The 69,226-nt window shown below is 32.5% G+C and overlaps 4 protein-coding genes across 8 annotated transcripts; 1 reads left to right on the top strand and 3 right to left on the bottom strand.

Annotated features, from left to right (window-relative positions):
• Positions 1–5,003: 5,003 nt before the first annotated feature.
• On the top strand, positions 5,004–9,449 carry LOC129304766 (transcription factor TCP13-like). 4 transcript variants are annotated; one of them, XR_008591766.1, is made up of 3 exons: positions 5,004–5,281; positions 7,897–9,015; positions 9,150–9,449. XR_008591766.1 is itself a non-coding variant. In XM_054944552.1 (2 exons), the coding sequence occupies exon 2, from the start codon at positions 7,998–8,000 to the stop codon at positions 8,952–8,954; it is 957 nt and encodes a 318-aa protein (XP_054800527.1). In that variant the 5' UTR covers positions 7,184–7,399; positions 7,897–7,997; the 3' UTR covers positions 8,955–9,449. The 4 variants fall into 4 exon arrangements, 1 of the variants encoding a protein (XP_054800527.1); XR_008591767.1 differs by lacking the exon at positions 5,004–5,281 and adding an exon at positions 7,183–7,399 and having other exon boundaries at positions 9,217–9,449; XR_008591765.1 differs by lacking the exon at positions 5,004–5,281 and adding an exon at positions 7,195–7,399.
• Positions 9,450–12,319: 2,870 nt separating this feature from the next.
• On the bottom strand, positions 12,320–19,784 carry LOC129306567 (uncharacterized). Of its 2 annotated transcripts, none has more exons than XM_054947239.1 (11): positions 19,651–19,784; positions 19,215–19,347; positions 15,927–16,056; positions 15,295–15,433; positions 14,983–15,198; positions 14,652–14,790; positions 13,496–13,646; positions 13,292–13,401; positions 13,108–13,205; positions 12,892–12,961; positions 12,320–12,691 (listed from the first exon to the last, which is right to left on the bottom strand). In XM_054947239.1, the coding sequence occupies exons 2-11, from the start codon at positions 19,305–19,307 to the stop codon at positions 12,602–12,604; spliced, it is 1,236 nt and encodes a 411-aa protein (XP_054803214.1). In that variant the 5' UTR covers positions 19,308–19,347; positions 19,651–19,784; the 3' UTR covers positions 12,320–12,601. The 2 variants fall into 2 exon arrangements, with proteins under 2 accessions (XP_054803214.1, XP_054803215.1); XM_054947240.1 differs by having other exon boundaries at positions 19,647–19,780.
• Positions 19,785–52,308: 32,524 nt separating this feature from the next.
• On the bottom strand, positions 52,309–54,691 carry LOC129306814 (protein SPIRAL1-like 3). Its single transcript, XM_054947561.1, has 3 exons — positions 54,546–54,691; positions 53,703–53,981; positions 52,309–52,599 (listed from the first exon to the last, which is right to left on the bottom strand). The coding sequence occupies exons 2-3, from the start codon at positions 53,949–53,951 to the stop codon at positions 52,519–52,521; spliced, it is 330 nt and encodes a 109-aa protein (XP_054803536.1). The 5' UTR covers positions 53,952–53,981; positions 54,546–54,691; the 3' UTR covers positions 52,309–52,518.
• A 2,060-nt stretch (positions 54,692–56,751) lies between these two features.
• Positions 56,752–61,197, bottom strand: LOC129306765 (putative methylesterase 11, chloroplastic). The gene is made up of 5 exons (XM_054947494.1): positions 60,753–61,197; positions 59,545–59,781; positions 58,781–58,924; positions 58,032–58,163; positions 56,752–57,320 (listed from the first exon to the last, which is right to left on the bottom strand). Exons 1-5 carry the CDS (start codon positions 61,092–61,094, stop codon positions 57,048–57,050), a joined length of 1,128 nt encoding a protein of 375 aa, XP_054803469.1. The 5' UTR covers positions 61,095–61,197; the 3' UTR covers positions 56,752–57,047.
• Between the last annotated feature and the right edge of the window lie 8,029 nt (positions 61,198–69,226).

Raw genomic sequence — 69,226 nt, 5'->3', positions numbered from 1 at the left:
TAATAAAGAAGTTACCTACTTTTCAACTAATCCTATCTTTTTATATTTATTCTTATTAAACATCATCCAATAAATATAAAATCATTATTAATAGAGATATTTTTTTTAAAAAAATGTAATGATTATACCTTGAAATACTAAAAATATCTTACATTTTTAAACACCCAACTTTTTAAAAAATATCTTATATTTTTTAACAAAGAATATATATATATATATATACACACAAAGACATAGATCTGAGAGAAACAGCACTGAATCAGTAACACATTATCATAGCATGTTTTTGAAATTAAGAAACAACACGGCGGTAAAAATTAAATTCAATCACACATACACACACATATATTTTGCAAGAAATTCAATCATATTAATAAACTACGCCAAAAGGGGAATATGAATATCATTAAAATCTTGCTGCCGTTACATGGGAGGGTCATGTCAGAAGAAGATCCTTTGACCGGTGTTTGTGAAAGAATAGCAACTGTGCATCGTAACAAATATAAAAACGACAACTTTTCATTACCTTACCTATGAACGTGCTCCTTGTTTGTATTGGTGACATATTCCCTTCCTTTTTATATATATAAAAAAATTATATCATATAATTTAAAAAAATTAATTAATCATAATAATTATATTTAAAAATAAATTTTTTTGACTAAAATACCCTGAATTAATTAACATAAGTATGTATTAATTATTTTTTATTAATATAAATTATGAGGGACAATTTAAGAAATGTGTAATAAATATTTATTGAAATATATAATTTTATTTATATATAAAAATAAGTAAAAAGTGATAATTTCTTTTATAATTAGAAACGGAAGGAATATGTATGTGCCACTGTGACATTGCTGTTACACTACATATCATTATCATTAATTTTCTAAATTAAAGTTGAATACACACTTTAAAATTTATCTAATTCAATATTCCAAATTATGTAACTTACATTTTTTCAATTAAGTGTCTACTTAATATGTAACTTTTATATATATATATATATATATAGGTGCAAACTGATTAATTTCACATGTAGTCAGAATAGGATCAGTGGTGGATGTAAGACCCTGAGTTAATGGGAGCATAAATTATATAAAATGTAAAAATAATTAAAAAATAAAAATTTAATATATAAAATAAATATTTACATATCTTACAAGTTTTCTCAATGTGGCTTCATGTTTTGAAATTATTGAATGATCAACTCATTGTCAATATTATTAAACCATAGATTTTCTATTTGATTATACAACTAATTTTTCACAAACTTAGTAAAAAAAGCTCTTTTTATAGTTATTGTGGCAACAGGTAATATTATTGCTACCTTTAATCATTTTCTCACATTTAACCTCACATTCTCACGCCATTCACTTTGTCTCTCATCTCAGGCTCTGTTTTCTAGCAAAAAGTCTCTCCATCTTTCTATCTTTTGGTCTTCTTTTAGTTTTTGTATGTTTTAAAATTTAAAATTTTATTTTTATTAAGGTTATTTATTATTTAGTTTGACTTTAGATTTCTATTGAAAAGGAAAATTAAAATTATATTCTTATAAAAGTAATCTAAATTTAAATATAATAAAGTTAAAATTAAAATCTATTAGGCTTAAGTGAAATATAAAAGGCCTAAATATTTTTGAACTGAAATACATTTTAGTTTGGGTTTAATGGGTTCAAAATTATAGAGACAATGGGGGCAAATTTTTAAAACCCCTACCTCTCCTTGTAATTTTCCCAACTTGAGAGGGAGAATTGCCCACCCTCAACAATATGTAGGTCCACCACTAAATAATAATAATAATAATAATAATAATAATAATAAAACTACTACTAATATTATTTTTCTGTAAAGAGAGGATGGTAAATATCATTTTATTAACGGACTAATCCCAAATAACTGAGATATTTTCTCATAGCAGTTTTGTATTTTTCCGGTATAAGAATTATACTAAGATTAAAAACATACAAAGATTGGGCTTTCATGTCCAGTGAGAACTAAATTGGGCTTTGGTAGAAGTATTTTTGCTTTCTACTGTGTACTGGCCTGTCTAAAAAATGGGAGTCGAATGTAAGCCCGAAGTTTAAATCAACAGTATTGTATTACCAAAAAAAGAAACTATTGTTGATTCCCTTGGGAAAAGAAAATAATTTAAACTGGCTTCTTTTATTTTCTTTTTTTTTTCAATGAGGTTTTGACGTTTTATTAATTTCAGTAGTGTACGAATACCCTAAATTAATTCCTCTATAAAAGGCTATTGACTCTAGGAAAAAAGAATGAGGCTTAATAATGAGCTAGTGTTATGGAATTGGAATCCATATTGGTTAAGGAAATCGGAATTCGTTCAACAACAAACATAAAGCACTTTCTTTCCTTTTTTTTTTTTCTTCCATATCATAACGGTTTTTAATTTGTAGCAAAATTTGCGACCACAAAATTGTTTAGAAAATGGATTTGAAACGTACAACACAAACAATCACGCGCGCCGCGCACGCGGATGTAGCAAGCTGACTGGAGAAAAGGGTGTGCTAAGAGAGCAACCTTTACCAAACTGAAAAGGAGGATAAGGGATACATAGAGCAGAAGCACTTAATACAAATGTTGTCATTGGGATTACGCAACTCCCATGGTTTGGAATTTTAGTCCATATTTGCTGCAAGCAGTCGTTATTATATTCCAAGATTATGCCAGTTAACGTCTGTATCTGTCTAGACAGATTTTGTTGGATGGTCAACACTCTAAATATCTTGTTTTGATAGGGTTTGATAATTCAGAGGTCCAAAACACACGATGTTTGAATCAATATCATTAAGTAAACAAGAGTTATTGCATCTTGACTCTCTGATCACAATTTTTAATATTGATGGCCGGTGCTTGCTTCATACTTAAATGAGTACAGATCCAAGTCATTGTCATGGCCATGTGTTTTAGATAGGGGAATTGTTGTTGGGCGGCCAGTATCATCCCTTAGCAAAGCCTAATAAGGATTAAAGTCAAATCACATTATGATGCTTTGAGCTGTATATTTACACACGTTCTGGGCTCTCACGCGTAATGGTAAGTGTTTGATCTAAAGAAATAATCTGTTACTTTTCTCGGGCTAATTAATGCTTACTGATATGTATATTATTGACAATTTATTGTGTTACGGTAAATAAAGATGATTTCACAGTAATTTCACATCATCTTAATTAGGTCTATAAGTAAGATTATATTCTTCGAATCCTCCCTTGAACAGAGATTAACGTAACTGTGACCAATTTAAATACTTACCCACCACCTTCCAAGACCAACAATTCCAGGATTTGGGTAGATATATAGAGGGCCAAAATGATAATAATTAATGAAAAAAATGGGAGGACTGAAGAATGAGAGATGGAATAAATTAAAATTAAAATTGGGAAGGAAATAAGGGAGCAGCATGAATTGGACAAGGTGCGGTGATGCAGTGGTGTCAGGTGCATGATAGAGAGCAGTAGGAGTAATAGTACAGACAGACAAACAGTGTTTGGTTAATAAGGAGGGGGGGAAAAAAAGAGGAAGAATCAAACATGACAGAGGTAAAACAGTACACTGACCAACACGATCACATAAACAAGTTATCTTTTCTTTTTGGCTTATGAATATGAATAATGTTAAGTACTCCCTCGCCTCTATTATGAGACATTGTCTTGTGACTTGTCCTTTACTTTCTTTGACATTTAATTACCAGCCTAGATAGCAGTTATTTTCTGTCTGTCTTTGTCTTTGCAGTTTAATTTGCAACCATTCCTACGTTGCCTGTATATCTTTTGTACTGATAATAATTAATATTTTCTGCCCATCTTGGCCTTCTAATACACCTTTTACACCATTGGGTCCTTTAATTATTCTTTTTCAACAGCCGTACATCTGATCAAGCTAAGCCTGGATGATTTAGAATCTGCTTCCACAACACAACCACCATGGTACTGCTGTTACGTTATATATATATATATATATATAACAAGAGAATCCATGTCCTTAATTTCTTCCTTGTTGAATTATATTAATGCAAGAAATGAGTATATATACAGATTACTTATCTTCAATCAGAACCATGTGATGGGATAGATATTCAACAATGTCTGCTTCCATGGGGAACCATGTGTCGTTGTGAGTTATCTTTCGTTGTTTATTGGCTTGCTGCAGAATCTATCTTCCTCACACCTTGACGGCTTTTTTGAAGTCGTTTTCTCGTGGTTGTATTGCAGAACATATTCCCCAACTTCTGTATTCCGATTAACTTATGACTTAAAAGCTAGTTCACTTATGGCACAGATGCATATGTACATACACACATCAGAGCACTTCGTGCAAGAATTGAAGACATTCTCTTTAACCAGCCTATTCTTTCTTTTAGAGCTTAATACTAGAGTATACGTGTTAGGATTGAAGAGAATTTTTTACTGAAAGAAAAGACAAGAACAATTTTAATTTAAACATTCGTTGATTTTATATTTAAATCTAGTAATTATTTTCTTGGCAAGAATATGTTCTCCCGAATATAAATTTAAAGGTGAACAAGTATCAAAAAGTCTAATTAATCTTAATGGTGACGAGCCAACTTGGACCTTCATTGTGTAGGTACTGATTGAATCTAAATGCAATATTTGAGCACAAGCTAAGCTAATTATAATTTACATTTAAATATGATAATAATTAATAATATGGGCTCAAAGTCAGTCTATGACCAGAAGTTCTTACTGAAGAATAATTAATGAAACTAGAACAAAATTTAACAAAAGGACAAAATGGTAGACAAGCTGGTTCTGATTGCATTTCCTGTTAATCAGAAAGTTGAGAGCGATTAATCATGAACTCTAACCAAGACGAAGGACTTTTTGTATCTGCAAATTTTGGGACCATTTTATTGTGCCATAATGGAATTCTTCTCTCGCTAGTAACCACTTGCTCACTCAATCTTCAGATGCACACTCAGAGTACTTTAGCTTATTTACACTCTCTCTTGGCTCCTGACATGGCTCTCTCTTCTCTATTCACCATTCATGATTTTTTAGAAATCTTTCTTTGCCTTCATTGGCAAAACAGAAGATAAATGGATAGGTTCCAGAGGCCAGAAGTCCAGAACCCTCTCCCACAGTTCAAAGGAGTAACTTGGCTTTTGTCATTTGTACTTCTTCATCCTCCTCCCAGCTCTTATTTTCTACTTTCATTGTTTTACTTGGCCTCCTAAACATAATAAATATTTTGTACGATGAAATGCTGCTGTCGGATCTCTCCATGACTGCAACTGATGGTATTTTCTACAAGTAATTGTTTTTTATAATTATTTTCCTATGTTCACGAAAACAGAGTTTCCCTTTAGAGCATGACATATTTCCAACTTTGAAATTCCCATGTAGCTCTTTTATATTTAAACATTTTTCATATATAATTGCTAGGTCAATCCATGTCTTGCAGATTAAAACGACACACAAGCCAGGATGTATTAGGGCTTTTCATGTCGTGCATATGTATCTGTGTGTTCGATTTCGATTACATGGTCAACAGATCAATGCGAGAATCTCTTGGAGAAAACTAGAAAAGAATATCTGTAGGCCGTAAGCTAGCTCCTTTCTCATACCCAAATTTCTCCAAACCTGTTTGGAGAGAAGAGAACTGTACTGACTACAGCATAGCACATGGCTGTAATTAAAAAGCATTCCTTGTTCGATTTCAGTTGTTTTTTAAAATCTTTTTCCATGAGACGATTTTAGGGTTTTTAAGGAAACATCTCGTATCCTCAAACTACTGTGAATGGCTAGAGATAAAAGCCAAAGGTGTGGGAAGTAGATAGTGTATAGAAGAAGAGAAAGAGAAGTTGTGTACGTTTCTGTATCTCTCAGAATTTATTTAGAAGAAATTAAAGCATGCTATGAAAACCCACTTGCATGTGGAAAATAATTCTCTAGTTGCTCCCATGCATATATAGCTAGGGTTATCTCTCTGCAACATTGTCTCTGTGTGTGGTCCTGTTTGTACGCAACGCCTGCATAAATGGTCCCTCACCTACTTGCATTTTTCTTTGTCCCATGTAGCCATCACGTCATAAACATCCAAAATCACAATCCTCACACACCACAACTTTTGAATCTCACTAATCATGCGAGCTTATCTAAAGTGGTTTTATCTTCTTCTCTTCGGATACCTTATACTTTGTTTTTTCCTTACCTTTTTCGATTCTCTCCTTTCATTCTTGTTCTTTCTTTTTCCGTTTGGAATGATTCAAATCTATATTCTTAAGAGATAATTGTGACCGAAAAAAAAAACGGTGACGTAGTTGCTGATGATATGTATGTAACTCCAGAAGTTGTCCATCAAAATTTTGAGAGTTCTTTTAATGATAATGAGATCAATAGACTGAGATTTATTATGCTACTTATTTATGCTTGTGTAGTTTTTTATATACGTACTGTAGACCCTTCTAAGTATTGACGTGTGATCTTCTGTCACAAACTTTTGTAGTAGTCGGATAAAGAATGACTTGCCACTTTTCCAAGAACACAAAGTTTAATGAAGGTCTTCGATCGTCTTAGGCTATTAATTGTAATCGTGTTAGAGAATAACATGATTGTTACAATCACAAATAAATTGTTTAAAGTACGATTACTTATTTTTTCTAGAAATTAAGATACTCACTCTAATGAAACCTTCGTAATTTTTTTTTTCTGGTAATATTAAGAAAAATAGTCAAGTCTAATTTGGAAATAATATTTTCTACAAACTTGCTGTAAAATTTTTTTTATCATACTTTGCAAACAGTTATATGAATCTACAGTGAAAGAGTCTCCATATATATGACAAATAGAAGCGCTCAATATCCTTGGTTAGTAATTATTTGACATAAATAAGAAGCGCAAATATTGCAGCATTTTATTGAATATAAATAGGTATAATCAGTCCTTTCTTTGTTTTGTTACAGGCTAATAGTTCTTTGCTCTCGAATAAACTATCTGACCTGTATTTTCAAAGGGTATAAACTGCTTATTATCAGTAATTAATTAATGTTTACTTTGACGAATTGTTCAATTTTGCACACGTGTATTTCATATTATATATAATGGCAGTCAGACGTCAAATTGATAAGAAATAGAGCGGCTAGTTAGAACACCATATTTATTTGACCAATAATGATGAGAGAGCCACGTGGCCATGTATGAGCCTTTGCTTTATCTTTCACAGCAGCGTGGTCGGTTCAATTCCGGCATCTAGCTTTTCCAACTTGCGGCCTCAGACTTCCTTCTTCTTCTTTTTAATCTTTGCATTCAAGCCCCATGTTCGTTACTAGCTAATTGGTATCACATAAACCAATCTTGATCACTTTTGATGCAAAGTCTTCAACTTTAATTTACACATATGGTGTCATCAGATAGAGGTATTTTATATATTATGTTAGTTTTCTGATCCAAAGTCTTCAACTTTACATACTAGGGTACTTCTTTTAACTTTCTGATGAAACTTTGTGCTCATGTTTTGTTCTTTACAATTGCCCTCTTTTTGGTTAGCTCTTGCTTTTCATGAGTGTAACTGTATTATGGCTTATGAGTTTTAAGAATATGTTTTCTGATCATTGTAGAACCGATTTATCCTCTGCAATGAACTCGGTGCTCAATTATTGCAGTTCATCAGCCCCCTTCATAATATGATTCATTATATGTATTTATATACATGTTAATCTGATCTATTCAGTTTTAGGAAGTCGATCATCATAGCTGGATCTTTGATCTGCGTTTTAATAGTTCACATGGTGTTCTTTTTATTAGAAGAGTAGGTTTGGAGTCCATTATATATATGAAGCATCTACAAACATTCTTGTCATCATTTTCAACTAATTTAATGTTTGTTTGTTTCCTTTTTTTTTTTTTTTGGAAGTAAACACTTGCTAGCAAGAAGAAACTGCAAGAGCTGAAATCACACAGGTTTGGACCAAAAATCCATGGGAAACCAACAAAGAGAGAGAGTATCATTATAAGATGATTAAGGTTCCAAAAGAGGCAGATCAACCGGAATCATCAAGTAATTATGAGAAAGCAAAGGCGTCATCAGCATCAGCATCGAGCAGCATGGAACCACAATGGGTGAGGTTGAAGGATCCGAGGATAGTGAGGGTAACAAGAGCCTTTGGTGGCAAAGACAGGCACAGCAAGGTTTGCACCATACGAGGTTTGAGAGACAGAAGAGTGAGGCTGTCGGTACCAACAGCCATTCAATTGTATGACCTTCAAGAAAGGCTAGGGTTCAATCAACCCAGTAAGGTTATTGATTGGCTTCTTAATGCTGCCAAGAATGACATTGATGAACTCCCTCCTCTTCCACCATTAAATCTTGCCCTCGTTCACCATCATGCTATTCTCACCTCTAATTCTCAGCCTAACGAAGAACATGGCTGGGAAGCTTCCAACAACACTTTCTGGAAATTGATAGAGCCCAAAGAAGCTTCCTCGTCTCATGATCACGAGGACAAAGTGAACGATGATGATGATGTTAAACAAGGAAGCAATAACGGTAATGAGTTATCTCATCATGCTGCACAAACTGTTCCGAATCATCAATACCACCACCACCATCATCCCTCCTTTTTTGGAAACCAGCTGTGGGAAGGTTCTGCAGGTGGTGAAGGTGTACATGTTTCTCATCAGACAGATTTGCAAAGCCTTAACGTTGTACCTTTCTCATCAACGTTGTCTTTGTCCACTGGGGATTCTTCTCATCATTTTCCTTCGCATTTGGGGGCGAACATGGACGTGGATAGTAATATTCCAAGACAAATCAACTACAACCATTATCCCATGCTGAGTTTTAGTTCAAATCTATATCCTATCTCTATGGCACAGTCCTTGAAACCCTTTGGATTGAGCATGATGACTCCTAACAACACCACAGAGAGCCAGTCACTTAACCATCATCTTCAGGATTTTCCCACCAAGTGACAACCAATGAAGCACACAAACAATAAACATGAAGCAATTACGGCTCGTGAGGAATGATAAGGTAAGCGGAGATCAATTAATATTCATTAACTACAGATAATTAATCTACTGGATCAGCTAATTTGCGTATACCATGTTTGGTAAATTGCTGCTTTCTACATGATTGTTATTGCTGATTACAAGTTTTCTGTTCAGTTTGAGTTAATCCACAACACCACTCAAAGTCTTGATAAATTGTTCAATTAATGCATGCGGCGATCAGAGCACACAGTACTGTACTGGACTGCCATCTTCAATGAATTGTAGCTCAGAAGTTGGGGTTGTGATGTTTTCTGTTGCAGTTGTGGATGCAGAGATATATATTATTACAGGCAAATGCATCAACATGAATAGAAATATACAGTTATACATACACATGTATATGCATATGTATGTCCCGCTGTATAACATCAGCTGTGATTATCAATATAAGTAATTTATGGTATTTGTACTTCATATTGTTGATTGATTTTATTTTCCTTTGTAAGTTAGCTGCTGAACGCATATGATCTAATGTGTTTTGAATGCAACAAGAATCAACACTAATATATGCTTTAATGGTATTGTTTACCACAAGTGTATGATTTGTAAAATAGTAAATGATAAATTAAGGTCATTTTCATGTAGAATTAATTTAATTGAAAATTTGATAATAAATTTTTCATTTCATTTAAGCCAAGCAAAGCAAGATTTATTGAAAATAAATGACACTAAAATAAAAGTTCGAACAACTACATATAATTAAGACAATTTAAGGTGGTTAATCCCCTTTTCACTTCATAGAGCATGTAATTATCCAAATAAATTTACTTAATATTAACTTGTTAATCTAGAGTATTAATAGGAATAATTATCTTTATATTAATTACACCATTTTCTTGAATTAATATACTATTCTTAACACAAATACCTAAGAGGCAAAAAGGCAGAAATTCACTCTAATGTGATTATATGGATCCGAAAGGTATATTCCTATTCTATTGGCAAATTAGAATAACTGTAATCTTACATTATTCAATCTAATGGTCAAATTCATGTTTTCCTCTTCTAAAGCAAAATCTAAATCCCAAATTTGCACTCAATAGTAGCCAAGTAGTAAATAGACAAATAAGTATAAGATTGAATAAACAAAACTAATATTAAACTCAAATAAATGATTCAAACATACTCTAATTCAAGAATTAATTCATAGCTAACCTAAATTAAGAGAAAATCAGCCACACATAGCTTCTATGATAGTAAAATCAGCAATATATATAGCATAGTAAAGAGAAGAAGGAGAAGAAAGCTTAATCAGAACAATTTTAAGAGAAACCCTTGATTTTCTATCAAACCCAAGCTTTTTCAACTCTCCTTTGGCTCTTTTTCCACTCCTTGGACGTTCTGCAGCTACTGGAAGTGAAGAATGCATGAAAATGAGGTGCCTAAACTCTAAAAGTTTACTGAAGATTAAAATTGTGTGTTTTATTAAAATCTTTCTTTATTACAGCGAACCACGTTTTCGCTGCAATGAACATGACCTATTCAGATTTTTTTTCAGATTTAATTTGTTTCACTTGGGCTCTAAAATTTTTATTTTTGGGCCCTTAAATTGAGCCTCCTTATATGCATAAAACCCGAAATTAAAGATAGAATTAGTCTTTTAATCACATTTTCAAACCCATATTCACACACAATCATCCACTTGATCATATTTTTGCTAAAAAATTTAAACAAATGACTTTCACTTATATTAAAAATACCAATAAATTCAATAAAATATTGAAATTCATCACTTCGACATTGCAAGAAAATATTGCATTTTTTTGTGAATAGAAGATATTGCATATTTTTTTAAGTAAAAAAATCTCAAGATGATAATCTTTACAGGTGTGTTTGTGTGTATCCAATTTACATGTATGATTAATAATTAACGCAACAGAATTTATGTACAATATGGAATACAATTTAAAAAAAAACTAAAAACTTTTAATGCAAAATATCTAGGCTCATGATAATCTCTGTTGCTTTTTAAACAGAAAATGCACATTAGAAGTAATCAAAAACAAAAAGAAAAGGAAAAGCTCATTTGAAGATTATATAAATGGGTACATGGATAGATCAGCAAGGTAAATCACAACAGAACCTGCTAAAAAGTAGCTTACTAAGAAAGGCTTAGGTTAGACTTAATTGAGATACCATTTTTATATAAAATATTACCAATATTTATAATATAATGCATGGTAAAGAAGCCGTAACATAAAATATAAATGAATTCATAACAAGTTGCAATGTGTCAACAATGCAAGTTATTTTTTAACTCCATAAATGTTATCATGATTGTTCTTTTCATCGAGAAAAGGTAAATGCATAGACCATAAAGGCCAATATACATTTCATTAAATTTACTAGACACAGTGAATATTCTCCCATAAGTTATGTGCTGTCACATTTTAATGTACCATAAGCAGGGTGAAATTCTAAAAGACCAAGTCAGATTGTTCAAAATAAAATTTGGATTTGAATATATTTAATTGCATAAATAATAAATCAAATCTCAAAGATAATGAGTGACCCAAAAAAATAAAATATATATTTTAATGTTTTTTTATCATGTTTATTTTTATTTTATCTTAGATAAAAGCTACAACTTACTTCAGAGAATTTAAATAAAATATCTTACTAAAATTCCCTAAATATTTGCCTTCGCATACGTAAAATAAAAGGCCCATAGTCAGTAATTTTGTCTTTGGGCCTGCAGGGTCATGGTTAGCGTCGGATGCCCCCCTTGCAATCTTATTTAAAACATGTTAACGGACTTGACGCTCAAAGGAACTCAAAACATAAACCCGAAGTCGCAACCTGTAACTAAATACTTCATTGTTTTGTAGCATCAATACTAAAATCGATAAATCAATGGATGATTTATTTTATTTATTCAAAATTTTTTCGGGATAATCGATCGCAGACAGTACAATGGCATTATTTCGTGACCCATATGATCCTATCTAATTAAAGAAGGCTTTTATTCTTCTTGTTAAAAAAAAAAAAAAATTACTCGGCATTTCAGACAAAATTAGGCCTACTTTTGAAGGGTATTTTGAGACCCAAAACATGCTGGTTATAGCGAATAGCGAGAGCGGCTTTATCAACAATAATGTGTTAATACTTCCAAAATTTTAAAATTTAACCTCGCTAGAATTCATCAATTAAAAAAGATTGTTAGCTAATTGAAAGTTTTATAGGTGAGGAAATACTAGAGAAAAGAATATTTAGAAGAAAAAATTATTTTAAACAAAAACTAATATATTAAAGATGAGAGTATTAGCTATAATCAACACTAACGATAACAGAATCATCGTAATAGTTAATTTTAATGAAAACATAAAATAATAACAATACAAATTGAAAAATTAAAAGGCAGTGGTTAGCCACAGCAGTCTGCATGTAAATGATAACTAAAAACGACAGGTGTCAAAATTTCCAATACAATCGTTTCGCCTTCCAACTAAAATAAACAGAAAAGATGTATCTAGGAATGGATTACAACTTTCATCTTTTCCTTTCGAAGTAGTCCGACTCACAATAAGCCTAATTCTTCAGACAAATATCTCTCCAACAAGGGGTCCTTAGCGAACCACCACGCCTTGTGCTGCCTGAGAGCCATCTTCCGTTATTTTGTTAGCTTGAATGGTGCTGATCACGTTAGAAATATTGCCCTGGTAAACCAGAAGGCTTGAATCAAGTGTCAAGAAGAGATTTTTTTTTTTTTTTAGTTGCTTCCAATTTTTATCAAGAATCCAACCACCACCAAGAAAACATACCACAGAAACAACATTAATCTAACCAAACGTCCTCCAATACACAGTTGTCTTTTCAGTGGCAAATAAAAAAAAAAAATTGTAGTTTAGAAATTTACCCTCCATGTGGCTAGTTTTGTTCTTAGTGTTTGCCACTGGCGCTGCCCAAACACACGATCAGTATGATGACTGCATTATTAAATTTAGGTCAAACAGTGCCCATTATTAATTAAATAAATAAATAATAGTTAAACAAGTTAATCACAAGGTACTGGGTCAGATATAGCTATATAGCAACGACTGACAGGAGGAGGGGGGATGGAGACAGAACAAACCTGACAATTACAACTTGATTCATTTGGTCCATCTTACAGTCAATCAACTTGGCAGTGATCGTTTTAACCACCCATAGTTCCACCTCATCGTCATTGATCTGAAAGGGAATTTACAATGTCTCATATAAGATAGAGAAGAAAGAAAACGGCCAACTACAACTAAAAGGTAAGCTAGTGCAAATACCTGAAGTGTGTCCCTAATAAGTGCATATGGAATTTGGCCAGATCCGTCAGAGGCAAGATCCACCAAAGACATCAGCCTCATCTTGGTAATACATTCTTCATGGACAAGATCTGAAGACATCCATTAGATGTTTTAGTTATAAAGCGAATAGATATAAAGCTTTGCACATGCAACTAAAGACAATACTCTGTGACATGAAATTACCATAGTTTTTCAACAAAGCAGAATTTGCAGCATGAAACTCCACGTATGCATCCAGTGTCTGAGTAAGGAAAATTTTGAGTAGCTGATATACTGGAGCATATTTTGCATCCTTCTCTAATTGCCCAACAGCCGGCATGTCTAGTAAATCACACTGCAACATGACAGGAAAAAAACCATTAAAGTTTATCCAGAACTTGTGATGAAAGACTTGATGAAGCAGATGACTTCTACGGAAAGAGGGGGAAAAATGAACAGATCATAATACTCACAGCACAAAATAATTAGAAAACAAATTTAGGTCCATCCATAAAACAAAATAGCAGGGCGTAACAAAAAATGACGGAGCTAACTTTTCATTCAAGACTCGCAAAACACAATAGAGGGCAGAAAAATGATGGGCTTTGTTGAACTCTAAAACCCGGGAGTCTACAGCAGAGATTCATGCATATATTTAATATTTGACTCCAGTTTATCAGAAATAAGTAAAAAAAAAAAAAAACCAACCCATGGGCCATAGTTATCACTTCAAATTCAACTAGACAATTCTACTGGATAGAGATTCACAGAGGAAGCATTGAATCTCAATAAATTGACAGCAAGAAGGCATCTGGTCACCTCAAGTATTTAAAATTAGGCAACAAAGTATCACGTGTTTTAAAAATTGTCACTATTTTACTTCTGCTGCACTCACCAAGGAACAGAGAAAGTCAAGCACCCTCAGTGATAAAGACATAAGAAAAATAGAGTTTAAGAATACTGACATGACTTTCAAAGATAGCTACACACAGTTGGAACAGAAGCATCAAGATTGGCATTTATCAAGAAAAAAGCATTTAAACAATAGCTCCTGTGATCCTTCAACTTGCATGCAATCAAATACTCCCTCCATTCCTATTTATAAGGCAGCAAGAAAAGATTTTTTTTTTGTCTTATTTATATGTCACCTCATTAAATTTTCATCACAACTTTCCCCATTTAATTTCCATTGAATGACGAAGAAACAAAATATGTTATTAAAATACATATATTTAATAGGGACAAAGTTGAGAAATTATTAAATTTTTAAACAAAGTTAATGAATTTTAATGTTTTCCTTGGTTTTAGTAAAACATATTAGAAGTGCCTAATAAATAAGACTAGAAGAGTAATAAGATACCTGGAATATGTCAGGCGCCTTCACAAACTCCACAACAGCACGCACAGCCTCCTCTTTTGCTTCGCTTAAAGCAGGTGCATCTTCTCCCGAAAAAGTTGCCAAATACTTGGTCAGAAACTTCAATGAATCCTTTGCCATACTGGGACAAGAGAGGAAAAAGAGTTTACAGGACAAAATAGAAAATTGTAAGATGAATTGCAAAATGGTTGTCCTTTTTGTGGGAAGGATCGTCCTGACAGAATGAAACTGAATTTACTCCCAAAACCAATTATGGTGAAGCAAAATAACATTAATTTCAGTTCAAGGAAACCAATTCTGACTTCTGCACTACCTTTTATTATCTTTCAAAATGTCCGATATAGTCAGGAAGAGCTCACGTTGCTCCACTATCCCAATATTGCCCCAGTCTTTCAAGAAGCTATCCATCTTTGCAAATGAAGGTATGATGTGTTCTGTGACCTTTCCATGAACTGCTAAATTCAACGCCTTCAAATACACATAAAAACGGCTGTATGGTGTCTCCAAAAGGTTGTACAGATTGAACAAACTGTAGAGAATGAATAGATTTTTTTTTTTTAAAAAAGTGCTATGAGCATGCATTACCAAAGCCTTTTGAAAAAAAAAATGAATACAAGAATATTACATCTTCAAGCGCACTGCAGGCTTTTCATTTGGTTGTTGAATTATTTTTGCTGCTATGACCTTCGTAATCTCCAACTGTTCATCTGGATTCTCAGTCTTTGTAACAAGATTGCATATAATGGTGAAGATGGATTCAACATCTGCATCAGAAATAATAATCGCAGGCCCACAGCATTAGTCATGATTGACATTAAGACAATAATGAAGTCTTTGTCGGACAATTCAATGGACCATGTTCATACATGCCAATGTTTGGATTAGTTTCGAACATTCATTGCACAACCTATTTCCTTGAACAATTCTTTATTTTTTTCAAATTACATAATAAAACAATAAGGAGAAAAAAGCATTTTGTGAAATAAATTTTTGAGCCTCAAGATGTTAACATAGCAATATCATCTACAAAAGGGTTTAACAAAGATTAAGTGCCAGCAACACCATAATCAACCAAGGTAGCAGGAACTGCAGAAAATGCCAGATAACTGTAACATATATATACATAAATGGTTAACATGTTTTTATCAACAGGACTGGGATAGGAACAAGGGTAGCTAGAATACAACACCTTAGCATGTACAAGTATATTGAAATTTAAGAGTATAGGCCATATATCATGCAAAAAGTGTATACTACCTTTTTCAGACACCTTTGAGAATATCAATTCAGCAGAAGTAACCATTAGTGATGCTAGCTCTAACCACTTTCCCATCGCAATGAATTCCTCCGCCTCCCTACAGAGTCTACTAACTTGTGGCTCAGCAACCTAACAAACCAATATACATCACATACACAGTCAGCGATGAGAATACAACAATAATGCACTTTCCAGATTCCAATGACAATGAGAAGGCCACATTAACATATACTGATAAGAAAGTGCAGACAACAAAATTAGAGAATAAAATATTTTTTGACTTCATAAACAGCAATGACAATACAGAACATCCAATCAACTTTATGTTCAGCATAAAAGAGAAAAACAAAAGAATTGGCTGAAAACTTAGTAGATTTTTATGATACCGAATAAATGCATGGGTTCATAAAAAAGTCTGTTTAAAAACTTTGACATGATTCTTTAAGCAGAAAAAGATAGAATTGTCACAAGTGGCTGTATTTTAAATTCATTGAGCCCGTAGATTTTTATAGTACCGAATAAATGCATGGGTTCATAAAAAAGTCTGTTTAAAAACATTGACATGATTCTTTAAGCAGAAAACGATAGAATTGTCACGAGTGGCTGTACTTTAAATTCATCGAGCCCCAGCCAAAACCAAAACTTCAGAAAGATCAAGAAGCAGAGCATGGAAGTTGGGTGAGAGGATAAGAGAAAACACAGAGAAGGAACCTAAATGCCTAAAAACTGAGGTTTATATCAAGGGATGGGCTAGAAATTTTAATTTAAACCCAATAACCATATAACAGTCAGCACTCAGCACAACCAAATTTCAGGACTGCCCCGGACAACTTTTCCCTTTCTCCTGTCCCAAATGAAGTCTTACTGCTATGATAGAAGGAGATGAAGCGAGAGAAACAGAGTAGAATAGAGAAGAAATTGGAAGAGGAGAGACGAGAGAGAAAGAGAAAGATCAAATAGAGAGAGATAAGAGACGAAAGATCAAATAGAGAGGTGCAGAAACTGAACAATATTTCCAGGTTTTTTTAATATATCCATTATTTGACTTATACGGGATCTTACATAGACCCTTAACAGCAAATCCTAACAACTTAACTCCTAACTAACTAAAACTATTTAATCTTTATTCTTTACATATCAATGCTCCCCCCTTCAAAACCCTTGACCCCAAGGGTTGACAATCTGAACCCAAAGACAAAAACGACAACGGAAAAACAAATAGAACTAGAACTCTAGAACCAGCAACAAAGACACATCCCCACACAAAGAAATCGCTATTCTGCTGTCCCTTGCCCAAGATCTACGATGTCTTCTGCCACATCAGGTTGAAGCTCAATCAGTTGTATTTGCATCTGCTGAGTCGATGAACTTCTATGGCCTCTGAAGAATGGCTTACGACAATAAAAACAAAGGGATCTTTGGCCAAAGATCATCAACGTCTTCTGCGTTCAGCATTTTTGTGACTTTTGCATGAGTTGTTGAAGAACGAGCCACTGAAGATGAAGAAACAGAGGAGACAGACCCTCATTTTGAAGAAAGAGAGTAGGCCTCTTGTGAAACGACAATTTTGCCGTTAATGAAATTGGACCCATTTTCTCCTGCTGCCACTTTTGTCTCCTTCCACCTTTCGGAGGATTGTGAGATGCATGAAGGAGGACCTAATAGACCTGCCCAAGATGATCCATCTCTCCTAGTCTCATCAACACCCTTATACCCATCAAAAGCCTTCACCAAATTGATCTCCTGCAATCTTGCAAGGAGTCGAGCTCGAGCATGCTGGAGGGTAGATGGTTTAAGTAAACGAACATGCTCAGCAACTCATTCTTGTAAATCTTCAACATAAATCTGCACCACATAATCCTCCGTCAGGTTAGTCTTACACATGACTGCATCAAAAGCGTCATTATAATCTCCGATATTCCCTGCTTGTCGCAATCACATGAGCTCTACCATAGGCACTTCATAGGTAGGTCCAAATCTCTTCTTTATTGCTTTTGAATATTCTTCCCACCCTATCACATGTCTTCTTCTCGCACGCATTAGGGTTCAATGCCATTGGAAGGCTTTCTCATCAAGGTAAATACTGGCCATCGTCACCTTCCACGCATCAAGGGTGTTATCAATCTGGAAATACTGGTCACATTTCAAAAGCCATCCAAGAACATCCCCTCTCTAAAATCTTGGGAATGCCATCTTGGTAAATCTAGAAGGTGGTTGGTACTTCCTTTCTTGTTGTTGTCGATGGTGCCCTTCTCCTCCAATTCTTCTATGGTCTTCGTCTGCTTCATTAGAATCTGTCTCATGATGATTGCAAGACTCTTCCACTGTGCGGACAAGTTCCGCAATTTGGGCAGTGAGGCCTTCAATCTGATTTTCAACAATAGCGAGTCTTGTGTCTGTCTGGTCAGCCATTCTTGCTTGAGAGCAGGTGACAGGCATATAAGGGAGGAAGGAATGGCTCGGATGCCATTGTTATAACAGAAGGAGATGAAGAGAGAGAAACAGAGTAGAATAGAGAAGAAATTGGAAGAGGAGAGATGAGAGAGAAAGAGAAACAGAAAATAGAGAGATAAGAGATGAAAGATCAAATAGAGAGGTGCAGAGACTGAACAATATTTCTGGGTTTTTAAATATATTATTATCTGACTTATACGGGATCTTATATAGACCCTTAACAGCAAATCCTAACAACTAACTCCCTAACTAACTAAAACTATTTAATCTTTATTCTTTACATATCACTTACTACCTTACTCCCTTCTACTATTCCCTTGTTGAAAGCTCCAGCTATAGACAATCACTATCCCTCTCTTCCCTCCACAGTCCCCTCCTTCCAAATAAATAAGCCCCACTCCCTAAAGACAAAAAAGGGCACAAAACAAAAATCCATGATCATTTTAATCTTTTTCCACCCATTTTCTTCTGCACACTTGCATCCTCCACAGGGCCAGCTGAGAAAGCTTTTATTAATATTTTGCAACTGTCCTTTCATTTTCATCGACACGGGTTAGATCAGGAAACAAATGGGGAGCCAGCATGCGTTAAACATATTTAACACGCGGACTGATTCTTAAGTACTTGCTAAGGGGAAAACAACGAATCTCGAGTATGTATACTTTTCTATTCAATACTGTCATTTTAGTTACCAATTCTGTGCATGCTAGAAGCATCTCCAGTGTACAAATGATTCTTAATCAATAAACTGTACTGGGAGGAGGGAAGCTTCGGGTATACGAAAGTAAAAAATATATATTCAACTCCAAGATAGGAAGATAAGCGTTTAGTACCTCAGGACCGGCATCAGCCCAGGCAAGCTCTGATGCGAATCGGACGACAGACAATGACGGATCTTCCTCGGAGGTTGGCACTACAGTCGTCATTATTGCTGTGAAACCCGCCTGCTCAACGAAGTTTGAAACCCTAGAAACAGGGTAGAGAGGGGAAGAAAGGCAAAAGAGTAGAATCAAAAACTACAAAATATACTCTTGTCAATCCTACGGAAGCCAAACGAGGATAAGTATGATAGCCAGAGGTCATAAAGAATTCCGACATCATAGAACAAAGCTCCAAAGTCGCGGTTTTCATTTACAAGTCTCTGAAACCCAAAATTTTCGCTAGCATGAAGGAGATAAGATTAACCCAAAAGCAAGAAGCAAAAGTCACAAACACATCCCCATAAAGCCCTAACCATCAAATCAGAAAATGAAACAGCAAACCACCTACTCTGAGGACGTCGCCGATCTCAGACAATGTCGCCGTCCTGCGTGCTGAGTTTTCTTAAAGTTATTGAGGAGCCCTAACTATCATGGAGGGTGACAGGCATGTGTGGCATAATATCTTTTTTTTTTTATTTGTCATCCCCCTTCATTTTTTTCTCTTACTACTATCCCTATTATAATATTAAGAAATGAACGATTAAAAAAAATGATACAAGAAATTTGAAAAAAAAAATGACATTCAAGGATGTTTAAAAAAAATTATTTATAAATAAAAATTAATAATAAGTTATCATTTGAAAAAAAAATTAAGTATATATTTAATTCTTTAATTTCACAAAACATTTCATTTTAATTTCTTAATTTTATAAAATATCTTTTTAATTATTGAATCTTAACATTGTTAGTTTTATCCCAACAAATTTTTATATTAAATTTTTAAATATCAACAAAACATTCTTAAATGTTGACATATTAATTTTAATTTTTTTAAAATAATAATAATTAATACAAAAAATAATCATTTAAAACGAAAAGTTAAAGGATTAAAAAGATATTTTATAAAATTAAATGATCAAATTTAAACTTTATATGAAGTTAGAAAATTAAAAGCATATTTTAGCTGAGAAAAAATAAGTCTATGTTATCATTTTAATAATAAATTATTTTATATTAATCCTTATTTATAAATAATTTTTTGAGAGATTTTTAAATATAATTCTCCAAAAGATATAAGATATGTGTATATATATTTATAAAAAAAAACTAGCATTTACTCTCCTATGCATTGCACGGGAGCAAAAACTTGTCGTTTCTGCATCTATATAACACAACTACCTTCATATGCAAATATGTTCACCATCTTTTATCAACCAATGGTAATTTTATAAATTAGTTAAATAAAAGTAAGGTCAATCACAACGTATGAAAATCAATCACATTCATCAATCATTACAAGTCATGAAAAATCTCTGGATACATTACATTTATTGTTGTCCCCTTAGAATTACTGTTACTATCGTGCAGAAATATCTTCAATCCTTTAACTGATGTAACCCTTGATAGTGCAATATATAGTTGTCTATGTGTGAAAACTGGTTTAAACAAATATAATCCAACAAAGCACAGAGATTGCCCTTGACTCTTGTTAATAGTCATAACAAAAGACAATGTGATTGGAAACTGTTTTCTCCACATCTTAAATGGCCATCTTGATTTAGAAGGATTCATGTCCATCCTATTGATTAATACTTTCTGGTTAAGCTGTGATCTGTTCAGTGTTATGGCTTCAATAACAGTTTTGCCAAGCTTGGTGATTCTCATGAGCGTTCCATTGTAGAGACCTGCTGCTTGATCAATGTTCCTTAACAACATTCCAGAAGCACCAACTTTCAAAACTAACTTATGAGGAGGAAGTCCTAAGCCATTTATTGTGTTGAGAAACTCTGTACTACATAAGTTGTCAAATGAATCATTATCTCTTGTTAATTTGTAAATTGAGTCACAACTGTAATAGTCTACAGCATCTCCATCTAGTAAAGAACACATGCATTCATTAACTTGATTAACAATCTCAATTATAGGTGCTAGTATTGCTCTATCATTGAAATATCTATTATTAGTAATATTTGCTAACACATCTTGATAAATTTCTTTAACTATTGCATTCAATGGATCTATGTAATTAGTAATTAAAAATTTTGAAAGTATTTCAATCTCTGCAAAGCCATCATGAGTTTCGCCTAACTTTGCATCTCCAACATCAACTAGCCATTGTGAGAATTTTGTCGTAACTATGTCTTCCATGATACCAGATGTTGATTCCAATCATAAATTCTTTGTTAGAGTGAAAATATAGCAATATTGCTATAGATATGAAGAACTGATACATACATCAACAATAATTTCTCTTGTACCTTTTGGTATAACTAGAAGTATTTGCCAAAAATCACCGCCCATGAGGATACACTTGCCACCAAATATTTTATTGCAATGCATGATGTCCTTTAATGTTCTATTAAAAGCCTCAATGCAATATCTTTGTACCATGTGAGCTTCATCCCATATTATTAATTTTGTGCTTATTAAAAGCTTTGCCAAATGACTATTTTGCTTAATATTGCAAAAAGAATCTTCAGAAACTTGAATTGGAATATAAAACCTTAAATGTGCAGTCCTTTCTAAAGGTAACAATGTTGCTACAATTTCACTTGATGCAATAGTAAGCACAATATCTCCTCTACCATGTAAGGTTGAAGTTAAAGCATTCCAAAGAAATATTTTTTCAGTTCCACCATATCCATAAACAAAATAAAAGCCACCATTATTTGCTTATAATGATAGCAAAATTGTATCGAAAATATGTTCCTGTTCTAAAGTTAATGAAGATATCAAGTTAATTGATTCTCTATGCAACGATTCACGATCATAATTCAATTCTTACAATAGAAGATAGTTTGCAGCATTAATACTATGGGTAGTAGATAGTAAAGGAAGTGAGGGGAAGTTGCGCAAACTTTTATCATTTTTTTTACAATAACAAATATATCTCCTTCAACGCAGCACTCTCTCTCATTTCATTAGTAATGATGACATCTATGAAAGATAATATATATAAGTGAAGTTAATTAAGTAAAATCAAAAGTTCAATATTAAAGTAGTTAATTAGGTTCTTACTTGATTGAGTGCAATCTCATTTAGGGAGGTACAACATATCTTTTAACAAGATTATAGATGTCTCTTTCCAAACCAAGTTTGGTCTACTCAAGCAAGAGCATAACAACATAGTAACAAACATCTTCCTTAATGAAACACTTGAAGCCCCATATGATGCTTCCTTGATAGACTTAACAAATTCTGAATCATCATCAAGCAACCCAAGTACAAAACATGTTTCTCTAAAAGTTGGGTAAATAATGCCATCAAAGGTTTTAATGTCATCAAATGATTTAAGCCCTTTTATCTTTGTAAGTAACACTCGTAGGTAATAGAATTCACCCGATGAAGGAGATGCAAGGGTAATTCTTCCAATTGTAAATCTTTTTTTCTTGGTTTCCACGTTCTTTTTGCCCTATGATACACGTAATGATGTGGAAATCCAACATACATTAAAGTCTTTGCAAAATCATCTTTAGACTTATTTTTTTCCATCCACACTAAAAACATTGATTCACATACTTTTTTCTTGTCCAACAATTCAATTAGATCATCCTCATTGCTATATATGATTGATTGTTGGTTTGGCAAGTGGAAGCTCAACCTTTCAACTGGAGGAAATCTATGATGAATATCAAATGCAAAGATATGCGAGCTGCCTCGCAAGACAATATTTATCTACAATTGCAATATTGTTGCACTTCATCTAGTACTATAGTTGAAGTGTTGGCATCATAAATTGAAGCTACAACTCTGTCATTGCCTTTACTTATGTGCTTAAATAAGTACTTTATAGAAGTTGAGTGATTGCATTTCTCTACATTGATATGCGCTTGAAACATATTCAATAGAAGAGCATTATATGGAACAACATTATGATTATCTAGGTGAATACCTTTAATGTCAACGGTATTACCATCATTGTGCCTTCTATAGGTTATATAGCCATCATCATCAACTGTAGTATGATCATTGTATTTCTTTGGAAAATACTTGCTGCATTTCTTGTCCTTCATACAAGAAGAATTAAGATTTAAGTTGCCACACGGTTCATGAATCATGTATCTTTGTACTAAGTCATACAAGACTGGAGAAGTTTGCTTGTTTGGTATTTCTGCAGAAATCATCCTATCCAAATTAGATGGATTTTGAATCTTATCATTTTTATCAATGAAAAGTAGTAAGTGGGCATGTAGAAGGCCACGCTTTTGAAACTCAATTGTGTACACTTCTATAAGAAAATAAAGATGAACGTTATTAGTTAAAATCTATGTAAGTTGAAAAAATATTTTAAAGAATAGTAAGATAAGAAACTAACCTCCTCGAACGGTCCCAAATATCTTTTTTCCTTTTATATAAGTAAGACTTTTAGCTTCAACTTAAATACTCTTACTAAAATATCTAGCCTATCTAATGGATTTAGAGAATATTTCTTGCAAAATCTAGTAATTTCTGGCCAAGCTGGATTGCAATAACCAGTCCACCTACAAATAGCTATGGCATCTTGATAATTTTAGATCATATACCTTGCTCTATTGGTAAATGAAGAAGGTAAGATGATGCGTTTACCAGTTGATGATGTGCTCCTTTCACCGTTCGATAATGCATTTGACAATCCTTGGTATAAATCCACTCTCAATTCCTTTTGATGTGTTCTAACCTATAACACCCTAAATTTTTTTTTTCAAAAATAATTTAACTCAACCATGGTAGAAAAGTTTTTACCATGGTAAACAGAAGTCAACTTATCCTATATTTTTTTTGAAAATAATTCTATAATTTAAAATACTACCATGATAAGAAACGATAAAACATAACCTTATAAAATATTTTACCTTTTAAATTAACTACCATGGTAGAAAAGGTTAACCCCTTTTCAAATAATACAAAATAATTTTATACAACTAATACACATTTACAAACATAGTTGGGTTACAGCCACCCAACGCATCTTATATCCATAAATTCAATATAAAAATATTTTATAATTGGCTTAAGCTTGCACAATACAACATCTCAGATAAATTTTTACTTCCCACATGCCATTAGGCTAAAACCATATTTTTCATTTTTATACTCTCAACAAGTGCAAACCATAAACCAACAACTAAAGTAAACAACTTAATTAATTCCCAAAACAAGCCAATTATTTGGCTTCATAATCATGCCATTTCAAACCATCCAAAATAAATCAGAGATTAAAGTTACAGTCATCCAAAGTGTACCAAAAGTAGAAATAGTTTGAAGGATATGATTACATTATTACATTCACATAATTGTCAATAAACAAAAAGCCCTAGTATTGGTAATATAACACATTAAAAATCATAAATCAAATACCTAAAAGAGACAATAGATCTATGCCACTAAGCCTCATGAACTCCTCCACGCGCCACTCATGTTCTTATCCTGAAAATTGTTAACCACATAATGAGATTTAAAAGTCTTAGTAACTAATACCAATTTATGATAATGTATAGAAACGGTTAAATGTGTGCTTGCTAAGTGGGGAAATAACAGTCATATAATTCCAATAAAAATACAAGAAATATTACAATGCATAACAAATAACTATCCTTATCTTCTTTCATTAACCTCAAGCTATAGCCCTCACTCGGTGTTAAATTACTCAACTAAAGGTAGATTAGCCTGAGCCCTTATAAGTCACTTATTGGGCTTTAATAGGGGCATACCACGTGGCACATAAATACAACAACAACAACAACAAATCTCCCAACAGCTCCCACAATAATCAAACAAATTCATAATAATATTGTACAATTATACAATATTACAATTTTCACAATTTTTTGATTTTCAACAATATTACAATATGACATCTCACTTGGCAAAAATACTTCAAAATGCATATCCACAATTTTATAATTTTTTTCATAAACATAACAAGGTAATTTCTCAACAACAATTCATAATTTTCTCAATAATCACCCAATTAACATGAAGCAACACTAATTATAAATTAAAAGTATGGTTATCTCATGGCTTTTTCAATAAATTATTTCTTTCAATTTCTCTCCCACCACAATCTTCACCAATAACACAATCTACAAATAACATATTATTTATAAATATTAGTTTTAATTATTGAAACTAATAAAATAATTCTAATAATAGAATTAAAAAATATAATATAATTCCTAATCTCAACCTTAATACAAACCTAGAGTTAGTACTATTAAGTAAAATTTTTAACTCCTCTTTTAGTCATGAATAAATATTAATAAGCTAAAATCAACTTCTAAATCAATTTCTATTATCAAAATTTTTCTTTTTATTTTATAAATTCGCACCTAAAATACCTAAAAATTGAAAATTAAGTCTCAAGCTTAGAATTATCATCCTATAGCCATAATAATCCATTTTTCATCTTAAATAATCATCTAAATATCAATAAATTACCATATATTTTTAGATTTAGTAAAAATCTAGTATAGGGTTTGATCCATAAGCCTCAAATTCAAAGTTCATCAATAAATTTATACTTTAGAACATTTATTATACTACTAACAACTTCAACAATCACATTTATTCAACATAAATTCATCCCTTTTCTAAACCTTAGATTTTCTACCACCACAAAATTAGAAATCAAAGAGAAAGGACGACTAAAAAAAATTTTAGAATACTTAAATAGTCTTAAAAAGCTTAAAATCACACCTTAAATATCCTATTAGGAACCCAAACCTTTAAAACTCAGATCTCCTGCACTGGCAACTCGCACTCTCACTGTCTCTGCTTGGGAAAAGGAGTGAACAGACGAAGGAAAAGGGGTGTGATTTTTTTTAAAAAAACACTATGTATGTACATTACAGCACACGGAAATGTCTCGCTCCTCCTCTTTTTTTTCTTAATTTATTAATATATATATATATATATATATATGTACATTACCTCTGCAAGCAAACGTCCACCTCCCCATTTTTTTCTATTTTTTTAATTCCTATATATATATATATATATATATTTCATTTCTCAATCTTTCTTTCTATTTTATTTCTCTTTCTTCTTTCCTAATAATAATAATAATAATAATAATAATAATAATAATAATAATAATTTTTAAAATCTTAACTTAGAATTATATCCTAAGTTAGATTTAATAATCATATCTTACTAATTTGCTTACCTTTAAATATTTTTCAAAATTTCTATTAACCCAAATTAATTATTAAAATTTAAATTGGGATGTTACATAACCCATAACAGTCGTTGTAATTCTAGCATCATATATCCATCAACTATGAATTGTTGTAATAACCTACCAGCAATAAGTAATGTGCTCACTTCATTAACTTTTGCCATTAATCTGTAAGCAAAGTATTCTCTTATGCCAAGCCTTTTTCTCTATTTTTTTCTCTTTGAACAGTCACTGTGCTCTATATTATCATGATACCCATCTTCACCATATGAGAATAAAATAGGATATTGAAGAGGAAGATATAATGGGCGTAATTCACTAATTCATTAAAGGGGTCTATCAATTTCTTCAATAATAATATCCCTTTTATCAAATTGCAAATCAATATCTCCAACTATTAATGCAACAACTTCAAAATTAGTTGGTAGATTATATGTATGACCATCATGAGCTCTGGAGCTTGTCAAGCACAATCTCAAACTACTACAGTTTTTATTTTTCAACATCGATGATGTTAAATGATATTGTTTAACAAATGGATTTGATTGATTCAATACACTTCTAATATCATCAACAATTATAGGGTCTATACATGACTCCTTCCTATATTTACTGTCATAAACAAATGTAACATCATGTTAGTTTAAAATTTAAAAATGCATATGTAGTAATAAAATTACCTTATTGCAAAAATTCAATTGGTAATCTCATTCTCTGTGTCATATATGTATAGCTGTGAATACACAAGTCGCGATCCTTCTGGTGGTAATAAACTCCTTATTGTATGATAATTCATGCCAGATAGAACAAATGTGTAAGAACCACTTCCGTAATTCTTTGCGTGGTCAATTTTGCTACCCATTGATGTGAATAAAAACATGTTATTGTAGGCCTTGATATTTGTACTGAAGTTTTCTGTCCTTGAGGATTTCTTGTCAAGAAATAAAGACAGCAATTTTTGAGGTGGTTTATGTATTGATGGCAACACAATTTTTCCTTTCAAGCAACATATTGAAAAGGAAAGTGTTCTTTTTTCCCCATCACGCTTTAATCTTTCATTATACCATATTAGTCCACCATACCAAGTGCATTCATATGTTGAGTCTCCTATATCATGATATTCTAACAACATATGAATTTGTAACTATTATACTAATTTATACTGATGTGAATTGTAGCTAATATTTAACCTACATGAATTTAGCAACCATACCTAAGCAAGTTGTGTGAGTTACTGAAGAAACACCTTGAGTACTGTCATTATCTCAATCTATTAAACATTATAGCTATCTCAGATATGAATTAATTTTACCAACACAATTATTTAAAATAAATGTAATACAAAGCCATTGTACTAACTACTATCTTCACATGATAGAGATGCAGAATTTGCAGAATCATCACTGTATGTATCATTGAATTGAAATTCTACATCCTTGTAATGATCAAGTGAGCCTGAATAAATGATGACTAAATAAGGCACAAATTAAATGAAAACAATATAATTGTTGTGATGATTTTAAAATTTAATATCAGATTAATTATGCATTTACATACAATATATTACCTTTGTGAATTGTGTCTTTAGTCATTATATGATTACTAAGTACATGATTATCAATTAATAGATGTTTTGAAATAAATCATTGGCTGCTGTTATTTTTTCCAGAATACTTAGAGCCATTTTTCATAGCTCCAGAAGATGTGATGTTCATATCAAAACTTTTAACCTGCTTTAACATATTGCACAATGATTAGTTTTTCTTTATTATACCTATATAAAGAATTATACTATATAAATAAAATAATCAACCATATACTTTAAATGACAAATATAAAGAAGGAATGATTTACCTTGTAAGGAATGATGAGCTATAGTATCATCATGCATTGAGTTCATGTTTTGGAAAAAAGATAATCTTCAACTATTATGACTGAATCCATCATTAGGAGTCGAGGATGATGCTTTAGCTAAGGAAAAAAAATACATCTAAAAATATGATGCTATTGCACAACTTATATAACTTTTAAAAATTATCTTACAAAACAGTGGGGTGAGATTAGAAGCAATGCTTGAAATCTGTTGTACTCTTGAAGTAGGATCCCCTTTTTTGGATGGTTTATTGTTTCTACTTTGGATATGAATAGATGACTGTGTAAGCATTTCATTTTTTACTCCCAAACTGGTGACTACATTGACTAGTAAATTATTTGAGTCATAGTATATGCTAGTTCATGTATCGTGTATAGAATATTAAAGTTCATAGTTGTTATAAAAGATGATCGTAAGGATTTAAGTTCATAGTTGAAGAATAACTTAAAGACCTTAAACCTCACCTTCACATCTATTTGTTCTATCTTGGAGCACATTTGTTGAAAGATCTTCACTGTAAAGAACAAAGTTTCACCTTTTTCTCCCTTGCTTCATTTAGATCTTTTAAAAAATATTACGAGCAATTTTGAACACAATATTGTGTTTCCTCTAAGACGGTGGAGTAGTGCTTTGAAAGCATTTAAGTTCAAACTACTCAAAATATAACTTTTATTCTTAGCAGATGTGTTTTGAATGAATCCTCACAAAAGATGAAAACTGATATGGTTTATCTTCACACTGACCAAAGGATATATATATATATATATTAAATGAACTCTGTCTTCATAGAGAAGTCACATTCTTCATGGGTAGTTGCACTGTTGACAGTGATAGGACTTACTTGAATATAAACTTGTCCTTTATATCTTTGTCAGTATCCTTGAATCATTCATTAAAAATGTATTTATTACCTTTGCCATCTGCGTTAACAATATTAAGGAATTATTATGGCAATTATACAAAAACATGTATTACTTGAATTTTATATTATTACTTTAGAGAATGATAAACATTGGTGGCACAAATGCACTATGGCTTTGTTAAATTGAGTTTGGGAAATTGTAAATTTAATTATAGCATTTTCCATTATTCAATAAAAATGATAACTTGTTTTAGTTTTATCCTTTGCAATTTTTGTTTACATTAAAGTATAAAGAATTGGTAGTGCAGGTATTTGTCCTTCTCAAATGATCTGTGAGACAAGTGTTTAGGCATATTTTCTTTCGTAAGCATGGTCTTTAAATTATACATTATGAAGAAAGGAATGGCATTGATTGTTTGTTGCTGAAATTCCATTTAGCGTGAAAGTTCCATAGCCAATACTAATAGGAATTAAAATATTCAAATAAGGATTGATACTACAGCTTGTGAGCAAAAGTCACAAGTTGCAAAATAAGGATTTTTTATAAACGATAAAGAATGTATATTATTTTGTTCATTTATTTTAATGTAACATTTTACTGATGTATCAAAATTCTTTGATCATCTAATATTGATCAAGAAATGAATACAAACTTTGGATGAATTAAAATTACACAAATTATTCTCCTACATATTTCAAACAGTGTTATATTTATTTTTATATTGAGAATGTGAATTGTGAATAGGTATTATAAGTAACATTATAATGTGTTTTATTGTATAATGAAGACTGAAAAAGACAAAATGAATTATTTGAGAAACACAAAATCCTTAAAACTCCATAAATGGAACATAGTACATGAAATTAAAGGGAAGGCTAGATGATCATGTCATATTGTAAGTACTTCTAAAACAGAACACATAATAGTAATATTCCTAACACATGAGACATAGAAACAACACAAAGTCAAACACAAAGGGAAACATGTGAACAACAAGAATTGTGAGCTATTGAACTGAGCTTGTGGAGCTAAATCTTCTCTTGCTTGACAAACTTGATATTCTTTACATTCACAGTAATGGAGTTCACCTAATTGAAAGTCTTAACCATGTAGACATAGCAGTCACTCTTCTTAGGGATGCCGTTATGCTTTACTCTTGGTGCTTTAAGGGGTAGCATTTGAGTTATAGGAAGATCATCCAAGTATTAGGTCTGTGATTCATTCTATTCAGGAGAAATCTAACATTTCTCAGTGTCTTTAGCACTCATAATGTTAGTAAGTGGTTCCTACAAAATTATTTTAACGTTTAGTTTATAACTTTCATTGGATTATTAGATTTTTGTAAAATGTGAAATAAGATAGATAATAAGTATATAAAACTTTATATAACAATGATGGGTATGTGAGAGTAGGGATTTACGACAAGTATTTTACCTTATTAAGAATAGTAATATTTGTAGAAAGACTGTCATTTCCTTAGTCAGCTTGACAGTAATTGAAAATGCACAGGTTAAAATGATGGGTATGTGAGAGCAAGGATTTACGACAAGCATTTTACCTTATTAAGAATAGTAATATTTGTAGAAAGACTGTCATTTCCTTCCTTAGTCAGCCTGACAGTAATTGAAAATGCACAGGTTAATATATTTTTCGTTATTACATTATATTAAAAAAGAAATAAATATTTTAAATTTATAAATATATATAGATATATTGACAAACTTCATGATCAGCTACATCAATGAACTGCCCTATCAAGTCTTCACATTCTATGTATTACACAACACTTATGCTTGAATTAAGGTAATCTTTGTTGTACTGGTTCAATTTTAACTTCAGAAGCATCTTTGGCACAGAAACTGAATGAACAACAAGCAATTCTTATTCTCTGAAGTCTGCTCTTTCACAAGTCTCAAGGTCCTATTTATAGTCCTAGAATACGTGAAATTGAACCATACAAATTTAAAGGGGAGTTACAGAATTTAAGGGGCGGTTACAAAGAGTTTATGATGCTCATTATGTGTGCCTTCCGTTTTAGCTCGTTTCTTGCTCTTTCTGTTTCATTTTGCTCTTTCCATTTCATCCTCCTCGGGTTGGGAAGAACTCACCCTCGAGTCAAATTTATCATCTTCATCAACGTATGGAGATAAATCAGCGACATTGAAGGTTGCAGATATACCATAAGAACCAGGTAATTCCACCTTGTAAGCATTGTTGTTGATCCTTTGCACTATCTTGAACGGACCATCAGCTCTTGGAGACAACTTGGTGTTTGGCTGTTTAGGAAATCGTTCCTTTCGTAGATGTATCCAAACCAAATCTCCTACCTTAAAAGTCTGCTGTCTTCGATGCTTGTCACGTTGAGCTTTGTATCTCAAATTCTGCTTTTGGATTCGCTCGCGGACTTGCTCATGCAACTTCTTAATTTCCTTAGCCCTTTGGTCAGCATCAAAGCTATATTGTTGCTTATCAATTGAAGGGCTCAAGTCTAATGGACTAAGGGGACGAGTGCCATAAACAACTTCGAACGGACACTTCCCAGTTGCTTGATTGACAGAGTTATTATAAGCAAACTCAACTTGAGCAAGAATAAGATCCCACTGCTTTAAATTCTTCCCCACAAAACTGCGAAGAAGATTACCAAGTATTCCATTTATAGCTTCAGTTTGACCATCTGTCTGGGGATGACTAGCGCTGCTAAATTGGAGCTTAGTTCCCATCTTCTTCCATAGCGTCCGCCAAAAGTGGCTAAGAAACTTCACATCACGGTCAGAAGTGATAGTTTTAGGAACGCCATGAAGACGCACAATCTCCTTAAAGTACAAGTCTGCTACTTGAACAGCATCATTTGTCTTCTGGCATGGGATAAAATGGGCCATTTTTGAGAAACGATCCACAACTACCATGATAGAATCTTTTTGCCTTTGAGTCTGTGGTAAACCTAGAACAAAATCCATGGTTACATCTTCCCACAGTGCTTCTGGAATTGGCAGAGGCATGTATAATCCGGTATTCTGACCCTTGGATTTAGCCAAGTGACAAATTCTGCATCTTTGTATATGCCTGTTGACATCCCGTTCAAGACGAGGCCAGTAAAAGTTCTCCTTCACCAGATCAACTGTTTTATCCCTTCCAAAATGTCCAGCTAATCCACCGTTATGTGCTTCCCAAATTATGGCTTCTCTTAAGGAACCCTGTGGAATACAGAGGGTTTTACCTTGAAATAAAAAACCATCATGCCTGTAAAACTGGTGGAAAGGTTGATTTACGGTTGCTTTCCACACTCCTTGGAAATCAGGATCATCCTGATACAACTCTTTGATAAGGTCAAATCCAACAACCTTGGTTTGCAATGTTGTAAGTAGCACATGGCGACGATTAAGGGCATCAGCTACAGAGTTCAGAGTTCCAGCCTTATGTTTGATAAGGAATGGATAAGATTATAAGAGTTCACTCCAACGAGCATGTCTGCGGCTGATCTTCTGCTGGGAATTCAAATACTTGAGAGCCTCATGATCCAAAAAAAGTATGAACTCTTTATTTAGGAGATAATGACTCCAATATTGAAGAGCTCGGACGATGGCATAAAATTCCTTGTCATAGGTAGAATATCTGAGCTTGGCATCATTAAGCTTCTCATTAAAAAAGGCAATGGGATGGCCCTCCTGGCTTAAGACAGCACCAATGCCGGTGTTAGAAGCATCACAGCTAACTTCAAATACTTGGTCAAAATTAGGAAGAGCTAGGACTAGAGCTTCGGTCAACTTCTTCTCAAGCTCCTCAAAGCTTTTCTGAGCTTGCTCTGTCCACTGAAACTTCTCTCCTTTGGTGCAGTCTGTAAGTGGTGCGGCAATTGAGCTAAAATTACGGATGAACCTCCTGTAGAAAGAAGCTAATCCGTGGAAGCTTCGAACCTCCTGGATAGATTTTGGAATTGGCCAGTTGTCAATGGCTGCAACTTTGCTTGGATCAACGCGAACACCTTCCGCGGTAATGATGTATCCCAAGAACACAACTTCGTTAGTGAGGAAGGTGCACTTCTTGAGATTTGCATACAGCTTCTGCTCACGCAATGCTTGCAAAACTTTTCGCAAGTAATCTAAATGCTCCTCTTGATTCTTACTGTAAATAAGAATATCGTCAAAGTACACAACAACAAATTTACCAATGAAGGGTCTCAATACCTGATTCATCAGGAGCATAAATGTGCTAGGGGCATTTATTAATCCAAAAGGCATCACATTCCACTCGTACAAGCCATCTCTGGTCTTGAAAGCGGTCTTCCACTCATCTCCTGGCCGAATTCTGATTTGATGGTACCCACTACGAAGGTCAATTTTTAAGAAAGTAGTGGCACCATGTAATTGGTCCAGCATATCATCAAGCCGAGGTATCGGAAACCGATACTTAATAGTGATCTTGTTGACGGCTTGACAGTCAATGCACATTCTCCAACTTCCATCCTTCTTAGGTACTAGAAGAACAGGTACAGCACAAGGGCTGATACTTTCTCGAACTAATCCTTTCTTCAATAACTCTTCAACTTGCCGTTGGACTTTGGCATGTTCCTGGGGACTCATCCTATAAGCAGGCTTATTAGGAATGACTGCTCCTGGAACGAAGTCAATGGCATGCTGTATGTCTCGCATTGGAGGCAACCCTGGTGGTATCTCATCGGATATTACATCTGAAAATTCTGACAATAACGGAATGACTCCAGGTGGATTGGCCGTCTCATCGTTCACCTCAAGCACCAGAATAATGCTCATCATTTGGGCTTCAGATTTTGACACCTTGAATTCCTCCTTAGTCAACAAAGACACTAACGGCTTAGAAATACTAGATTCCCTTGAAGATTGGCTAATCTCATTGGGTGGTAGAGGCGCTAGTGTAAACTTGACACCATCTTTTGTAAAAGAATAAGTGTTCGCTCGCCCGTTATGCATAGCATATCGGTCATATTGCTATGGCCTCCCCAAGAGAAGGTGGCATGCATCCATGGGAACAACATCACATAAAACTTCATCACAATATCGATTCCCAATAGAAAAGGTCACAAGGCATTGTTTAGAAACTTTTACCTTATTCCCTTTGTTGAGCCAGTGAAGCTTGTAAGGTTGTGGATGATCTTGTGTTGGCAACTTCAATTTCTCCACCATGTAGTTAGATACTACATTTTCATAGCTTCCACTGTCAATGATGACATTACAAACTTTTCCTTGGGCCGTGCAACGAGTGTGAAAAATGTTGCGTCGTAACCAAGGTTCTTCTTTGACTACTGTTGTATGCAGACTTCGTCTAAGCACTAATGCTTCTCCTTGATCAGCAGGTGTGACCTCCTCGTCATATATGGGATCAGTGCCGTAGAACTCATCGTCCTCCTCATCTTCTTCAAGTGCTTCATACCCTGATCCTTCTCGAATGGTGACAACCCTTCGTGTAGGACAGTCCGCAGCAATGTGGCCAAATCCTTGGCATTTAAAGCATTTGATTGCTTTAGAACCAGATTCCTTGGCAGCATTGGATGGTGGTTTGCGCATAGCAGTAGGTTGTGGCTTGCTTGAGGAGTTGGTCTGCTGAAATTCTGCTTTACGGCCTTTTGGATAACTCCTAGAGGATGAAGGTTGGAAAGTGAATCTCTTGGGTATCTGCTTCTCAACACGCACGGCCAGACGGATGACATCATCCAAGGTCCAATATTGTTAAAGCTGGACTGGACGACTGATATCTGTGTTTAAGCCTACAAGGTACCGGGCTATTGTTTGCTCCTCCTTCTCCTGAATATCATACTTCATCATGAGTTGTTCAAACTCTCTAGTATATTCTTCTACAGATAAAGATCTCTGTCGAAGATTTTGCAACTGGATAAAATTATCCTGGTGGTAATGATCTGGTAAAAATTTCCTGGTGAGCTGGCATTTCATTTTCTCCCAGGTTTCAATCTTGCGCTTTCCCTCATGTTCTTGCTTCCGTTTGAGGTTTTCCCACCAAATAGAAGCATGTTTCTTGAGTTTGAGGGCGACAATTTTGACTTTCTGCGCATCTGGAATCTCCTTGTATTAAAATACTCATTCAATAGTTTGCAGCCAATCTACAAACTCGTCTGGCTGGAGCCTTCCCCCAAATTCAGGAATGTCAACCTTGATGTCATTAGGGCGGAATTGTTGTTGTCGTGGGTGGCGGCGGTTTTCAGTAGATGACGAACTACTGCTTCCCGAATCTCTCTCTAAGTTCTCTGTTGTTGTTTAACAGAGTTTGCTGCAATTCCACAGTGGCTTCCAATTCTCGTATCCTACGTCTCAAATCTTCCATCTCAACCTCGTGCACATGTCTACGTCTTGGAGGCATTTTGGATAAGCGTCAAGGCTATGGATAAAGATTGGGGTGCGATTGGAAACGTTGAAGGATATAGGGGTAAAGTGAGATTTTTTTCAAAAGGCTAGGGGCAAAATGGGATTTTGAACTGTCTAAGGGGTAAAATAGCGATTCTAGAAGAATGATGGGTCAAATTGAAATTTATGAAAAATATAAGGGTTAAACTGGAATTCAGGTAAAATTAAGGGGCAAAATTGTAATTTTAGGAAAGTTTAGGGGTTAAAATGGAATTTCTGAAAACTTTGGGGGTCACTATGAAATTTCATAAAAATAGGGGTAAATTTGGAATTACTGAAAGATTTGGAGCCAAAATGTAATTTCTGAAAGTTGGCTGACTGGGCGCAGTGACGTGGCGACTGTGACACGTGGCAGAAAACTATTGGGCTGACCTGTCGTTGGCTGGTCAGAACGATGATGTGGCAGCTGACATCAGCGTCTTCAACCTTTGGATGGCGCGTGACGGCGCGTGGACGGCGGCGAGGCGCGTGGTCTTCCGACGATGGCGCGTGGCGGCGCGTGCGGCTGTTTCCGGTGATGGGGAACCTCTTGTTCCACATTTTCAGACCTCCTGAGCACGATGGTGATGTTAGTTTTCTGAGAAAATGCCTGGTTTGTAAAACGCGAAGACGTCAGGGACTCCTCCTCTGAATCTCTCTTCTTTCCGGCGTACTTTCTCAACTGTAACTCACTCTCTCGCTCTCTGAACCTGGCTCTGATACTAAAATGGCACAGAAACCGAATGAACAACAAGCAATTCTTATTCTCTGAAGTCTGCTCTTTCACAAATCTCAAGGTCCTATTTATAGTCCTAGAATACGTGAAACTGAACCATACAAATTTAAAGGGGAGTTACAGAATTTAAGGGGCGGTTACAAAGAGTTTATGATGCTCATTATGTGTGCCTTCCGTTTTAGCTCGTTTCTTGCTCTTTCTGTTTCATTTTGCTCTTTCCGTTTCAATCTTCTTCCCCACTATGTCATCCAACACATCTAGAACATCATAAGACCTCTCCTCTTGAAGTTAAAATTAGAAGTATAAATGGAATTGTTTTACAAAGTAGTACTACCAGAAATAGTATATAATTATTGTGACCAATTGTAACTGAAACTTTAAATTAAGAGCATTCCTTTGAATTAATTGATATGCAATCTTGTCCCAGAAAACGATGGATATCTTCCCAAAATCGTTAGAAGCAATATAGTGCACCTTGAGTCTTATAAAAATAAAAAGTTTCTAACTTTATGATTGTTTCTGTAGGAGGTAAAAGATCATAACATAAATAATGACTACAATCCTTACTTCGACTGAATAGAAGTTGGTTGCTTTTTACATACAAAACACATTAGTTTTCCATTCTCAATCCCTAGCTTTATGGCACACTTTCCACAACCATCATAAGTCCATCCATGACATGTTTCTAGCTTAGAAATCTCCCCAAAAATAAGAAAAGTTGACTCTTATAATGTAGACAATATATTAAATGAACTGTAGAATTTTGTCGTTTAGTATGACAAATAAAGGAACTTACAGCAGGCTTATCAGATATTTCTGATATCTTGATTATCTTGTTGGCCCTTAAGAGGCTTTTAGTGCTTGGTTGCATAGATTGACTCATAGGAGGTTGACTTAGAGCACTTAGAATTGGTGAGTCCATGTTTCTTGCACTGGGTAACACATCAAAAAAAACTTTAGGCTTAGTATTCTGGTAATTGAAAACTAAACATCCATGATAACTACATATAATATAAGGGAAGATTATTTTACCTTTCAATTAGTTCATTAGATTCCTTGATATTAGAAGGATTAAACAGAACTTGAGTTGCAAAGAATGAGCTGCATATTTATGGGTAGCCTACAAATACATGAAAGAATAATTGGAAATAGAATAAACATGAAATAATCTCACAGTAATGTGTATAACTAAATTAAAAATAAAGTTATATGACAAATCATCTTCATTAAAGCCTATCTTGGCAAGATTAATCAACGCAATAGATGGTGCATCGAGATTGGGCATGCACACTCATCATAAAGAATGCAATCCATGTTATTCCCCCTAGAAAGTATTGCATTAGATGAACATCTTATAGCATAATGTATAACATCAAATTCATAAATTGAAGGAAAAGTTAAGTTGTCGTTGTCATTCTGATTTTGTCTACATAAAGAACATAAAAATAATACTCAACTATTCATCTTCAATGCTAATCCTCTACCTATGTTTAGTCTCATTGTTGATATGAAATTCTTCAAGCATTCCAACGAATGATAGAAAACCTATTACATCTATAAAGCATATGGAAAAGACAGATTAATTAAAACTAAAGTCGAAACATAACAACATCTGCATAAGTTGAAAGTTATGTATACCTGTGAGGTGCTCTATTGTGCAATTCTTAGTTTGCTTGAGAATTTCAGATATTGGAAAAAAGTTATAAGAATAAATTGGCAGGTAAGCAACTTCATCCCTCATGTAAGTCTATTGTGAGAACGTGATCTTGAAGGGTAAGTTGTAGGCCTATATTGATTTGTGTTTTTTGAAACAACAAAGTTCTTAACAAAGCATATTTGTCCTTCATTTAGCCCTTATCTATACTGATTGAACATTACCTTATTCATAACAAAAGCTTAAATAGTGTTACCTTGAAATGCAGAAATGAATTTCACTGTTAGACTAAATAGATGCTTTATTATAGAGATTAGAAAGATTGTGAAAGAAGTAAGGAAAAGGAATGAACAATAAAATTTAAGAATAGAGTTATATAGCTAAAACACATCATGTAAATCTTTAATCAATGAATATCTCAGTTGATCCATATTAGTAATGAGAAGCATAGCCAGTAGTAAGGTGTAAAGTTAAAATATAAAACAAAGATAACGAACAATGCAATACATGGCATTGGATTATAGGCAAGACCTATTTTATAGGCGAAGCATGCTAACACTACAAAGGTACTGTCCACTAGTTACTTATAAATTGTACTACACACAAATGCAATAATACAAAAATATAGTAAATTGGTAAAGCATGATAATTTTGTCAAAGTTTCATAGTTAGATCAATAAGCAGTAGATTATCATATTAGTATATTAAGAATAATAATTAAGAATACCATTATCAATATGAATAATAATAAGTTTAATAATTTTTCTTATTTCATTTATCAATACTCAATACTTAAAAAGGTTAAACGAAAAGAATTTAAAATTGAATAAATTAAAAGTAAAAAAATTAAAAACAATGTATTAAAAAATGAAAAATGAAAAATGAAAAGGTATAAAATAATTGGAAAACTTCTAAACAAAATGAGACTTCAAAATCAATAGTTAATGTCAATAATGAATAAAAGACAAATGATATGTCAGGTGTGCAGATGTGCGTGTGTGTGTATTTTTTTTTTATAATCATGTCATGGGTGCATATTGTTTAGAGAAGGAAGCTACGTGTCAATAATAAAGAGTTTTAAGACTGATGTTGGCCTACAAAATTTGTAGAAAAAATATAATTATACATAGGAATCATCAAAATAGGGATAGAGCTTTAAGACTGATCAAGTCTACAATATATTCAAACAAAAAATATAATAAAAATTAGAATCAAGGAATTGGGGATGCAACTTTATGATTGAGCAAATTATACAAAATTTTTATAAAAATATATAAACATATATGTGAATTGAGTACTCAGGGATACGGCCTTAAAGTGTATAAAATTTTCATAAAAATATATAAATAGCAGTCTGAATCAAGTAATTAAGGATCAATATAGGACAAAGGTCTTCGTTTGTATTTCATTGGTATCATAAATTTAGATATCCTCTTTCTATATCATAGATTCAATAAAAGTTGCCAGTTACAAGTAAAACTTGTCGTCAAATACCAAAGAAAAAAAAGTAGGAAATGGCCAGGTCCTTAAATAGAAGTACAAATTCTTTGCTTTGAATAGATGCATTTATTTGCATACGAAACTAAAGCATATCCAAACATGAAAATAGGTTACTTGAAGACTACAACAATTATTAGCTGTTGATGATAGAATTCTAAATTTATCTTATCAACGTTGCTTTACATGAAGTTGATCATATCTCGATAAAAATATGGCATATTAATCTATATTTTTGCAAAAGGTGGCATCAATAATGGTGCAATATGAGCAAATTGTCTGCTAAAGTGCCTTCACCTACAGTTGATAGTTCGGGTGTCGTATGAAAAGTTGTACAAAAGCAAAACAATAATTGCTTTCAGACTCCCAAATTTAGATAGATCATATGAACATTACTTGCTTTAGTACTCATTTGTAGGCTACATCTCGAGACCTATCATCATCATGAGTAAATATAAAGGTTGCTGAGATTTGTCAAAATCAAAAATATATTGAACAGTACAAGAGTAGAGGAAAGTGATTCATTTGAAAAGGTGACAGTGAAAAGTGATGCATAGGAATGAAAGAAGAAAAGGAAAATTTTTTTTCCTTCTATGATGAGATAAATCATATAAACACATTTAAGGATGACAAATCATATAAATGCAGTAAATGATGAGATAGATTACACAGATTTTGAGGATGACTTAAAACAAAAAATACATTAAAATAGAAATTATCGATAATAGTGTTCAAAAAATGACTATACGTGTAATGATGATAAAATAATTCTCTTCCTTATTGACCATGACAATAGATGTATTGGAAGAAAACACTCAAAATTCATTTGATGTAAAGAAACTGTGGTAAACAATTTTAAAATAACTTTAACTGAAGTTATTGGCTTTTCTCATGGCACCGATGAAAAAATTAGAAATAATTATTATTTTTAATTACATGGTGGTGTTAATTACATATCCTTTCCTTAAAATTTAATTAAATATTATAACATTCATGATTAGGAAATACACTAATGCATAGTAATTCGTCATTCTTTTTGATTACCCAACTTTACAAAGAAATAATTTTTTGTACTATATTCAATGACATAAATTTATGCTAAGAACAAAAGCCATTGTGTTAAGACAAAATACTGCCATTGCTGTTAAAAAGGAAGCCCTGTAGCTGATCCAATTTATAACCTTACATGAAAATAGTTCATAACTTTAGCCTTATTTGAAAGAGACCTGTATGAAAAATAGTTAAGCATTGGATATAGAGTCATCGCTTCTTATAAGTTTGCATATACTTTCATGCACGTTTATCTATTAGCACCATAAGACTAATTTATTTATGCATATAACTAACTATACTACTATTTCAAACCATCTCTTCGACAATACAGATATCATTGCTAAACTGCATTGAACAGAAAGGAAAGAGAATTGGAAATGGAAGATTTGCAATCTTTTCGAGAATCTACCATATTCAACCTAATAAGGTGATGGAAACGTAGAGAAGTATCAAAGATTCGCATGATATGCGGAACATTGCTACTATATGCTACCTAAAAGATGATAATAACAACGTGGGCTAACATGGAGGTTGTCACCACTGAACTCTACCCTCATTTCTTTGTTGAGACAAATATCCCTAGGTGAAGATGAATGGTATGAAGATTGATATTTTTGTTTCAAATGCCTCTATGGAATCTTAAGAAGCTATGGTCTACATAATGGTAGATGGGAAGATGCTGAGTATGGATTATTTCTTCCCGTGTCCATTAGTCTTCAATATTTGAGGCCATACATTCCACATCTAGCAATGAAGTTACCCACTAATGCATGTTCGGAGCTAACTGTATACAACTTGTGGGATGAGTGTTTCATGAAAATAGCACCATCAGCATACCAAGAAAGGTCATGCTCAGAATGCTAGCGACTATAAAGGATACTAACGACATTGAATGAACTATTCAACAACCTTAACTACTGCATTTACCACCTTACAGATGTTGCATCTGAAGAAGTAGACTCATCCATTCTAGAAGATCACTATTTACTTAGCACTTCAGATTTAGGAGCCGAGTTAGGGTTCGTTGACAATGAAGATTAAATATGTTATTGTATCTTATGGACTTTCACTAATTTTGATTTACGTTGAATGTAGCTTATCATAGGAAAATTAATGCATTTGCTTTAATGAGAAGTTTAGTTACAATTTATCTTAAATGCATTTTAAGCTTTTCAATAGTGCATGGATTATATACCAAATATATTATTTACATTTATTATAAATTCATTGTAATGTATTTGATATTATATTACTTAAAAATAATTTAATATCAATGAAATATTGTAATATCATTTCAAAAATCTTAATTAAATACATTAATTAACATTTTTTCACATAATAATATATATTAAACACAAAATTATATTGTGATAGATCTGATGAGAACTAATACTACAAAGTATGTAAACCTTTTAATTCCACATTAGTTTTGGATAATGTTACTTAAAAAGCACCATAAAATGAGATGTTTAAAAAAATTGATGGTAATTTTTTATTCTTGAAAATTATATTGGTTAGAGGAAGTTCAAACTACTATATACGTTAAACATATAGGCAAAGTAATCTTTTTTTTTTTTAGTTAACCTTTAAACATAAAATATAGAACAATTTCATAGTTTATGACTGAAATCATTATTTTAAAGTTTCCTCCTACCTATAAGCCCATCCTTACATTAAAAGATTATTATGAATATAATTTTGCCATCATGATTGTGTCAAATATAGATTGAAAACACTATTGATAGAAAAAAAATGTCTTAACACTTCATGTTTGGCTATCATGAAGGAGATAAGCGACTAAGATAAATCGTGCATATAAGGAACGCAACTTAATTGACATAAAAAGTGATAGATATTTTTCTTACAACCACTGAAAAAGAAAGCAAAAGACCTAAAAAACTTAAAGATGGACTATGAAAATGGACAACAGATCCAACCTAATGATTACAATAGAGAGTAACAATAGTATATAAAGAATCCTAACATAAGTAATTCCTCAGGCTTTGGATATCTCAATCAACATATCGCGATAAGGAGCAAGCTATTGAATTTTTGGATCACAGAAAAGCTTTGTTACAGAACCATAGTCAAAAACACCTTCCCTGTACATAACATGAAAGGACAAATTATTGATATATATATATATATATCATGCATTCACTTGATATTATGTATCTTATCTGAGGAGGTTTGAAGGAAAAAATATACCAACCTCCCTCACAACCATAACATACTGAACAATTACAATGAGATTTTCAGGAATTTTGAAAGTGTTAAAACTCTCCCATGCAGCTATCGCATAGTCACCATATGGCAAGCATTGAATCGTATTTTTTCTGCTAACAAATAACATTACATATTAGCCATGCATCTCATAAAAAATATGATAATATATAAATTAAAACAGGCTTAACTCGCTATCTAGTACAAAGAATTCGAAATATCGAGTTATTAGCCCATCAAGTCTACAAAAATAGAGCATGTCAGCCTTTCTGATAAACCCCATCATATTTGTATTATGAGAAAAAAAACCCATTCAGTAATTATAGGTAGTAAAGCTCCTTACTATTGATTATTTCAATACCATATCAAAACTCTAACTTCAAACACGAACCTCAGGCCACCACTCACGTCTAACCTCAAGCACAGACCTGACCTTAAATAGATGATTAGGCATGGGGAGATGATACTCATCAATACACAACTTAGGTTGAAGTTCTATATGATAACTGGGGTAGATAGCAAGACCACTAGGTACAACCTTGAATATATGGATAAAGTACGTGTTCTTCTCAATGAGTTTATTATAAAAACGGTCGAAGAGTTTCTCACCATCAACAGATATCACGATGCGTGAACACTGCAAAAGCAAAAGGTACATTTTAAAGTTCGAGAATGTAAGTCATAATGATCCATTCGTTTGAGATGACTAATCACAAAGAGATCAAATACTATGAGTTCAAGTGACACTACTTTCTTCGGCCAACGAGTAGCAATATTATTAAGGTCCACATCAAATCTTGTGAAAACCCTTTCAACCCTTACTATAACACCCTTTGTACCTCCCTTGATAGGATTAAGGGTATCAAGCATGTCATATAAGGGAGGAGTTGTCATTGTAAGGGTCTGGCAACCTGGAAATGATGATACTTGAAGAAGATTATCATCAATATTTGATGTAGAAGATAAAATAGAGGGAAGGGAAATACCTTTATGATCTGGTGAAGAAAGGGTCTAGCAATATGAAGTGGTCGAGCGTTGAGGGTTTTATGCAGTTTAGAGTTAGTTTATATTGACAGCCGTGAGACTTGACCATGTCACCAATAAATGCAAAACACTGACATTTACAGCAAAAAATAACTAATTGAAGGACATATGCTATGTAGCCATATTCCACTTTTCAGCTCTATGAATAGTGATTTGTGTCTAGAGTCATGAGTGCTGACATCGGCTTGGTGGAACTCAATTCAAGGATATATTGATTCATAAAATATACTTAAAAGTATAACTTCAATTCAAGAAATATTCAAACTATCATGTCTATATCTTTTAATAACAATAAAAATAAAATATGATCATTAATTATATTTTTATTCTAAAAAATTATATTTGTAAGTCGTTACAAATTCAGTTAATTTTCAATTAGCCTTAATAATTTATTTTTTATTTTAATCAAATCCTTATCATTTGATTTATTATATATGTTAACTTGAGTTTATAGAAAAATTAATTTAATATTTAGCTAAAATAAAAAATAAAATTTAATTTAATTCATTGTTTACGTCTTTATTATTTTTTATGAAAATTATTTTATGAAAATTATACATACATACATACATACATACATACATACATATATATATATATAATTAGAAGATAACTGAATTATATAAATTTTGAGTTATAAAAATTATGTAATTAATTCTAAATTCATATAATCATTTAATAAAAATATAAAAGTTTTAAATTTTGTATTTTTAAGAAATATTTACTTTCTCCATTCAAAAATGTAAGACATTTTTAATCAAATTTCACTCCTCAATAAAGTAGTTACTTATTTTCAAACTAATATCATCTTTCCATATTTACTCTTATTTAATAAGGAGTTTTACTTTAAAATAAATATAAAGTGATTTATTTATTTGGGTATTTTTGAAAAAAATACAATAATTATACCTTAAAATACTAAAAATGCCTTATATTGTTAAATATACAACCCCTTAAAAAATGTATTACATTTGTTAATGGAGGAAGTAAAGATTTTAACTTTTTGGGATTAAAAAAATTTAATTGATCAAACTATAAGGGCTCAATTAAAATAAAATAAATTGTAGATACTTAATTTAATTAAAAATTAATTGATCAAACTATAAAAAAAAAGCTCTTATATCTCATTTTAAAATTTTAATTTAGTACCATTATAGTTAGAAAAAATGACAATAAAATCACATTGAAATATATAAATGATAATCAAGTTTCTTGAAATATCATAATTTCTCTAAAATCTCAAGGTATTCTTTTGACATTAATAATTTTAGGTAAATAACTAAATTGTCCCTTTTTTAGAATAAACAAAGAAAAATAACTCTATGCCACATGCCATAGTGTGTGCAGAAAAAGCTACAACACATGAGCTACTAGGAGGCAAGAGATTACTTTCTATACTACATGCCGTGACTCATGGTACAGGTATCAAGGTGCACGGTATAAATTCTGTAGAAATAAGTCTCAAAAATAGATAAAAAATATATATAGAAAACAAATGATACACGAAAGAGATGTGATGAGCTCTGCTAAGGCTTTGAAGGATTGAAGTATTGGGAGTGTTTTGAAACTTCTAAATACTGTAGATAAGTTCTATAAGCTTGAATCTCTCTTTCTCTTTTATTTTTCTTGAAATTGGAAGTTAAAGTTTAGTTGAGAAAGATGATTTTCATTCTATAGAGGCTATGGGTTGAAACTCATTAACTTAAATAGAGTTAATAATAATTGTTTAAGTTATTTAAACCTAACATTTATGGTGTTGTGTGTTTTGGTAGTTGTAGGGTAACAAATACCCAAAATTCTACTATAAATAAGGTGGTTGGAGTAATATGACTTCATTAATGGTTGGTTAGAAGTTCAATAAAATTAATGAAAATCAAAGAAAACTAATAAATCTTATGGGTACCTTTGTAATTGAGGAGATTGAATATTGAGATTGTTAAAGTGTAGAGATAAATATTAAAAAATTATCCTAAAAGGGATATTGATGATTTATATTGTGATTAAATGTAGAGTGATCACTTTTGGCACCATTCAAACTTTATGAAATTTTTAGGAGTGTATATTTGAGGAGCTAAACATTTGACCTTTCAAAAGTTTAAGATAATCGAGGGAAACTCTTTTTTATACTTTTGTGTATTAATTGATTTATTATTTAAAAATGTTACATTTGAAGTATGTAAAATTATTTGAAATGCAAATATGGTATAAAACATTTTGAAAATCAAATATGATTATGTGTAATGGAGTTCGATACTTATGTGTTTTTGAATGGAGTCCAATGATATGATTTCTAAAGTTCAATGATGTGTGTAAAATGTGATATTTGATAGTGTGAGAAATTTAGGAGTTCTATGAGTGTTTATGAAGTGGAATTCAATGATATGTTGTCTGTGTAATTCAATGAAATGTGTATGAGAAGAGTTCATTGATGCAAAGTAAAGTAGAGTTCAATGAACATATGTATTGTGAGTATGATGATGATATTAACCATGCTTGGACATTATGTTATTTTGCATGCTATGTGATATTGCATTAATGCACTGCATGATTTTTAGAGGTAGAATTTCACATAGAAAGAGGAGTAGTAAGTTAAAATTCACGTGGTAAGGCTTCCATCAAAGCTCAATGTTTACTTGGATTGTTTATATTATCATCCCACTTGCTCGATGAAGGATTGTCTCACTTGTTTCGTGAAAAACTTGAACCTAACTAGTTTTTTACTTGTTCAACAATAAAGCCAGTGTAAGGAGAATAACACCCCACAGTATAAGGTTTTAAAGGAAAACCATAACTTATAAGTGTATTAGACAATCTTGGTGGGAAACCTCTCATACATGAATGGCTAGGGTAGTCTCAATTCATAGACGATTCCAACATGTCATAGCCTAGGGTTTCGTGTTAGAAGCATAAAGAAGATATAACAAAAGTGTGATCATACATATAGAGATATAAAAGCACATAGTTGTCTGTATGTGTCCCTTTGAGATTAATTTTTATTAGGGACATTGATTTTTATGACATTATTTCATGTATTTACGTCATTGATGATGAAAAATGCAAAGATGTATTTGAATATGCTAATTTGATTTGAGTATGATAACGTCTTGTCACTTGCATTTGAATTAATTGACATGCATTAGTATAAGTTAAAAAAACTTTGATTATTGAGTGATTGTATTCACCTTATTATCTTCAATATTATTAAAGCTAGCTCAATGGGACAAGACAGAGGAAAACAGTCTGAGGCATAGGATTTCTATCATATCTATAGGCCTCATTTTGTTTTTGATTATTAATGTGTATAATCTTGCATGACAATGCCAATTAAGAAAAATTTATGTTTTTGGCTTACTTGCTCTATGAGATTGTGGTATTAGATTATGTATTTTAGGCCCTACGATTATACATGTATTCATTGTGAATTTTAAAAAAGAGCCAAAATACTAGCGCAAGTAAGAAATGATCAAACATGCAATTTATTTTGACATGGTACAATGATTTAAGAGATTGTAGCTCCCTCTTTTGTGTTTTTAAAAATATAATTTTAATTTAAAAAATATTTAACATAGCATACATATATAGTTCTTTATAATAATACCAATAAAAATATAATCATTAATTATACATTTATTTCATATCCACTTAAATGCCCACCGCCGAGTCTTTGCTGATAGTTTCATATCTAGGGTTTATATACCAAAAGATTATATTCCTACATTTTTATAATTAAGAAATATAATTTTATCCTTTTATTATATTTAAAAACTTATTTTTTAAGGAAAATATAATATTTGACTTTAAAAGAAAATCACACAAATATATTAGAGAAAAAAATTAATATTGCAATATTTAATAAAATTTAATTTCTTAAAAATAATTTTTAAATATTAATTTTAAAGTATCAACTCATAATTAAGAAGTATCGGATATGTATGAAAAAATTAAAATTTTTTAAAATTTAAAAATATTTTGATACTCTATGGATACATATAAAAAAAGTATTAGTATCAAACATAATATCTATATGGATACGTGTAGTAATTTGAAGTATCGGTACTTCATACTTGCGATTCACAATATAAAAGTTATTATTATTTAAACAAAAATTATAACTTGTTATTTTTAAATTTAGACTTCAACAATGAAATAAATTTTACAAAAAAAGTAGTAATTTCTTATTTAATCCTTATAATTCATAAAATAAAAGTTGTAATTGCTTAAATAAAAATTGTGATTAGTTATTTTTAAGAACTTAAATTTTAATTATAAAAAAATTTTACGAAAAAAGTTATTATTTCTCATTTAATTTTTATGATTCATAAAATTAAAGTTGTGACTACTTAAACATAGGTTATAATTAATATTAGTTATTTTCAAAACTTGTTTAAATTTTATGTGAGAAGTTATGATTTATTGTTTACTTTTTATAATTTATAAAATAAAAGTTGTGATTAGTAAATGAATTTTAAATAAGAAATAATTTAATTATTTAATTTAAAATTATTTATATCAAAAAGATATCCAAAAATTTCAGAGGGAATTATAGTATTTTAAAAAATTTGGTTGTTATTTATATATGTCGTTGAGATCTTATTATCAATTTTTTAAAATTATGATGTTCTTCAAGTCTAATTTTGTTTCAAAAAATCATAATAAATATTAAAAATAAAAAGATTAATATCCCAATCATAAATATAATTTAATTAAAAAAATGAGAAAACGTCCCGTGAAATGCACGGGATAAAAAAGAAATTCACTAATTTCTTTTTTTCTTTTTTTTAACATAATATTATAAAAATATAATAAACATTTTTATTGGATGTTAATAGTCATAATCATGTATGCTTTAATTTGTTTTAAACAAAGCAGAAAAAAATTATGAGCATAAAAATGTTAAAAAATTCTATTTTGGAAAAAATTAAAACATAGTTTGGAAAATATATAAATATAAATATGTTAATGTAACAACATTTATAATATAAAAATAAATTTTAAGAGTTAGTAGTATTGTTAAAACATGCTTTAATTTTTTAATAAAATAAAAAATAAGTATAACAAAAACTTGAGAAAAACAATAAAAATTTTATTTAGAAAATATTGCTGGGTCCCACAATTACTGTTAATTTCACGGTTTAAGTAACAGTGAATTTTTTTATACTTTACAATAGAATGTAAGATAAGATAATTTGTTTTAAACAAAACTAAAAAAATTATGAACATAAAAAATGTTAAAAAATTGCATTTTGAAAAAAATTAAAAGATAATTTTGATAAAATAAAAAATAACTATAACAAAAAAATATTTTTTACAAAAATTTTTTATTTAAAAAACATTGCTGGGTCCCACAAATACTGTTAATTTCACTGTTTAAGTAACAGTGAATTTTTTATATATTTCACAGTAGATATAAGCTATAAAATACATTGAAGGATTGGCTTTCAAGCTACGACGCACAGATAAATCGAATGTGATACGTGTCTGATACATCACTACTATATTCATTGAATCTAATCATTTTATTTTAAATTCTAGTTTTTCTAAGTTGAAGAAGATTTTGAAATAAAATAAAAAAGCTACAAACTAATTTACAACCTAAAATGAAAATACTTAAAAGTAAATAGTAAAATATACTAGTAAATAAATAAAATATTTTATTTTTGAAAATATAAAAAACCTATTTTATAATTCATTTTAATATTAATTTTAAAAGGAAACTATAAAAAGATATTAGAAATTAAAATATTAATACAAAAATCTTTAACAAAATTTAATTTCAAATGCCTTGAAGTATTGGTTTTAAAATGTTGACTCACGATTTAAAAATATCAGATATATATATATATATATAATACAAATATTTTTAATTAAAAAAATAATATTTTGATATTTAATAGATGTGGATTGAAAAAGTTTGATGTTTGATACAAGCATACAACATTGATTATACATCAAGTAATTTACGATGTCAATACTTCATAGCTTGTAAGTATTGACTTATAACCTGTAAGTATTAGAAAAACATAAAAAATATTAAAAAATTAATTAAAAAGTAATATTTTAATATTTTGTAGATACTTATTAAAAAAATATCAACACCTATTGGTATCAAATACAATATCAATGTGGATATATTAAGCAATTTGAAGTATTGATGCTTTGCAATTTGTGGCAATTGATTTTTTTTAAAGAAAAAATTGCATATAAGTCTCATATAAAAAAATTAATTATTATAAAATTAATGTTTTTGATTCAATCATAAGCGGACCTTGTGACAATCAACTTTACTGATGAAATTTCAATATAATTCTTTCAAATACAAATTCTTAGTAAGGCGTAACTTGAATAATTAAACCAAAACACATGAACCTAAAAATGCCAAGCTATGTGTTAATGTAGCCAAAAAAATGAAATAGAGCAACTCACCAACTTTGAGGAAGCTGCCCATCTTAGGCAATGCCATCGTCCATAGCATTTATGCCATGTTTAGTAAGAAGGAATGAGAGAGTGGAATGAGATTGGTATTAAATAATCCTATCATTTTATGTTTGGTATGAAAGAATGAAAAATTTAATTTCAATATCAATCTCATTTTAGTGAGATTAATACCACTACCCCCATGGTACTGAAAAATTAATCCCAAGATTTAATTATTTTCAAACCAAATTACCCCCTATTATCTCTCCATCATATCCTTCCACTGCCCTCTCCTCCTTCGTCTCCATCTCATCTCTCCCTTTTTGCCCTCCTTTCAATCCAAGCAATGTCGGGGTCTCCTCTGTTGTTGCCAGTCTCTCATCCACTGACATCGTCGCTAGATCTGTACGAAGAAGGAGGAGATCAAAGATGAGAGAAGGAGGAGACCGATCAACGGTGTTATTTGCATAATCGGTCTGAACCTAAGCTACAGTCACCTAATCTTGCCACCATCATCTACATTCTAGTCGTTCTCATTTTAGTTCGAACTAGAAGGGAAAAGAGGGAGGGAGGGAGGGAGGAGAGGGCGGCGATGAGATTCTCTCTTGCAACCATTGATGTTCTTTTTGGGGGAAAAGAGCAACAAGAAGAAGAAAGAAGAGGAAGAAGACAATGGGGATAACTAATGGAAGCAAGTTTTCTTCCGTGGCCATGGATGTTTAGTATTGGGGGTGAAGAGTGTTCAGATGATAATGACATAAAATATTTAATTTATGTTTTGAGGGGTAATATAGTATTTTTATATTTTTATTTAATTTTAAAATAAAATAAAAGTAAGTATTTTCTCTTAATGTTACTCCACACTAAATATAATTTTAAAATTTCATTCTCACTCTCATTTCTACTTTTAATTTCAATCTCAATTTCAATCCCTCTAAATTGAGCTCTGCGTATCAAGTGAGGCCTTAGAGTTCTCTTGCATCATGAAGCTATTGTGAAGAGAAACTTCTTGCCTATTGTGGAGCGTGGGAATGGGGCTTGTATAGAATAATATTTTCTTTTAGAGAATGATATTAAAGACCCTATTATTTTTACAACAACATGTTGTGTTTTTACAACATTCGATACAAAATTAATAAGTTTCTATTGCAATAATTTTGCCTTTTAGGGCTTTCAATGTCATTCTCCCATTTTCTTTTGATCAACATCGGCTCACAATTTAATAGTATCAAATATGTATCAAAAATTAAAAAATTTTTAATTAAAAAATGATATTTTAATACTTTACAAATAAATACGGGTGGAAAATGTTAAAAAATAGTATTTTAATACTTCATCTGTTAAAAAATGTAAAACATTTTTAATTAAATCTCACCGTTCAATAAAGTAGTTACCTACTTTCAAAATAACTTTACTTTTTAATATTTATCTTCATTAAATACCTTACAATAAATATAAAGGTATTCATTAACATGGACACTTTTTTTTTAAAAAAGCAATGATTACACTTCAAAAGATTAAAAATACCTTATATTTTTTAACATTCAACTTTTCAAAAAATATGTTATATTTTTTAACAGAAGGTGTACTTTATATATATGTATTGAAAAAATATTCATATATATCAATATTAGATATGTTAAGTAATTTGAAGTATCTGTACCTTATTGTAACACGAGTTGACTTTTTTTTTTTTTTAAATCCTTATCCTTCTTGCGCAACTGTGAAACCCGAATAAATACATAAAATGTAACAAAAAATGCCACAGGATTGAAGGAGGCCCAGCTACGTGCAGATGAAGTGAGAAAATGAAATAGAAGAGCAAACTCGCTGACTCTGAGAAAGTTGCCGACCTCAGACAAAGTCATCGTCTCCAGCATCCGGACTTCTCACGTGTTAGGAAACTATTATGAAGAGAAACTTCTTGTCCTAACCATCGTGGAGTGTGAAAATGTGGCATCTGTGGAATAATATTTTCTTTTTGCCTGTCTTTCATCAATTCATTATCTCCTGAAATGAGATTTCTGAGAGGCAGATATTGTTTGGACACTGAATAAGCTCACCAGCGCTTTTTGGGCTTAGGAATGCGTTTTGGAAGTCCAAACACAAATCCAAACAGAGCCTTGCACACAACCAGTTTCATTATTGAAAGCCAACAGATTTGCAGAGCATACTAAACCGAGCAACCCGCAAATGAGGAATCATTAGTCATACCAATGTCAAGGCATTGAATCCAATTTCTCAGCGAACAAGAACATGGTTCTAGACATACTATAGTAGTTAACATTTTGCGCACAACATGTGCTACTGAAAAGCATTCTAAACACGAAAGATTAGTTCCCAGGCCCACCAAAGAGGTAGCCCAAAGAAGAGCCACCTCCAGGGGCAGCATGAACCTTGGTAGATGGTCGATCCTGCATTCAAAAGAAAATTACAAATAAGAACAATATTGTCCAGTTATCATGATAACAACCACTAAAAGAAATTTCATTCATTCCCAATTCCTGTATCATCATGCTAAGACCCTTAAGTTGAAATCAGGCAGGACGACAATGCATGTTACCTTCTATTTACGGGGAACTAGTATGCATTATGTATCAGAGTTTACTATGATTTTATTCACGCTCTGATTTATACAGATCCTGCTCTATCTTATCCCTTTGAACAGCAGTAAAAAGGTTCGTGTCAGACGTTTGCATCATATCCAAGGAGTTATCGTGATCACCAGAATGGACGTAAATGAAAAGGGAATATTCCCTTAGACGTAAGTACAAACTAAATAAGGCAAGGCATGGAATTGCTCAATAGAGAGCTCTACAGCAAATCCAGCAACTTGACAGTTAACAAGTGTCTTGCGCCAAAAAAAGCACACTAAAGACTGAATACCGAGCGAAAAAATACAAAAGTAGAACCAATTTTATTGGGCATGTAAGATTGCCGATGTCAACAATAAAACATACAGCAGTCCACAGTCCTAGGGAATGCACTCTGGGACAGATAAGGATAATTTTTCAAGTTAAATCATTAATAATCTCTCAAGACATATAGAGAAGAACCGAATTCTAGATCTGGTAACTCGCAAGTCACATAGTTTGGATACTTCCCTGTACAGGAAGCGATCCGGTGGGGGGTGTGAGAGAGTGTGATTGAATGAGAATAACAGTCTGCCATTAATTTGTTCAGTTGCAGTTAATTCTAATTCGAATAGCTTCTCTATAATGTGATCCTAGAATTTTCCATGTCGCAGCGCTCTTGTTATGCATACTGTTGTTTACTTACTGTCCAAATTTGTCTTGCCCCTCACATAAGTTGTAGACTTTAACCATGGACCTTATTTTTTAATAAGCATTATCAATAAGTTAATTGCAAATGGGGAGATTCCAGTCCTCATTTCTCATAATATTAAGGATTAGCAATTAAAATTTTCAAAATTTCCTTCACCAAAAATGGTTAGGACATGCATGCATGAGGAAAGATGTTCAAATGAACTTAAGAGAGATGTCAGCGAAGGCCTTACAGTGATGAAATTTCCACAGTTTTGCCCATCAGCACGATGGTAATTGTTTGTCAGATTCCCATGAATTCCAGCCGGAATTTCCTTGTCAATTGGTTGTGGCGCAACGCTTGCATTTTGAGATTGCCCTCCGTTTGCAGGCTGACTTTGAGCAGGAGCATTTCGGGTATTGCCGGCTTTGGCAACCTCCCCGCTTCCGAAGAGATATCCCAGAGAACTCTGGCCACCACCATTGCTAATCCCACGACCCATTTTGTGCCAATTTAAAGCTTGTGGATGGACCTGCGTTGTACATTTTCTTTGATGAGAAGTATATATAACCACCAGCATTTATGGGATGACAAAGAAGATAACCTATAAAGAAATGCAAAATGAAAAACCAAGGGATTAGGAATAGGGACAGTAATTTATCAGTCCATCTGATCCTATAATTCAAAATCCATTTTGGAATCCTCATGTTGCTTTATTGCGTTCAAAGAGCATGAGAATCAACAAACAAGGCATAATTTGACCTGACTTTTCTCCTCACGAACATATAGCAACCGTAAGGAAATGAGAAGACAATTGAAATTAGATGCCAACCTAAGGGAATGCGACCAAAAGAAATCCAGCATCATGCGATTTAAGCTTTAAAAGTAAATAGAGTAGCATTATCCCGCCAGGCATCCCATAGTTAAATCCATAATTCCAACAGTCGAATAAATTGAGGAATGAAAATGGCAAACGTGTATTTGATATAAATCTAGGAAAGCAGGTAGAAAGCAAACTCGAATTGCCCGGGGTGAAGAGTACGGATCGAAATGGAAATCTTGAAGAGCCAGAATTTCAGATCTGAGACTTCCATACCTTGTTCCCCGGAGCGAGCAGACAAGCAGAGCAGGGAGGCGAACTCACGTTCGGGTGATAAACAAGTATTTATGAAGAAGTTCGAAGTTTTAAACTATATTATTTTAATGATGGTCAACAAAATTAGATTATTTTAATTACCCTAATCATCAATGTATCAGTATATCATGACTCAATCAACCATCAATCAACATATTTAATAATTTTATAATCAATAAATTAATAAAAATATGACAAGTAAAAATTATTTATACTTATAGCAATTTATAAAAAATAACAAGATCGTGAATACAAAATGGTGTCCTGTGCACGTCATTGTGCGAAACAGGAAAAAACATATAGTATCTGGATGTATTATATTTATTCTTATAATTTTTTACTTTCATGCATTTATAAAATTAAACTAGGTAGTGGGGCTGGCATATATATATATATATATATTATTATGTCTTTGCAGTTAAATTCATAATTATTTTTAGAAGGTGTCTTATAAATAAAATTAAAGGGAGTATTACTTTATTTATTTAAAGCATCTCAATTTTTCACTTTTATACATATTAATTAAAGGGTCACAATTGTTATTATGAAAAATGTTGCCAATGAAAATATGAGAAAGATGCTTTTTTCTTTTTTTGGGTAAAATGCTTTGTTATTTTATTTAGAAAAAACATAACTTTAAGTCTTTACACATTATTCACATTTTGTTATAGGTTTTTATACTTTTTTTTTAATGTTGTAGATCTTCACACTTTTATTTTTCTGTGTTATAAAAGGACCTATAATATAGAAAAACAAAAATGTGAGAACTTAGAATACTAAAAAAAAAAGTTCAGGAACTTATAGTTAGAGGTGTCAATTAGGGCTGGCTCTTCAAGGGCCAGAGCTTAAACGAGCTAACCCTTTTAAGCCTGATTATACTTTAGGACTCTAGTTTTAGTAGCTCGGCCCTGGCCCTCAGTGTCTCGGCTCTAATTATTTTTTTATTTTTTAATTTAAAAATAAAAAATATTTAAAATCTCAATAAATATATTACACATCACATTAAGTCTAGAAAAATAAAATAAAATCAATTCACACAACAAAAATTTTAAGTCTAATTAAAAAAAAACCTAAAATCAACTCTGACATCAATTACATATTGGTAGCATCATTAGCTAAATTTTGATAATTTTTATCATTATCAACATCAATATGATTTGATCATTCTCCTTGTGGATCCTCATCAATGTAAAATATGTTAAGCTTTTCATATTTTTCTTCTTCATTCTCATTATTTGCAATAAATAACAAATTAAAATCATAATTTCAAGGTATTTAAAGAATGTAAAAATATTTAAAGTAAGCAAATAATAATGTGCGTGTCTATTATTTGGACTAGAGAGTAAGTGTTACTGCTGAGTTTGAGTGATATGGTGTATTCTTTTTTTTATGTTATTTTTTTTAAAAAAATATATTAAGGCTTAAAAGGGCCGGCCCTTTTATTTTTGGGCTTAAAAGGGCCGGCCCTTTTAAGCTTGATTTACCTTTTTTAATATCAAAGTAGCGGCCCGGCCCTTAATTTTTTCGGGCTTAAAAGGGCCGGCCTTATGGGTTCGACCTTAATTAACGGCTCTACTTATAGTAAAGTGTAGAGATCCAAAATTATTATTTTTTATTTATGAAAGACTTTTATATTTTCTCAAGTTTGCTATGAATTGCTTGGCGGTGAGGCAAAGTGACGAATGAATCGAAGAACTTAGCTTTAGCCGAAAAGGATGGTAAACCGACAAATCCCTTGCTCTAGTCTCACGCATGTGACATCTTGCTGTTGCAAAGAGTGAAGCTCTGTAGCTTGCCCACTGCCAAACCCAATTGAAGTTCCCCTTTTAGACTTATCCATTACCAAACCCAATTCAGTTTGCTTCTCAGTACATACTATTTCCAGTCTCACCATATTTCTTTTTAACAAAAATGATAATCTTTTTTAGAAGTTACTTTACATAAATGGATAAATAATTAATTTGTTTCTTTCAATTATGTCATTTTGTAATTTTCTGTGAGTAGAATAAATTGTTACATATAAGAGGGAATTTTTTTTAAAAAATAATGCATTTAATAAAAATGAAATGATTTTTTTTTCAGACGACATCAATATTTTTTTTGAAGAAAAGAAACAATCCTTAAAATGTAATCAAGTCACGCTACCCCCATACAATACCATTCTTTCTAAGGATAAAACTATTAGTGTTTGCAATAAGGATTTCCAATGAAAACATAAGAACTTTTCTGTAACAAATGGATGTCCATGTAGTTAGGCTATTTTTTTTCATATATATATATATATATATAAATTCATCTACATGTAATGTTTTTATTAGGGAGCATAATAACAAACAACTAAAGAACTTGACCTAAGTCTTGTCCCTATGCTGAAGTTACAGATGTCAATTGCATTCGTATGCCATGTGAGTCGAGGTTTCTCATGAGCATGCCATCAGAAGCGATTTAAGTAGAATAACGTTTTCAAGGGATCTGCGAAATCTCTAACAGCAACTTGTGCAGGGCTTGAGGCTTTGAGAAAAAAGGAGAGTGATCAGCCCCTTTCAACCGGAAGACTTTTTCTGGGGGATTTGCATTTATCATGTTCTCCTGGAGTGTGATGGGGATGGCATTGTCTTCAGGAGTTGCTATGTAGAATCTCCTCACAGATCCATACCTTTGGTCAGAAAGAGAAAGCTTCTCTAATAATGGTGCAAACGGTATTGGCCTCATTGAAACAGATGCTAATGCAACATCCTGTAACAAGATATCAAAGTAATCAAGAAACAGGGGAGGATCGCTCAAGACTACAGGACTTGATACTATCCCCATATTGGCATACGTGAAAGACAGACACAGACCACAACGAACAACTATCAAATCTCAGTACAAATTTCCATAATATTTAATGCCCAGAATATTGAAAGTTTAATGCTCCATTACTCCAATACACGAATTTTCTGCATTAGGAATTATCACAATCGTCATGGAGATTGCCTGTTCAGCAGCATGAGGAGAAGTTTCTCCTGTCTTCCTTCGCAAGGAGGGACTGGGGAATGAGGGAAGATGGCTCACCATAGGTTATGAACTATTAAATTATTAAATTTTCCCCTTAGAAACCAAATCTGTAGTGGCTTTCTGGCTCCCCAAGATGAAATATCACTTCAATGGCGCACATGTGCCTTCTCTATTAAATGCTACAAGTGACCAGATCTTCAAATTTTAGTGTAAATTTTGGGTATTTTATCATCTTTGATTAACCCCCCACCTTATTGTAGAAAAGAGATGGATGATGAAAAAAAAAGTCTGAAACACTGATTAGCTTGTAATCTATTTTGATTATTAGTTCTGTTTTCTTTCAAGGAAAAAAAAAGAAAAGAAAAACACCACCCTTTCATGTATGTCATAATCTTAGATTGTTAAAATAACCGTAGAATTTCCATGTTAATACATAATACTCTAACTTACTTTGGTGGGACTTTGGTTGAATAACAAATCCCTCAACGATGACTTGTCTAGATCGATGGAAGAAGGAGGCTGATCTTTCCCATTCAAGCGCAAAAAGATCTGAGCTCTTTGTAGAAGATCATTTGAACCCGCCTGTGATTGATGGACGCAATGAAACGCACTGAGAGAATTGAGGAACTCCACATTATGATGTATAAACTCAACTCTTTTAATAAGAGCAGGAAACCATAAATAACTATAAATTCTCTTTCTCTTCATTTTTAACTCCCTTGAAGCTTAAAAGATGCAAGGAACATTGAAAATCAAACAGTGTCAATCATTTGACAGAGATTATCCGTACAAATTTACATAAATTTAATGAGCAAGATTAAGCCATAGTGAAGGCATAAATCAGGCAACAAGCATTTCAACTCTGAGATGGGCAAATTCTGAAGTCTACAATTTCAAAATGAATTTTAGTAACATTAACAAAGACCACTGGTTATGGAAAAATTCCAAACAAAGTCTACTGATGAGTAACAAGGGATGATTACTATGCACATCAAGCACACTTCATTTTGCATGCTACTCAATGGATGGCATAGACGTGGTAAAATAAGCTGAAACATTTTAGAGAGTCAATCACATCTGTAGCTGTAAGTTCATAAACATAATAATAAAATATAAAATTATAAATGGCAACTACATGCTTTCTATAAAATTTATAAAACATTGATGTAGCTGTTGTAACGCTAACAGGAGAAATTCACCTGTTGAGAAAAGATATCAAGAGTACTTTGTCCACTGATCAGCATTGCTGCTGAAATAAAAACAGCCTTGGAAATTTTAAGAGGAAACAACTCCATAGCATAAGATATACAAGCCCCACCAAAATCATGTCCAATCAATATCACCTGCAAACAAAATCAGGGAGAAATTAAGTAATACACGGGAAGTACATTCTGCAGATAGCTTATTCTCATTGCTAACCCAAGTTTTGCTTTCCTACCAAACAATAACCAATGGATCAATGATAAATCATAAAGCATCTTCAATCCAGATTATTTTTCTCCCTTTTCAATTTCAATTATCTTTTCAGCACCTTTGTTTCTTACTGTTCTGTGCCTATGCTTCATCCACAAATCAAGTCTCTCCTTTGTTGAAAACAAAAAGGCTATTTCCCAATAATCATCCCAATTCCTAAAGTTTCCTTTTGTAGCAATTCTTCAGCACTCATGCACATAACTCCATCATGACCTCTTACAGAAACATAGTTATTCATTTTGCCAGAATTAATTTGGGACTGCAGTGTATGGGGGACACATGCTCCGAGAGTGAGAGAAAGAGCAATTAAAAAATGTTATAAACTTGGCAAGATGCTGGCAATGTTGATAATAGGTATACTAAATGTCAAAACACATCCTATCCCCACCAAGACTTAAAACCAAAGGCAGCTAACAAAGAAATATAAGAAACATTTAAAATATGATCAAATTGTCAATTATTAAACATGAGAAAACAATAAGATAAACACCTTCTCGCCTTCAGGAAGATTGTCAAGAAAATCAGTAAGCGGCTTCACATATTGTGATATACACGTAATGTTGTTGGTATCAAAGGAATCAACGCCAGAACCAGTTAAGTCCATGGCTTCAACCCTAAAACCACCTTCCTCTAGAAGTGCAATAGTTTTATACCAACACCAAGCGCCAAAGCCACCTCCATGAACAAGTACAAAATGATTGGTTTCCAGATCATCAGGCTTTATATCCTGTCAAAGTGGGGAAGCTCATAATTTAAAATGTCATATTTTGACATTTGCTAATTAGCTAATACAACGTGATTGCTGCAGGTAATCTTTCAACAGATAATCTCACTATAAAAAGGAAAGCCTTATTAATTAAATCATGTAAACTTCAATCAAGTGATACTATTGCCAACAAATATGAAGTCAAAGTTTTTAACAGCAGTAATTTGTTAGCTTTCACAGAACTACTTTTATCCATACCCAGACCCAAATCGTAAATTACCGATGCCTCCACACTCTCACAAACAAATGCCCCGGTGTAAGACAACTTCGCAGCAATTAAAGTTACATTCCGCTGGACCAGTCTAAGTTTTGAAGACAACGTTCAGCTGAGGCCACCTTCAAACACCCAAGTCAAAGATGGTGATGTTGGATCCGACTTTAATAGCATTTTAGAAACTAACATCTCTCATGCGAGAAGAAAGAAGCGTAAAGAAGTTGCCTTCAAAGCTACACCCGGTTTTCAGTGAAAAATGGTTCGAAAGGCGTGCCTCGAAATATTAAAGCGGGCAAATAAAGATCTTAAACCCTCCCTTTACAAAATTGCAGGTTCCTGAAAAATATTCTGATACATGACTAAAACCTTGATCATCGGAGAACAATCACCTCACAGTTCTCATTTTAGAAAAACATCGTTTCGAGGTAGCTAAACGTCATAAATTGCCATAATTTTTTACCGTAAATAACAGAAACCCATGTCCCGAATATAAGCTGGATTTCAACAATTGCCGGGACAGATTTTAGCAATTGTAACCAATACCATGAATGCAAAGAGGCGAAGAAACCAAATCAAACAACAAAAAGAGAGAGACAATAAGCAGTGTTGTTCTTGCCGAAGGTCATGATCATAATTCCAACTGATCAAATTTCGTCCTAAACAGTTGAATTCCACAAACAAATACCGCAAACGTGAGCAACCGCCCATAAAAACAGACCTGATTAACAAGCTGATGAGGCTGTAGCAAAGGGTCAGCAAGTGATCGAGCCCTGGAACTGGAACTCCGAGGCAACGAATTCTTCTTATTAGACATATTCGGTTGTCTGAGAGAGCTGGATCGATCAACCGGTAAAGTACCATTCTGCTGATGCTGCTTCAAAAGCATCGCAGCCACTAGCGCTTGTTCTTGAATCACAGCATCATCAATTTTTTCCTGACGAGAAGAACGCGTCCGGACCCAACGATTACTGGAATTGGAAATTGATGGCGCAGTGGGTAAGCGCTTGGTCTGCTTTTTCTTAGTCGTTTGGGCTGCTTGGATGGCGCAGAGATTGCCCATCGTCGAAATGCATGCACGCAGAAAACAAAACTGAAGAGAACGGTGTGACCGCTGAAAGTGACTGAAGAGACGGGTAGCGATGGAGGCCGCTTTTTATACTTGACTGAGCATGATGCGCAAAACGAGGGGAACGAAAGCCGCTTCACGATAATAATATGCTGCGAAATAGGGGTGTTCACGGGACGGGACGGGACCGGGACACTCCCGTCCCATGTCCCGTCTCGAGAAAAAGATCGGGACTGAATTTTAGTCCCGTGTCCCGTCCCGTCCCGAAAGTCGTCCCGTCCCGTTAAGAGTCGGGACGGGATCGGGATAAGATCGGGACGTCTCGCCGTCCTGATAAATAAAATAATATTGAAAAAAGATCTGGATAATAACATTCATTAAAATTTTAAATCATATAATTTATTAAGTTTAAAATCAAAACAACACAAGTACATAAATAACAATAATTTAAAATCAATTATTGAATTATATTAATCATAACTACACATTATAATAATAAATACAAATGATCTTTATACTATAAGATTAGTAACAACAGACAAGTCAAACATAATATCAAATCATTGTTCTTCTACTTTAGTGAAGATGTACTAAACTAATTACTCTTCTAAAAATAAGCAAAAAATACGTTGTAAATAAAAGTTATTAAATAGATATATATATAAGAATAAATTATATTAATATAATTAATATATTATAAAGCAAGATATCGCCATGTTTACTCCATGCCATTAAAATTATCAATATAAAAAAACTTTAGTTTTAAATAAGAATTGTAAGTATTAAAATTATAATTGATATAATTAATATAAGTATAAATTATATTAATATAATTAATATATTTAAAATAAAAAATAATATATATAATATTCGGGACGGGACGGGACGTCCCGATGGTAATCCCGTGTCCCGTCCCGTCCCGAACCTCTTTCCTGTCCCGTCCCGTAAAGTCCCGTCCCGATTATTTTCGGGCCGGGACAAGACCCGTCCCGATATGATCGGGACGATACCGGGCCAATCGGAACGGGTCCGGACTGAACACCCCTACTGCGAAATACTAGTGCTCGGGCACATACCTTTTTTTTTTTTTTTTTTTGCTTTTTCCCTTCCTGAACATTTTCTATGTAAGTTTGTTGGACGAGAAATTTAAGTATAATTTTAATTTTTAATTAATTTTAATTTTAATTAGAAAGGAGGTCTCACGTGCATGACTCCTAAATAAAATACTTATCGATATTCAATTTAACATTTTACATTTTGATATTATGTATAGATTTGTTTTTATTGAAATCAATTTTATTCTAATCTATAATGGATGTGTTTGGATTTTAGTTGGGTATAACTAATTATAAAAAAATTAATTAATATAATTAATTATGATATGTGATACATAATTGATTTATAAAATTGATTAATAAGATTGATTTTAATAAGAATTGAAAACCAACATTGAAAAGTAGAATTAAAAATAAGGTAAAATCATGATTTTGTAAAAATATATCCAAACATATGTTACATGTTATAATTAATTATGAATCTAAAATCATTGTTTCAGAAAAAAAAATCCAAACACCCATTATAAATATTCTAAAATCAATTATGAAGTTACAATTGTAATTTTCTTTAAAATATCTAAACACTCTCATACATGCCAAAATCAATTATGAATTTAAAATTATGGTTATCTTATAAGTTAATATTACATACTTTTCAATTCAATTTTTTAATTATACATTTCTAAAAATTTATCTAAAAATCATATAAATTATTTTACAAATCATATTTTTTTGGTTCGTAATTTTTTTTTTACTAGTAAAGGGGAAGATGCATTAAATGGAAAGAGAATAGAGTTTAAGCCATAAGCCAATAGCAAAGATAACAGTACAAAAAGTTACAAAATAATATCTAGTTGATTCCCTCTCGATCATGAACAGAAGTGAGTTGTTGTGAGGTAGTCTGAAATGAGCATGAATTTTTAATGAGTATTGATGAAAGAGGGAGTGAATGTTCACAAATCTAGCCCAAAGGTTCCACTCCCTTAGATGAAAAGGCAGTGAGATAATCCACAGCAAAATTCCCTAATCATCTAACCAGAGAGAAGCGTAGTAAAGGAAAAGCTTCAGTACTCTGTATCAGATCATATAACAGCCCATGAAACAACCAGGTACAACTATCATAGCATTTAAATGACAGGGCTTTAAAAAAATCTTGATAGTCAAGCTCTAAAACTATAGATTGATGAATTTCAACTTGAAGTAAAGAGAGAGCTTTCTGGCATGCAAGTATTTCAAACATAAACCCAGATGAAGCAATGACACTTTCACACCAGCTCTTGATGAAATTGCACAAATGGTCTCTCCATACTATGCTTATACCAACCTAGCCAAAAGCTAGAAATGAGCCATCACAATTTACTTTAATTACATTCAATGAAGGGGGCATCCAGACTCTAGACACAAGTTCAATAATAGTTGTAGTACGTTCTTCCTTAAAATTGACTTTCTAGAATTCAGAGACAACATCATTAGTAATTGATACTATTGAGAAAGGATCAACAACAACCCTAGAGAAAATTGAGGCAGATTCAACTTCCAAATATTCCAACAAAAGTTGGCAATATTTAGCTTGCCAAAATCATCTATTAAAGAGTCATGGAGGAAAAACTTATAGCACCAATGATCGAAAGATGTAATATGAGTAGCATTAACCTTCAAGGTCAAAAAATGCTCGAACTAAGCTTGTTTGGCCTAGTTATAGAGAAGAAGCATATGCTCAACAGTTTCTAGATGTGAATGGCATATGGGGCACAGCAGATTAGTTGTACATTTCTTATTGTAAAGTGTATGTTTGGTGGTAAGAGAGTTATTCAAAGCTCCCTAAAAATATGTTTGATTTTTGATTGAAGCTTGAGCTGCCAAAGACACTTCCAAAGATTAGTAGAGATAATTGATTAAGTATTAAGAGCTTTGCTAATTACTAGGGAAGACTTCACTAAAACTTTTCGATAACCAAGCTTAAATGAGTAAAGTCCATTATTAGCAGCAGACCAGACAAGAGAATCAATAGTTGTAATATCCTCCTTCTCAAATCCTGGTTAACTCAAAATCTCAATTAATAAAGAGATTAGACTAAGATAAATAACATAATACCAAGTTGCAAATGAGTGAAAAAGTTAGGATCTCATGTTTTTAAAACTAAAACCATTCTCAAAGACATTTGAAAGAAACAAATTAGGGTTAACAATTATGCGAAAGCATGAGATCATTCTAAATGTTGATGCATTTGTTAAAAAATTAGAAAACATAGTGACTCTGCAAAAATTGGGGCGTGTGTCATGACTCATTGAACATGCATCACGGCATGTTCACCTTTGTGCCATACACTGTGGCTTATAGTATAATGTACACTTTAACATTATCAGGACAACACTCTTACATGTCGTTGTGTTAACCAGGATTAAATAAAACCTGAAGTAAACAAGGGTCTAAAAAGGTAATTAGTTAAAATAATGAGATCTCAAAAAAATTCTTTTAAAAATATTGCTTGAGCTCAAACTATGGCTCAAAATCAATAAGGGTCTAAAAAGGTAAATAGTTAAAATAATGGGATCTAAAAAAAACCCTTTTAAAAATGTTGCTTGAGCTCAAACTATGGCTCAAAATCAATTAAATATGATAACGGAAGTATGAAAACCATAAGCATTTGAAAATAAGATAATATAATCTAGAATTTTTCTAGAAACTAGCCCGTTTGCCGCAGCACATCCCATACCTATCGTGGTAGATGTCATAGAGCATTTGTGCCACAGAGTGCACCTATTGTCATGATCATGATAGTACTCTAAAATTTCAGAGCAAGCCATTTTGCCATTCAACGTTCGATTTGAGCGGTTTAAGTGTCCACGCGAAGCTCTTCGAACCCTCTAGCTAATGGCACTGATCTCATACTCAAATAATCATCCCTTAAAAAGATGAACAGTCAAACTCAAAATAATTTGTTTTTCTTCAAAACACTTTCAAAGGTGTCTAAAACACACTACTAAATGCCATTAGCTCCGAAATCACTTTGACCACCTCAAATTAACCACACATAACATGACAAATCAATCACATCACACAAATAAGCATTCGTACTTAAAATGACTACCAAACCCTTAATTCACAACAACATAAAGAGGTAGATAAAACTTAACACAATTATTGTTTTGGTTATTTTGACACAAAAATCATTTCAAATATATCACTTGTAATTGTATCATGGCTAAGCATACTTATTTAATCACAATAACATCAATCTTGGGCCAAGATACACACACTTCATATATTCTTATACAAGTGATAACAAAATCATGAAATTCTTTTAAGTTGGCATTATATTATAGCATATTCATTATAAGCCTAAAAAGAGGAAAGAGAAGAGCTATACAACAATGCTCTTCACTCTTCAGTCGCCCCTGTCTTCCTTTTTTTCCTACTGGAGCCCTCACTTATAAAATATAGCTATGGGGTGAGATAAACATCTCAGTAATATAATAATTCACTACTAGTAATTAACATGTACAACTATATGGGAGTAAAGCTTTTATATACCAAAACATACTTTTAGCATAGTTCAAGATAGTCTTTTTCATAATCAATATTCATTTATCACTAGTATGATCATTTTACCATCCGAGCCTCCATATCACCACTATTGAAACTATAGGCTCTTGAATCAAGTACACATTCACAATAGTTTGAGCTCACCTTCAGTGGTAGGATTACTCGGTCAAAGGCGTCTATCCCACTTTCAAACTATAGTCTTTCTCATCCCACACTAATTAGGGTGTTATTACTCCAATATCGCATCACTGATGTTAAGGAGCATCACTCTCCAATACCATATCCCGCATGGATACCAAGGAGACTATCTCCAATGCCATGCCTTACTAGGCACTAAGGAGATATGTGCCATATGGATTTCTATTACTCCTTCCTATAGGTGAACTCCCACCTCCTAATATGATTATGCTCACATATCCTGTATATGACACATATACATATCAAATTTCTCAACTAATCCATATAAAACTTTCATCATTGCAAATTGTTTAACATGCGTAAAAATTACATTTTGCAATATGCAAGGTTATCAAATCTCAAGTACAAATTAACATATCTACTTACAAATAGTTAAGCAATATAATTAATTAGTCTAAATTATTTTGTTATCTCAACCCTTTATCACAAAAGGGTTATCGTGATTTAATGTTAGTTTCGCACGTTCTATATGCACGATAAGGCTCGAGCAACACTCAATCTACACAATTAAGTGACAATTATTAATTATCACTTCAGATGTATCCTAAATTCACTAGGGTCTAGTATCTATAACACTCAAATTCCTTATTTAACAATATCAACCTTTTTAAAATACTCTAACCATCCTATTCAACATCCCAACATACCAAAATCATCATTCAATTCCCCACATTATCTGAAAATCTTTAAATTATATCTAAAGTTCATCTAAACCCTCAATGAAAATTCTAAATCACCATAAAACTCATAAATCTAAGGTTAAAGGCTTGATTTGACTCTGTAAGACCTCAAACAAGTTAATGGGTTTGGTCTAAAGAAAATCAATATTAATGCCCCTATTGCCCCAAAATTTAGAATTTTTGCATAATGAGGGAGGAGAGGAAATGTGAAACTTACCTAATAATGATTCAAGCTCCAAATACATTTAAAATGGTCTAGAGATTATGCCCTAAAAGACACTTGTCATTTCCGATTGCCTCCTCATGATTTCCCTTATCCTACTTTTGATTTCCAGTCTATTTTTATGAACTGATAAATGTTGATTCTTGTAACACTTGCCCCGAGTGTTATCCAAAAATCACACAATTCAAATAAACTAAGTGTGTTAAGGAATTAATCCTAAAACCAACTTAGAAAACAAACCATTTAAATCACTAAGCAAATATATAATTGCAAATTAAACATTTAAAGCCTTTAAAAAATTTTATAGGTTCTACCTATAGCGCACAGAAGCAAGTTAGACAAAAGAAGGGTAAAAATATGCTGTCATGATAGCATTAAATTGCTATCATGATAGCCCTCTCGAGTCAACTTCAGGGAGGCATCGTTCTGTCTTTCGATCACCGATCAAAGAAATTTTAAAGCTCACACGTCACATTCAAAGGGTACTATAAGTGTACCAAATTTTAAAAAGATCCAATGGTCGGATTAAAAATTGGACATGTTATAAATTTGGTCAATTTTGCTGTCATGACAGCTGACAGCACTTCCGGACTAACTTTTGGAGTGCACCATTTCATCATTTGACCTCCGATCTGAGTGATTCCAAAGCCCACATGTCACTTTTAAAGAATACTATTAGCATAGAAAATTTTGAAAAGATCCAACAGATGGATTAAATTTTATGCATGTTGCAAAATCAATACTGTAGCTGTCATGACAGCAATTTAATTATGTCATGACAGCACCTCCAGACCAAATTCCGGAGTACATCGTTTCTCCGTCCGATATCCGATCGATGTGATTCTAAAGCCCACACGAAACTTATAAAAGGTTTTACTTGTGACCCACATTTTAGAGAAATCTAACGGTTGGATTGAGATTTAGACACCCGGATGCAAAAGTGCAGCTTTTTGGTAAAAACCATTTTCAAAATTGTCCAAATCTCATCCTAATGGTCACAAACCTGTGGGAACACTTTGGACACGTCAAATAGGACTAACAACACCTGATAGAACATTCAAATGATGGAAAACCCTTATGCATCAAAATTTGACCACCCGGGTGCCATTTCCTAAAATGGACCATAAACCCCAAAATGCACAAATCATACAAGAGTGGTCATAAATCAATCCAAATACCATGTATTTTTATAAATACACATGTTAAACATTTTCACTTGGCTCAAAGCTCCTTGTGGGGCCCACGCACCCACTCTATCTATCCAAGGTATATGCTTGCCCATAGTACACCATTTGGAATGCAACCACTTTGCATTTGCTTATAGAATCACATATACATATCAAAATAAATATCTGCTTGTAATAGAAACTTGGTCTACTAAGTAAATCCATCAAAACCACACACCATAACCAAGTTTCCTAGCCATAAGTCTACAAACAGACAGAAATTCATACACAAGCACACAATCCACACATATTCACACACACATACATAATCATATCCTACTGGTATCCTAATCCTAAATACATTATAATATATTTGCTTAAAAGAAAGGGGTTGTAGTTCTTTACAAATCACAAGCAAACCCCTAGCTTTACACCTTTCCCCGTCTACTACTAGATCCTTCGCCTGGACCTAGAATATTGAAAAGAAAGGGGTGAGACAACCACAGTCTCAGTAACAGAGAAATCTACATTAATTATTACAAAGTAAGCCATAATTAAATAAACAAATAATAAATTCAACATAGTATATACTTTAGCCATTTAAAATGTATGAATGCATGACATAGGCCGGTATGGCCTTTCATGACTGACAGAATGCCCCTGGCACTCTTTAACTCATAGGTAAACATTATACCTACTTGTACCTCCACAGGCACAAAACAAAATCTAAGACATGATCTAATCCATCGAACCGCTTATGCCCCTTCAACGTGAATCCTGAGCAATCAAAGCTAACTCCCTCCCAGAGCCAGCCCGACTTACTCTCCATGTGAGGGCTATCTTGGCCTAGGCACTCAACCTCACACTTCATATGTCGGATTCCCTCCCCCACTGAGAGGTGTCAAACACTTAATACACTAACCACTTTAGTGCACTGAGCTCATAATACGTAAGGCAACACTGAGTACTGGCAGTGTGGCATAGAATATCAAAAGTACACACCTTCTCATTGGTGAACTCCCACCGAGATCATGCCTTTTATTCGTATCTACCTTTCCCGAGTATTGACCACTTCAACACTCTGAGGTAGTATAACATTTATAAATTTCCCTTAAATGGTTCCTTAGCCTATCTAAGGTACCTTACTTAGTTACACTTCCTTAAGTGTAACTTCTATTCCTTATGATTAAAATACATGTAAACAAATCTCATTTCCATAAAAATATTATTGTTAAACAATTAGAAAATAAATTTGCAC

The sequence above is a fragment of the Prosopis cineraria genome, unplaced genomic scaffold, assembly GCF_029017545.1.
Source record: "Prosopis cineraria cultivar Desert tree isolate PC_DT_omini unplaced genomic scaffold, ASM2901754v1 PC3, whole genome shotgun sequence".
In the NCBI taxonomy this organism is placed as follows: domain Eukaryota; kingdom Viridiplantae; phylum Streptophyta; class Magnoliopsida; order Fabales; family Fabaceae; genus Prosopis; species Prosopis cineraria.
The sequence above is the reverse complement of the archived record's forward strand: the minus strand, read 5'-3'. Positions and strand labels throughout refer to the sequence as shown.

Excerpts from the sequence above, each read along its gene's own strand:
- LOC129304766 (XM_054944552.1), top strand. The coding sequence starts at position 7,998 with ATGATTAAGGTTCCAAAAGAGGCAGATCAACCGGAATCATCAAGTAAT.
- LOC129306567 (XM_054947239.1), bottom strand. The coding sequence starts at position 19,307 with ATGACGACTGTAGTGCCAACCTCCGAGGAAGATCCGTCATTGTCTGTC. Across the intron at positions 16,057-19,214 it reads GGGCTGATGCCGGTCCTGAG|GTTGCTGAGCCACAAGTTAG; the intron begins GTACTAAACGCT and ends TTGGTTTGTTAG. Across the intron at positions 14,791-14,982 it reads ATTTTGAAAGATAATAAAAG|TATGGCAAAGGATTCATTGA; the intron begins GTAGTGCAGAAG and ends CTCTTGTCCCAG.
- LOC129306765 (XM_054947494.1), bottom strand. The coding sequence starts at position 61,094 with ATGGGCAATCTCTGCGCCATCCAAGCAGCCCAAACGACTAAGAAAAAG. Across the intron at positions 58,164-58,780 it reads TTGATATCTTTTCTCAACAG|GCGGGTTCAAATGATCTTCT; the intron begins GTGAATTTCTCC and ends CATCAATCACAG. Across the intron at positions 57,321-58,031 it reads TCAACCAAAGTCCCACCAAA|GATGTTGCATTAGCATCTGT; the intron begins GTAAGTTAGAGT and ends ATCTTGTTACAG.
- LOC129306814 (XM_054947561.1), bottom strand. The coding sequence starts at position 53,951 with ATGGGTCGTGGGATTAGCAATGGTGGTGGCCAGAGTTCTCTGGGATAT. Across the intron at positions 52,600-53,702 it reads ACTGTGGAAATTTCATCACT|GATCGACCATCTACCAAGGT; the intron begins GTAAGGCCTTCG and ends TTTTGAATGCAG.